This window comes from Vipera berus (assembly GCF_964194415.1).
Source record: "Vipera berus genome assembly, chromosome: W".
Classification (NCBI taxonomy): Eukaryota; Metazoa; Chordata; class Lepidosauria; order Squamata; family Viperidae; genus Vipera; species Vipera berus.
In genome coordinates this window covers 64,272,040-64,344,128 of record NC_138210.1, presented here as the reverse complement: position 1 = coordinate 64,344,128, position 72,089 = coordinate 64,272,040, and the positions used below count along the sequence as shown (strand labels likewise).

General features: G+C 39.1%; 1 protein-coding gene across 1 annotated transcript; it reads right to left on the bottom strand.

The window, feature by feature from the left end:
- Positions 1–19,233: 19,233 nt before the first annotated feature.
- LOC308676349 (vomeronasal type-2 receptor 26-like) lies at positions 19,234–30,495 on the bottom strand (the record flags this gene model as incomplete). Its single annotated transcript, XM_081342158.1, has 4 exons — positions 19,234–20,132; positions 20,220–20,346; positions 20,851–21,058; positions 30,290–30,495. The coding sequence occupies 4 exons, from the start codon at positions 30,493–30,495 to the stop codon at positions 19,234–19,236; spliced, it is 1,440 nt and encodes a 479-aa protein (XP_081198284.1).
- Positions 30,496–72,089: the final 41,594 nt, after the last annotated feature.

Genomic DNA, 72,089 nt, shown 5'->3' with positions numbered 1-72,089 from the left:
TCTTTCATGCCCTCCTAATGTGCCTAGATGGACACAGGAAAAGAAAGACATGCTCCATTAAATTCAAATTAACTAAATCTTACCCATTTTCAAAAACCTCCCTGTTTAACCAAAGGCTCATTTGTATTTAATCTCAATTTCTTTTTACACATTCTATTCTGCATGTAAGATGACCAATAAAGACAATTTAATAATTCACATGAAATCTACATATTTAGTGGTAGACCTTTATTCGTAACAAAATTGTAACAAATCAAATAAGGAGGAACAATTCCCATTGTTCTGTAAAGTGAAGTAAGAATTCTTGCAATCCTTAGCCCCACTATATACTGATATACGTCAATAAGTAAAGTTCTGCTATTGTTGGTTTATTTATACAATTTGTTGTGAGATATCAAAATCTCAGGGGAGAGACAACACGGAATACCAATCTATCTGCACGTTGCTTTAGGGGTTAAATTTCCATGTTCTTCAACATGTAGATATAAAAAATATGAGGGAAACAGATTTCTTAAAACTTTCTTTTCATGAGCTGATGTTTATTGTTCAGTTCAGGTCTCATCACAATGATAAAGCACTTGGGGGAAAAAATGCATACCAATAATCCAGCACTGGAGGAGATCATGGAGAAGATCTCCACGGCCAGCATATATTTTCCCCTTGTGCTTAGATAGGTTGGAATAAAGCACAGCCAAACACTGCAGAAGACCAACATGCTGAAGGTGATGAATTTAGCTTCATTGAAACTGTCAGGCAACTTCCTAGCTAGAAAAGCAGCAGAGAAGCTAAGCAGAGCAAGAAAACCCATAAAACCCAAAACACAGTAGAGCATAACCGATTCCTCATTGCACTCCATGATGACTTCTTCAGACATTGTCTGCATATCAGTATCTGGGTATGGTGGAGAGGTTATCAGCCATGCAGCACAAAAACAAATTTGAACAAGGAAGCAGGGTAGAAGAATGAAACTGACCATTCTTCCCCCCACCCATTTCCTCAATTTGGAACCAGGTTTGGTGGCCATGAATGCTAGAACCACAACAAAGGTTTTGGCCAATACACAAGAAACTGCCAGAGAAAAGATGAGGCCAAAAGCTGGTTGTCGAAGCAAACACACAATCTTTTCAGGTCTCCCAATAAATAGAAAGACACAAAGGAAGGAATGGAGAAGGGAAACTAAGAGAGTGTATGTCAGATTCCGGTTGTTGGCTTTGACGATAGGAGTGTCTTTATGTTTCATGAAGATTATTATTACCAAAATTGTCATTAAAGCAAAGCAAAGAGAAAGAGCAGTCAGACTGATTCCCAAGGGTTCTTCATAAGACAAAAAGGTGATCCGCTTTGGAAGGCACATATTTTTCTCAGAATTGGGATATTGATCTTTGGGACATGGAGAACAATCATCCTTGTCTGAAAAAGAACACAGTGGAATAGGTACAATTGATTATAGATAGTGTTGTACACTCATATACCTTGGGTATAATGGGGCTTAGTCCCATTAAATTTGGAAATTTCCTACCCTTCTCTTTTGAAATTTTCCCCTCTGGACACAGATGGCAATCGTAGCAGCAAAAGGACTCCCCTTCTTTCTTGGCCTTGCTGTATCCTGTCTCACAAGGATCATTACACAAAGACAGAGGCAGTGCCTATCAATGAATGAAGAAGTTAGGGTTAGACAGCATCACCACCAGATGGATTCATAGCTGGCTGACTGCCCGTACTCAACATATGGTCCTCAATGGAACTGCAACTACATGGAGGGAAGTGTGTAGTGGGGTGCCCAGTGCTCTTCAACATCTCCATCGATGATTTGGATGAGGGGATAGATGAGGAACTCATCAAATTTGCAGATGACACCAAGCTGACAGGAGTAGCCATCTCTCCAGAAGACAGGCTTAAGATACAGAAGGATCTTGATAGACTTCAGCATTGCAGTCTATCTAAGAAAATGAAAGTCAATGGTGAAAATATTAAGGTTCTACATTTAGGCAAGAAAAACCAAATACACAGATACAGCATAGGTGGCACCTTGCTCAGTAGTAGGAACTATGAGAGGCATCTCAGAGTCCTAATGGAAAATCACTTAAACATGAGCCATCAGTGTGCTGCAGCTGACAAAAAAGCCAGCAGAGTGCTAGGCTGCATTATCAAAGAGATAGAATCAAGATCACGTGAAGTGTTAATACCACTTTACAAAGCCTTGTAAGGCCACACTTGGAATACTGTTTCCAGTTTTGGTCACCATGATTTAAAAAATATGTTGAGACTCTAGAAAGTGTACAGAGAAGAGCAACAAAAATGATTAGGGGACTGGAGGCTAAAAAACATGGGTAACAGTTGCTGGAATTGGGTATGTCTAGTTTAATGAAGAGAAGGACTGGGGTGATATGATAACAATGTTCCAATATCTCAGGGGTTGCCACAAAGGACAGGGAGGAGTCAAGCTCTTCTCCAAAGCACCCAAAGGCAGGACAAGAAGCAACGGATGGAAACTAGTCAAGGAGAAAAGCAACCTAGAACTAAGAAGAAATTTCCTGACAGTTAGAAAAATTAATCAGTGGAAAAACTTGCCTCCAGAAGTTGTGAATGTTCCAACACTGGAAGTTTTTAAGAAGAGACTGGACAGCCATTTGTCTGAAATGGTATAGGGTTTCCTGCCTGAGCAGTGGGTTGGACTAGATGACCTCCAAGATCCCTTTCAAATTATTATTATTGTTGTTACTATTATTATTGTTGTTGTTGTTATTAAGATAGATAACCTTTATTTTCATTTTTTTTACTGTGGGCACAATGGCACACATTAAAAATGAAATTTAGTTGCTTGTTCTCAAAATGTACATATACATAACACACCTTTAAACATACTATATATAACATATGTGTAGACCTACACCCTAATATATAAGTAACATATAAATATTAATCTCTGTCCATCTTGAATGCATAATGGAATGAGGAAGCTTGAGAGTTCATAAGGTTAATAATGCTGTATGGAATGAAACTATGGCTGAATCTGGATGTTCTGCTATGGATACCACGAAGCCTCCTCCCAGAAGGTTACAAGAAAAACAGGTCATGAAGAGGATGAGTAATGTCCCAGACAATGTTACGGACCCTGCTCAGGCAACGCTTATATGCCATGTCCTGGATGGAAGGGAGGGAACTGCCAATGATCTTTTCAGCCATCCTCACCACTTTCTGCATCGCCTTGCTGTCTGGAGCAGTGATGCTACTAAACCAGACTGTGATGCTGTATGACAGGATGCTCTTGATCGTCCCTCCGTAGAAAGTGTGAAGGACAGGGGAAGGAAGTTGTGCTTTTCTCATGCAATGCAGAAAATGTAGGTGCTACGGTGCTCACTTCACCAGTGTCTTGCTGTTGAGTGACCAAGACAGCCTACTTGTTCACTGCACACCCAGGAATTTCATGCTGGTAACCATCTCCACAGGTGAGTCATTAATGCACAGAGGAGTGTGGCTGTTCCTGCCTTTCCTGAAATTGACAATGATCTCTGGTTTTCCCAGTATTTAAAACTAGGCTGTTTTCTTTACACCAGTTCATCAAACCCTCAACCTCATTGTGGTAAGCACCCTCATTGTCATCATGAATAAGACCCACTACTGTTGTATCATCTGCGAACGTCACGATATGGTTGGTGGCAAAGCTAGCACAACAGTCATGGGTCAGCAGGGTGAGCAGCAATGGACTTTGGACGCAGCTCTGAGGAGAACCTGTGCTCAAGAAAATGGTGTTAGAAATATTTGTTCCAGTTCGCACACATTGTAGTACGAAAATCAAGAATCCAGTTGAACAAAGGAGTGTTTAAGCCTAAAAGCCCCAGTTTGTATAATAATAATAATAATAATAATAATAATAATAATAATAATAATAATAATAATAATAATAATAATAATAATAATAATAATAATAATAATAATAATAATAATAATAATAGGAAGAAGAAGAAGAAGAAGAAGAAGAAGAAGAAGAAGAAGAAGAAGAAGAAGAAGAAGAAGAAGAAGAAGAAGAAGAAGAAGAAGAAGAAGAAGAAGAAGAAGAAGAAGAAGAAGAAGAAGTTGGAAGGAACTTTGGAGGTCATCTAGTCCAACCCCCTGCTCAGGCAGGAAACCCTATACCATTTCAGGCAAGTGGCTGTCCAGTCTCTTCTTAAAAACCTCCAGTGTTGGAGCATTCACCACCTCTGGAGGCAGGTTGTTCCACTGGTTAATTGTTCTAACTGTCAGGACATTTCTCCTTAGGTTGCTTCTCTCCTTGATTAGTTTCCATCCATTGCTTCTTGTCCTGCTTTCAGGTGCTTTGGAGAATAGCTTGACTCCCTCTTCTTTGTGACAGCCCCTGAGATATTGGAACACTGCTATCATGTCACCCCTCACCCTTCTCTTCATTAAACTACACATACCCAATTCCAGCAACCGTTCCCTATATGTCTTAGCCTCCAGTCCCCCAATCATCTTTGTTGCCCTTCTCTGTACCCATTCTAGAGTCTCGACATCTTTTGTACATCGTGGTGACCAGTATTCCAGGTGTGGCCTTACCAAAGCATTGTAATGGATGCCGTATTCCAGGTGTGGCCTTACCAAAGCATTGTAAAGTGGTATTAGTACTTCACGTGATCTTGATTCTATCCCTCTGTTAATGCAGCCTAGCACTGTGTTGGCTTTTTTCGCAGCTGCAGCACACTGCTGGCTCATATTGAATTGATTGTCTACTAGGACTCTGAGATCCCTCTCGCAGTTACTACTATTGAGCAAGGTACCACCTATACTATACCTGTGCATTTGATTTTTCCTGCCTAAATGTAGAACCTTACTTTTTTCACCATTGAATTTCATTTTGTTAGATAGTGCCCAGTGTTTGAGTCTGTCCAGATCCTTCTGCATCTTAAGCCTATCTTCTGGAGTATTGGCTATTCCTGCCAGCTTGGTGTCGTCTGCAAATTTGATGAGTTCCCCATCTATCCCCTCATCCAAATCGTTAATGAAGATATTGAAGAGCACTGGGCCCAGGACAGAGCCCTGGGGCACCCCACTACACACTTCCTTCCATGTAGATGCGGTTCCATTGAGGACCACACGCTGAGTACGGCCTGTCAGCCATCTACGAATCCATCTGGTGGTAATGCTATCTAACCCACATTTTTCTATCTTATCAAGTAGTATGTTGTGATCTACTTTATCAAATGCCTTATTGAAGTCCAAGTAAATTATATCTACAGCATTCCTCTGGTCCACTAATTTTGTCATTTGGTCAAAGAATGTAATAAGATTTGTCTGGCATGATCTGTTTTTGACAAACCCATGTTGACTTTTAGTGATGACTTTGTTTGCATCAAGATGTTCGCTGATTTGTTGTTTGATTATCTTTTCCAGAATCTTCCCAGGTATTGAGGTCAGGCTGATAGGTCTGTAGTTTCCTGGATCTATTTCTTTCCCTTTTTTGAATATGGGAACTACATCAGCTCTCTTCCAGTCCTCTGGTAGTTCCCCAGTGCTCCAGTATCTACGAAAAATATAGTTCAGTGGTTCTGAGATCACGTCTGCCAGTTCCTTGAGAACTTTGAGATGTAATCCATCTGGTCCTGGTGATTTGAACTCGTCTAGGCTGGACAGATGTTCACTTACCATTTTTTTGCCTATCTTAACTTGCGTTTCTATTCTGTTTTTTATGGCACTGGTTTTGGTAGGTTGGACTGTTTTTTCCCTTTGTGTAAAGACAGATGCAAAAAACAAGTTAAATAGTTCTGCTTTCTCCCTATTGCTTGTCACCTTCTTGCCACTTTCCCCCACTAATGGACCAATCATTTCCTTAACTTTTTTCTTGTTTCTTATATGTTGAAAGAAGCATTTTTTGTTATTTTTGACTTTGGTCGCAAGCCTTAGTTCATTTTGAGCCTTAGCTTTCCTCACTTCATCTTTGCAGGCACGGGCTATTTGCTGATATTCTGACTTAGTTATGTGCCCCTTTACTAGATGCTGGGGAATGATTGTGTTAAATGCTGAACTAAGTCGACAAACAACAAATGCACATGAGTGTTTCTTTCATCTAAGTGCTTCCAGCTCAGATGGAGAACAGAAGAAATAGCATCCTCTGTAGAGTGATTTGGTCGGTAAGCAAACTGAAGTGGGTCAAATGATGGCTAGATACAATAATGTCCTTTATCAGCTTCTCAAAGCATTTCATAATGATGGATGTCAATGTAACCAGATGGTAATTGCTGAGGCCTGTAATGGTGGACATTTTTGGCCCTGGCAAAATGATGGCCATCTTAAAACACAATGGGACCACTGTTAAAACACTGATTTTTGAGAGTTGAAGCAGTTGCAACCAAGCAAGGTACTGCCATCTTAAGATGATGATGATGATGATGATGATGATGATGATGATGATGATGATTAATAATAATAATAATAATAATAATAATAATAATAATAATAATAATAATAATAATAATAATAATTTTAAGATACAGAGAGGAAAGGAAGTGCTTGGAGAGAAATTACTGTGGAATCATCAGAAAAAAAAATAGACTAATATGCAGAAGTGATATGATGACACCATTTTGAGATGGAATGGGTCCGAAATAATAATTCATTAAATATTTATCTGTATTGGCATCTCTGGCCTTTCATAACCATCATCCCCATTCTCTGAAGACAATTTCTCTGCTGGTTAGTTAAAGATGATTTTCTCCGCTTCTGAATTTGAAGTAAACAAACCAATGAAAGCTGGCAGCTTTTACTTCTAAACCATGAAAACCTTTGTTCGTTATTAAGAGGGGGCCAAAATAAAGGGTATAATATTCTATACCAACTATTAGGAAAGTAAACATTCTTACAGATAATATTTTCTTTCTCCAGGACATTTCTACTTAGTACAAACTTTATTCAGAGATGATGCTCTGAGACTTTCATTAATAATAGCATTTTTATAGTATATAAATGAAGACAGATCAATCTAGATTCAAACAGCTAACCTGATTAAAGCCTACTGGCCACGTGATGGAATCTACAGAAATCTTGAAGAACTTGTCTGCTGGAGCTGTGGGATCTACCATTCCTACTTTGACCCTAAGAAAAGACTGGTTTGGGAATGTGATCCAGTTGATAATATCATATCCACCAATGAATTGTCCATTTTTATCAAAGGAGATCTTTTCACCAACACTGTTATTGAATCTGACACTTTTCAGAAAGGAATGGACCTGAAATACATCAAAAGGGAGAGAGGGACAAAGAGAGAACAAGACAGAGGGAGGCAAAAATAATTTATATGATCAATATATATATGTGTGTGTGTGTGTGTATGTGTGTGTGTATAAAAGCCTCTTTAAAGAAAGAATATACAAAGTCATTTTTTAGTTGTAGACCAATACCAAACAAATAACATGACAGTCATTACAAAACAGAAGTAAAGGTAAACTATCAGATCACTGAAATAAATTTAGCATAGAATTGCAATATAAAAAGGCAAATAAATTATGTTTTGTAGTCTCTAACATGGATGTGCTGATTGTCAACCAGCATCCCAACCTCATGAACCACCACACTGCTATGTACCCTGTTAAAATGCCAGGTTCTAAAGATATAAAAATATCAGAGAAAGATAAATCACTTCAGAATATTTTCCATCTTTAATATAATATATAAACTGTACAATTTAGTTTATTGTTTTTCACTTGAACTGAAACTAAAAACTTTTTGGGGGGAGAAATAAAAAAAATAATGTGGTTGTATAAATGTGTACACTATCAAACTATTATTTTGTTGAGCATGGCGTATCTTATTTTGGCAATCTATGCCCACTCTTTCATGCCAAAGCAGTCCAAATCTCTCATTTTGCAAGGGTATTTCTTGTGCATTGCCCTCTACAGGTCAGCCCACAGATTTTTAATTAGATTCTGATCTGGGGGCTGTCTTGCCTATTTCAAAACTTTATTCTTCTTCTGGTAAATCCATTCTTTTGCTGATTTTGAGGTATGTTTTGGGTCATTCTCATATTGAAAGGTGAAAATTCTCTTCATCTTCAGCATTTTAGCAGAAGCCTGAAATTTTTGTGCCACAATTGACTGATATTTGGAATTGTTCATAATTCCCTCCACCTTGACAAAAGCCCCAGTTCCAGCTGGAGAAAAGCAGTCCCAAAGCATAATGCTTCCACCAACATGCTTTGCTATGGGTTTTCTGTAGCTTTGGTGGTGCACATTGTTATTTTTGTGCTTGTGTTCAAAATTCTGTTTGGAATTTTATGGTCAAAATTTCAACTTTATTCTTATCAGACCATAATACATTTTCCCACATGCTTTTGTCAGACCTAATGTAGGTTTTTGCTAAATTGGGCCAGGCTTGGATGTTTTTTTTTCTCTGTAAGAAAAATATTCCATCTTCCCACCCTAACCCACAGCCCAGACATATGAAGAACATAGGACATTGTTGTCATATATAATACATAATTAGTACTTGCACTTGTACCCTTCTTTTGACTGATACCTTCCTACAATGAGATCCCTTTGATGTTTTTATGCTCTTTGCAGATCATAGCTTTTGCTTAAAAGGCAACTAAGTAAATGTCACAAAAATCCTACTAGAACAGCTGTACTTTATACAAACTAGATTAGAGATATTTAAATTGATGCAGGTGTGTACTGCCTACCTAGTTTCCATCAGTTTGAATGTGATTGGCTAATTATCAATGCAGCCATATCCCTAGTTACAGGATAGTGGGCAGACTTATGCAACCAATTTATTGTATATGTTTATTGTTATTTTTCCCCATAAAAGATTTCAGTTACATTTTCAAATGAATTGCACACCTTTTAGACTTAATATCAATATCCCTAGAAAATATTTGCTACAGTTTGCCAACAGATATTGCAATTACAGATATGGTGGTTTCTGACTATTCTAATTACAGACTTACCTCCCACCACATTTCATTGTGAAACTGTTTCCTTCCTTCCCCCCCCCTGGATTTGGATAAATACAGAGATTGCAGCGCATGTGCCACAACATGTACTGCATTGTAAATATTGTAACTCTGTCCACTCATGCTTGTTTCAAACACAGACATGGGAAGAGTCTCAAGCCTCTCCTGTCCAGTACATTTCTTCCCAGAGTTCTCCATTTTTGAGTTTGCAAAGAAACAATCAAATGCCTGTTCCCAAAAATCTTTCAAAAAATGATCCTGTTGGTTGTTGTTTGGACTTAAGTTCTGAAGAAATTCCTGGAAGTCTTGGACCTCCTTTGAGTGAACTGCAAAGGATAAAGCACCATGTAGGAAATGGATATCCCAAGATTTATGAACAGACATGGAAGTATAATCAGTCTGAGCATTTATAAGCCATATCTTTTTCTTCTTTGGTATATCCTCCACTTCTGAAAACTGGAGGAAAGTCCTGAGAACTGATATGGACTGAGTTTCACCATATAAAATTACCACATTAGCAGTGCTGTTCATGAGAACCTGGTAGATATGTAGCCCTTCATCTATGGTATCAGTAAAATCACTGTAAAAAGCTACATTTGGGAGCTCTTCTATGAACTCAGTGCAGATGCCATGCTCAGAAAATATGGGGAGAACCTCCTGGAGAAATTTCTCTCCTTTCTCATCTTTTACTACAAGAATTCCAATCCAGATCCATCTAAAATACAGCAGTAAATACAGAAGGCCCTTATGTTGCTGGGATTCATCTGGAAACATTTGTTGGAAGAAAATTGACTGAGTCTTTCCATCCAAGACTGGAGCAGAGCCATAGGTCAACTGCAGAAAGATAAACATGCAATTCCAAAGGTCTATGTGAGCCTCTGAAAACATGAATATTCATTTGTCCCTGAGTTATATAATGAAATATGAGTTGTATTTATTTGGAAATATCAACCAAGATATCACTATTAAGTCATCAGTAAATACCTTTTCCTGGAAGTAGTCTCATTGTGAATATTTCAGATTTAAACTATAGTTCAGTGTCTAGAATTGGAGAATGTTTTGCTGTGTCAAATATCTCCACCGTCTGTTCAGTGTGACAATTATTCATGCTGCTATGATGAGTCAAGCAGAAAATAATACCTAGGAATCTGAAAGGCCTCCCCTTTTTACAGAAAAAAGCATACAAATGTCTGTGGAAGTATGGCAAAATGATAATGTATATCTTCAGCACATCTTACCTGAGGAACTTTGTAGATGTCCAATACAGTTGCCATGTGAAGAGAGATGTCAGGTGTCCCAATGACTGCAGCCAAGGTATTTGGGACCCCACACTTGTAGTTAGGGATGAATTTTCCCTGAGTGAAAGGCAGTAACATTGAGGCAAAGTAAGTCCAGCCTGGACTAAAATGGCTGTTAAAAATGTGGAAGCCCAGTGTGAAATTGGGTAGAAGTTGGGAGTTTTCATTAATCTTTTTTACAGTAAACACTAAGGCTAGGATATGCTGATAATTCTGAAAAAATATTCTGCAGAAAAAACAAAGTTAAAAAAGCAATAATAAAGGTCTGCTTCTTATTACAGCATTTGTAATCTTTCAGTGCAACACATTTTGTGGAATGTGCTTTAATATAGTATGGGTAGAAGTTGGGAGTTTTCATTAATCTGTTGTACAGTAAATACTAATGGCAGGATATGCTGGTAATTCTGAAAAAATATCCTGTAAAACCAAAAAAATCACAATTAAATATGCATTAAGAGTTGTTTCCTCCTTGTTATTTTTCAGTACAACAGATTTGTGGAATGTTTCAGTACATTATTTTTATTATTCATCTAAGTTCCTTAAAAGTGCAAAGCAAAATACTATATAGATCAGGGGTCTTCAAACTTGGCCCTTTTATGACTTGTGGACTTCGTTTTCCAGAATTCCTTAGCCAGGCATGCTGGCTGAGGAATTCTGGGAGTTGAAGTCCACAAGTCATAAAAAGGCCACGTTTGAAGACCCCTGATATAGATCATATAAACCCTCACAGGAATTGGAGTTTATTTTTTAATACAAATCAAATACTGGCTTGAAATTGGAAGCATGATTTCTTTAGAGAAAGGCCTAGTATCCAACCTCAGTTTTTAAATATGGATGAAATTGCTAAGTATCAAATGAGAAAAGATATCAAAGGAAATATATGCCCCCTCCCCTCAAACAATTCTTAGTGTTAGTTTTATCTGAACCTTGCTGGCACAGTGATTGAAATGCAGTTTTGTAAGCTAACTCTGCCAACTGCCAAGAAATTTATCCTGACCAGCTCAAGGTTAACTCATCCTTCCATCCTTCCAAGGTCAATAAAATGAGGACCTATTTTTTTGGGGGGGGAAATATGCTGATGTTATAAACTGCTCAGAGAGTGCTGTAAAGCACTGTAGAGCAGTATATAAGTTTAAGTGCTATTGCATTCTTCCATAAATTAAGACATACGTTCCTCTGTATTTATATATATTTAGATGGATTTTTTTATATAAATGGAGGTTTTACCCTTTTTCAACTTTGCATGGAAACCGAAGCAGAATATATTTTCACATAAAATAAATCTAGCATCCTGTTTAAGGTGCTTCTTTCCAAATCTTTTGTCATTAAAGAAAAACACTTCAAGCCTCATGCCATTTAACACCAATGTCCAGAACCTGACAATGAAATGATTTTGCGCTTACATAAGTCCATCATGAAATCCTTGAGAAGGATTTTGACTGAAATCAATGGGTTTAGAAAATGTAAAAAATACAGAAATTATGCCCGCAGTGTTAACATCTCCATGCTGATGATATCTGTGGTGAATAGGAAGAGGCTCATGAAAGCCACACTGAAGGCTAGGATCCTTGCACACCACTTGAGGCATTACTATTGACAGTAACTCCATGAATACTAACATCTACCATGAGTTTCTTCTTTTTGTGAGCCAATGCCTCTGTCTGCAACAAGATCTTTGAAGTAGATCAGTTTGACCTGTATTCTTGAGATGTTTTTCAAAGAGAAATAGAGAGTGTAACATACTATCAAATCAGCTCAGAAAGCTTTGGGTCTTCCATCCATGGGAAGGAATATCATGGGAACAATAAATAACATCCTTCAGGGTCATTTCCTCCTTTTTCCATGGAGACCCATGGGATTTGGAAGGGGAAAAAAAGCTAATTTCCCTATAGTAGTGACACTGTCATGTATGTAAACAACTTCAAAACATCTGACAGCATCCTGAGGCTAAAAGGAATGAGCCACAATACAAAAAATAAAATCTTGGGATCTGTAAACCAAAACAGAGATGTAAATATAGGCACAGATTTAGTCATTGATTATAGCTACTGTGGATCTATTCTATTCTAAGATCACGCAAAGTATTAATACCGCTTTATAAAACCCTAGTAAGACCACACATGGAATACTGCAGCCAATTTTGGTCACCATATTACAAAAACGATGTTGAGAGTTTGGAAAAAAATCAGAGAAGAGCAACCAAGATGATCAAAGGCCTGGAGTTTAAACATACAAAAAATGGCTGCAGGACTACGGTCTGGCTAGACTAAAGAAAAGAAGGAATAGGGGAGACATGATATTAGTATTCCAGTATTTGAATGGCTGCCACAAAGAAGAAGGGGTCACATTATTTTACAAAGCTCCAGAGGGCAGGAGCTTTGATCAGTTTCCAACAATGGTTGGAAACTGATCAAAGAGAGAAGCCACCTGGATTTAAGGAGAAACTTCCTGACAGTGAGGACAGTTAACCAGTGGAACAACTTGCCTGCAGAAATTGTGGGCACTCCATCACTCGAGGATTTTAAAAAGAGTCTGGACTGTCACTTGTTTGTGATGGTATAGACAGTGCTATGTACCCACAGTATATCAAAACCTTTCCTCAACAGATCTCTGTTTAATATTTTCCTGAAATAATGAAGTAGAAGCTATTATTATTATTATTATTATTATTATTATTATTATTATTATTATTATTATTATTATTATTATTATTATTATTATTATTATTATTATTATTATGTCCAATTGTTCCTGATGACCCAAATATGCACCCTTTTACCAGTGTATGCTGATATCTACAACATGGATAAAGATAGCCTTGCATTACAATGAAAATGGCCCTGAAACTTCAAATTGGGTCAAATTAGAAAGGTAGCCATCTAACTCATAGTTGGTCAAGGCAAGCATGTTAAATCAGTGGTCTGCCATTAGAACTGGCTGCCAATCCATTTCTAGGAACAGCTCAAATCCCTGGTATTCAGGGCTACTTTACCATTAATGTATGTATTAAGTCTCAACAAACTTCACCTGGAGACCAACTCCAAGCATTCAGACATACAAAGCATGGGATCCCTTGATAAAGGTCCAGTTTGGCTGTAGCCTCCAAATTCATCCTGGGCATCTATATTAAGTAAAATCGCCCGGCCGCCCTGTTTAGGGTGACTCGCTCTCTCCTTAATCAGGAGGTGAGGGAGGAACCCTTGCAGGGTCGAGCCGAGGAGTTTAGTCGATTTCTGTCGGACAAAATTGATCGGATCCGGACCGGTTTGGACTCCGACTGGGCAGAATCTGTCGAAGAGGATACGGGCGGTCTTGTCGATTTAATCTGGGAAGAGTTCGATCCTGTGACCCCTGAAGAAGTGGACAAGATCATGGGGAAGCTGAGCTCCACCACGTGTTTGTTGGACCCGTGCCCCTCCTGGCTGACTTATGCAGCCCGGGATGGGACACGAGGCTGGCTCCAGGCAGTGATTACTGCTTCTTTGAGTCAGGGTAGTTTTCCCGCCGCCTTGAAGGAGGCGGTGGTGAGACCCCTCCTCAAGAAGCCGGCCTTGGACCCAGCAATTTTAAACAACTATCGTCCGGTCTCCAACCTTCGGTTTTTGGCGAAGGTTGTTGAGAGCGTGGTGGCGCATCAGCTCCCTTTGTTCTTGGAGGAAGCTGACTACCTAGACCCGTACCAATCGGGTTTCAGGCCCGGGTACAGCACGGAGACGGCATTGGTCGCGCTGGTGAATGATCTCTGGCGGGCTCGGGACAGGGGTTGTTCCTCTGTCCTAGTCCTTTTAGACCTCTCAGCAGCTTTTGATACCATCGACCATGGTATCCTGCTGCGACGTCTCAGGGGGTTAGGAGTGGGAGGCACGGTTCTCCAGTGGTTCTCCTCTTACCTCCTGGGACGTTCGCAGTCGGTGTTGGCAGGGGGGCAGAGATCGACCCTGAGACCTCTCATTTGTGGAGTTCCTCAGGGATCGGTTCTCTCGCCTCTCCTGTTCAACATCTATATGAAGCCGCTGGGTGAGATCATTCGTGGTTTTGGAGTTGGGTATCACCAATATGCTGATGATACCCAACTTTTTATTTCCACCCCAAACCACCCCAGCGATGCCCTCGACGTGATGTCCCGTTGCCTGGAGGCGGTCCGGGTCTGGATGGGGAGGAACAGGCTTCGACTCAACCCTGACAAGACTGAGTGGCTGTTCGTGCCGGCATCCCGGGAAATTCCGATTATTCCATCATTGGCCATGGGGGGTGAGCTATTACCCCCCATAGATAGGGCTCGCAACTTGGGGGTCCTTCTAGATTCACAGCTCTCTTTGGAAGAGCATATTGGAGCTGTGACTAGGGGGGACTTTGCCCAGGTTCACCTGGTGCGCCAGTTGCGGCCCTATCTAGACCGGGATGCCTTGCGCACAGTCACTCATGCGCTCGTGACCTCTCGTCTAGACTACTGTAATGCTCTCTACATGGGGCTGCCCTTGAAGTCCACCCGGAGACTCCAGCTGGTGCAGAATGCAGCCGCGCGAGTTGTCTTGGGAGTTTCCCGATACTCCCATGTTACACCTGTGCTCCGCGAGCTGCATTGGCTACCGGTTGCTCTCCGGGTGAGGTTCAAGGTGTTAGTTATGACGTACAATGCCCTTCATGGCATGGGTCCGGATTACCTACGGCAACACCTGCGACCGGCGTCAACGTCCCTCCGTCCAGTGCGTTCTCACAGAGAGGGCCTCCTCAGGGTGCCGCCGATCAAAGAATGCCGATTGGCGACCCCCAGGGGGAGAGCGTTCTCTGTGGGCGCGCCAGACCTTTGGAACAGCTTACCGGTTGAGCTCCGGACGGCCCCCGACCTTCGCTCCTTCCGGCGCGATCTTAAAACATTCTTTTTCGAACAAGCTGGCCTGGTCTGACGGGGTGGGGTTGGGTTTTTTAAAATTAGTTTTTAACTTAATATGTATTGATTTTATGGGCATGATGTTTAATTGGTTTTTAATGGTTTTTTAATTTTTGTATCTGATTTTTATTGTGTATTGCCCTGTTCACCGCCCTGAGTCCTTCGGGAGAAGGGCGGTATAGAAATCAAATTATTAAATTAAAAATTAAATAAATTAAAAAATCTTAATTAATTTATAAATTCTTTTAGTGAGCGACTTCCTCATTTCTCCAAGTATTTTGGTGCGGTACAATTCCAGTGTTCTGCTAATTCTATTGAACTTATTAGCTGTATTTTTTAACGCTCCTTATTTTCCCAATATTATATGCTGCTCTATTGCTGGGCTTTTAGTACTGCATTTCTGTTGCTTTTATATTCCAGGAATGTGAGGTGATGATGTTTTAACTTCCATCAAGTATGTTAAAACTTACAAATCTAAACAAAACAATGCAGAGTTTTGAGGGCTAACACACACACACATTTACACATCAGCAAATTAACTCATTCACATCCATTCCAACTGCCGGCATAAACAATTTCACATACAAAAATTTCATTTCATACTTTCTCCAGGCAAACCAATCACTATTATTATAATTTCAGGAGCTGTTCACAAGCCAATGAGTTCCTTGTTCCAAATCTCTTTTTGTTTGTTTGTTTTTAAATAAGGCCTTTTTGTTTATTGTTAATAGAGGGGGTTTTAACCCTCTTCCAAGTCTTGGAATAACACAGAAGTACATAGACAGACATATATACGCAAATAGTAGTAAAACAACATTCATTTAGACCACAGGTCTGCAACCCGCGGCTCCGGAGCCACACGCAGCTCTTTCAGCCATCTCCTGTGGCTCCCAGTCCTCTGCCATGTGCAGTCCAAAAAAAAAGGGACTAAAAAAGTTCAACCAATCAATTCAAATATGCAGGGTAGGTGCATATCTCGCCTTGGCTCCACTCTTCAGTCAAACCCTGTTCTGCGCACGTGCGCGCATGCGCACACATTTTTTGTGGCTTCCAGTTTTTCCTTTTGTGAGAGAACCGGTTCCAAGTGGCTCTTTCACTGTTTCAGGTTGCTGACCCCTGATTTAGACATATGGCTTGTCCTGCAAGATGCAAGAAAAATCAGGAGGTGATTCCAACCAAACATGGTTTTATAGGGCCCTTTAACCATCTCCCATTTTTCTCACCATTCCAAGTCCAAGCTTAATGTTCCAAATGTCCAAATATATATATAACAAAACAAAACACACATCAATTTGGAGTTTGAGGCCAAAACAGGCCTCCCCTTTTAATTAAAAGGAGGGGAACATTTATGGTTACTTACAATTTATCCCACCAAGTTTAAAAGACAGTGGAAAAAGATTAAAAGGAATATTGAACCTGGGGTCTTTTGCAGGTGTGAAGTGGGAGGTGTCCTCACCTCTGACAAAAGGAATCGAATAGTCCAAAGAGCCAGATTAAAAGAAAACGACAGAAAAAAAAACTTGCTTTTGGTTTCAACCTGTGATAGAAAGGGCTGTGGGATGCTGCAGACATACCCCCCATCCTGGATTTTGACATTCCCTTTTATAATGACCGGGTTTACCACAGTTATAACACTTTCCTTGAGGCTTGCTGCCTTGCAATAAAGCGGCTGCCAATAAATTGGTTTGATAAGAGGCTGTTCCTATATCCTGTAATCTGTTAACAAAATCAGGATACGGCTCAGTAGCCTTCTTCCTGATGTTAGAGAAGGGTTGATGAGGCTTGCCAGAAACAGGCACTTTTCCAAATGCTCGGTAAGCGCATTCAGAAGAAACCTGTAAAGTGGCAGCTGGTAAAACAATCTGAGCATCAACTGGAGCAAAGGGACCAGACCCATCATCAATTTCTTCTACATTCCATCCCCTTTTGCTAATTGTTCCTTTAAAATTTGCCTCATGGGAGTATACAATGGCCATGAAGAAGCAGAAGAATTAACCTCTTCATGAGGAGCTGAAGGTTCAATTGAAGATGATTTTGGGGGGGGGGAATTTTATTTGATCGTAATCAGGTGGAGGTTTTGTGGCCAATTGTTGTCCTGCCAAAGCATCAGAGACTATTTTTTCCACTGTGTGACGGAATTGAAATCATAGATGTAATTTCTGAACTGGGGTTCAAGATGTAAAGTATGCCCTATCTTTACCCAGTCCTATAAACGGAGTGTCCCACACTCTGGATACCAGGAACAATGTTTCCCTATCTCTCCAACCACCTCCTTATTTCTGCCTCAGGCACTGTAATCCCTGACTTTTGTAGCAGGAATCGAAGTTCCTGCACATGCTGTTGCTGATGGTGAGATAGATTGCAACCCATACTTACCTTTGAGGGGTCCCGTAGGATGAAGGTGCACCTTGGGATCTATTCCAGACCAAGGTAAGTATGTTGGGAGTTGCTACCCCAGAGGGAGCTCCCTGTTCAGGTGCCAGGTGTGGGATTCAGAAACCAGTCATCGAAGGGTGTCCAAAACATCTGTCTGCCTACGCAGAGTTTATTACTTTTATACAGTTTTAACAAGCAGCAAAGAGCACACAGCAACAGCATTGTTATTGGTGTATTCCCTTGTCCATCTTTAAGAACATCCCAGCCAGGGTAGAGTCTCACATATCTTGATGGTTCCTGGCAGTCCTTGGTGGTGCTAATTGGGGTGAGCTCATAGACATGAGGTAAAGAAGACATTGAGGCATGGCAGCTTGCTGCACACAGCCCCTTCATAACCTTGACCTCCATCTCTACAAATCATCAGAGTTTGGGAGACAGAAAGTATATATTTTACTTATTCTATCTTCTTTATTCCCAACAAAACTTACAAAAATACAGAAACTGCAGGGTAAGCAAAATACAGTATATCAACTTGGAAAGCTACTCGGCAAAAGAAGAAGACTAGAGAAAGATTCAAGAGATTCGACTCATCCTACCAGATAGAGTATTACATGAGTAAACACTTGTTTGAATATGGTTAAAAGAATAGAAAACTTTGAACATAAAGGGGCTCTACAACAAGAGGGATAAGAGATTTAAGAAGTAGAGTATGTTTTACAATATATGAAATGTAAAAATATTGGGAAGATATAATTTTTATAAATATAAGTGAAATATAAGCTCATCAGAAAGGATGTTATATGCAGATGCTATAAGATAGATAAGGAACATAGTACTTTTATAATGAATGAAATACGAAAATATTGGGATCATGTACTTAAATGGAAAAAATGCATATTTAGATGACTAACATTGAGAAAATCATGATAAGAATGGATTGAATATAAAGGGGAAATTAAGCTTAAACATGAACTATGAAAAAAGGATGTCTGGTGAACTAATGTCTGGTGAACTAATATAAGAATAATATAAGCTGATGATAAGTAATTATCTGAAAAAATGTTTATATTTAATCATTTATATATTGAAAATATTAAGAATTATATCTGTTTAAGGTTGAAGAAGGAGAATACAAATGGGTGAAGGGAAGATCGAAGAAATATATCATTAATTAATATACTAATTATGGAATTATAAAAATCAATTATTATTGACTGCTTTTTAATTATCATTTTCTTTTTTTCAAATAGATAAACCAAGACAATACACTGTACACCAGGCACTGGAGATTGTTATTGTAAAAAAACAATAAAATATTTTTTAAAAAACCCAATTCATAGATCTTCCCTGTTTAAATGAAAGGCTCATTTAGTTTAATGCCCACTTCTTGTTACACATTCTAGTCTGGATATGAATTAAGATGACCAATAAAATTAAATATATAATTCACATTTAATCTATATATTTAGTCAGAACGGTCTATCACATAACTGAAATATCTCAACAAATCAATTTGTCCTATTATTTATTTATTTATACTTTTTATGGCCCCCAATTATAATTGACTTCCAGAAGAAAAAAGAGTTTCAAACTATCCCATGTCCTAGGGGACAGGGCGTCGTAGAAGGCCAATCTAACTGCACATTGCTTTGTGGCTCCAGTGTACAAGTGAATAACTTCCCCAACATACATCATATATGATGTCAGGGAAACAGAGAGATTTGTTAAAACTTTCTATTCATGAGCTGATGTTTATTGTTCAATTCAGGTCTCATCACAATGATAAAACACTTGGGAAGAAAGATACACAGTAATAAGCCAGCACTGGAGGAGATCATGGAGAAGATCTCCACAGCCAATGTATATTTTCCCCTTGTGCTTAGATATGTTGGAATAAAGCACAGCCAAACACTGCAGAAGACCAACATGCTGAAGGTGATGAATTTGGCTTCATTGAAACTGTCAGGCAACTTCCTAGCTAGAAAAGCAGCAGAGAAACTAACCAGAGCAAGAAAACCCATAAAACCCAAAACACAGTAGAACATGACTGAGTCTTCATTACACTCCAGGATCAGTTCTTCAGGTACTGAATGCACATCAAAATCTGGATATGGTGGTGAGGCTATCATCCACACAGCACAAACACATATTTGAAAAAGGGAGCAGGAGAGTAGAATGAAACTAACCATTCTTCCCCCCACCCATTTCCTCAATTTGGAACCAGGTTTGGTGGCCATGAATGCTAGAACCACAACAAAGGTTTTGGCCAATACACAAGAAACCGCCACAGAAAAGATCAGAGCAAAAGCTGGTTGTCGAAGGAGACAAACAATCGTATTGGGTCTCCCAACAAATAGAAAGACACAAAGGAAAGAAAGGAGAAGAGAAACTAGGAGTGTATAAGTGAGATTCCGATTGTTGGCTTTGACAATGGGAGTGTCTTTGTGTTTCACAAAGATTGAGATTACCAAAGTTGTCATCAATGAAAAGCAAAGAGAAAGAACAGTCAGACTGATCCCCAAGGGTTCTTCATAGGACAAAAAGGTGATCCGCTTTGGAAGGCACATATTTTTGTCAGGATTGGGATATTGGTCCTCTGGACATGGAGAGCAGTCATCTACATCTGGAAAAGAATGCATGTGAATTGATATAGGGAATTATAGTGTTTTGCCATCTTGGCTTAGTCCCATTATATTTGAAAATTTCCTACCCTTCTTCTTTGATATTTTCCCTTCTGGACATAGGTGGCAATCATAACAGCAAAACCACTCCTCTTCTTTCTTGGCCTTGCTGTATCCTGTCTCACAGGGATCATTACACAAAGATAGAGGTAATGTCTATCAATGAATGAAGAAGAATATTTTAAGATACAGAGAGGAAAGGAAGTGCTTGGAGTGATACTGTTAGTGTGCAATCAATAGTGTGATAACATAATTTTTGATGTAATTGGTCTGAAAGAATAATGAATTAAATATCTACAATTATTGGTTTTTGTGGCCTTCTATCCCCACTGTCCAATGACAATTTATGTGCTGAATAGTTAAAGTTTGTTTTCTCAACTTCTGAATTTTGAAGCCAGCTAACTGATGAAATCTAGTATACTAGCTTGCAGTTTTTACGCCAAAACCATGAAAACCATTGTCCATAATTAACATGGAGGCAAAATAAAGGGTACAATGTTCAATAGCAATTGCTAGAAAAGTAAAAAAATTTCTTACTGATATTTTTCTTTCTGCATGACATTTGTACCTACTGTAGTTTAGTCAGAAATGATGCTTTGAGACTTTCATCAATAAGGATATTAAAATGAAGACAGATGAATCTAGATTCAAAAAGCTAACCTGATTAAAGCCTACTGGCCATATGATGGAATGCACAGAAATATTCAACAACTTGTCTGCTGGAGCTGTGGGATCTATTATTCCTACTTTGACCCTCACAAAGGATTGGTTTGGGAATGTGATCCAGTTGATAATATCAAATCCACCAATGAACTCTCCATTTTTGTCAAAGGAGATCTTTTCACCAACACTGTTGTTGAATCTGACACTTCTCAAAAAAGAATGAACCTGAAATATACTGATACTCAGAAAGGAAAAGAGAGACAACAGGACTGAGGGAGGAAGACATAATTCATATATTCAAAACATTCATATGAATGTTTCTTTAAACAAAGAAAATATAAACATTTTTTAAAATTTAGTTGTAGGCCAGTATAAAACAAATGATATAACAATCATTCTAACACAAAGGCAGAAATAACATATAAGCTTACTGAAACAAAATTAGCATAGAATTGCAAAACAAAACAAATCAAAACCTTTGTAGTTTAATTGTTAAAACTACTCAAGCCAGAGGATTTGTAATAAATATATAATAAATATTAAGAAGTTTAAACTACCATATAATTGTGCTCATTTCACACAATAAAGTAAATCATGAAAAACTCCAGGCTGGAAAAATCACAAGCTGGAATTAAGATATCCAGGAAAAATATTAACAACCTCAGATAAACAGACAATATTATTTTAATGGCAGAAAGTGAAGAGGAAATAAAGAACCTCTTGATGAAGGTAAACTGGGAGAGTGCAAACGTTAGCTTGAAACTCAACATGAAAAAACTAAGATCATGGCATCTGGTCCCATCACTCCTGGCAAACAGAAGGAGAAGAAATGGAAGTAATGACAGATTTATTTTCTTGGGCTACAAAATCACTGCAGATAGTGGCTTCAGCCATGAAATTAAGAGAGGCTTACTCCATGGGAGGAAAGCTATGGCAAACCTACACAGCATATTAAAAAGCAAAGACATCATCTTGCTGTCAAAAGTCTGTATAGTCAAAGCTATGGTTTTCCCAGTAAATGTACAACTGTGAGAGTTGGACCATAAGGAAGGCTGAGCACCAAAGAATTGATGCTTAAGATTTGTGGTGCTGGCGAAGACTTTTGAGAGCCCCTTGGAGTACAAGGAGAGTGAATTGGTCAATCCTAAATGAAATAATCTCTGACTGCTTTGGAGGACAGATATTGAAGCTGAAGCTCAAATACTTTGGCCACCTAATGAGAAGACAGGACTCGTTGGAAAAGATCCTGATGTTGGAAAAGAAGGAAAGCAAAAGGAGAAGTCAAAATGACAGCAGAGGATGAGATGGTTAGATAGTGTCTTCAGCACAATGAACATTAATTTGGGCAAATTCTGTGAGACAGTGGAGGATAGGGGGGCCTTGGGTGTTGTGGTCCAGGAGGCCGCAAAGACTCAGACATGACTTAATGATTAAACAACAACAATACGTAGAATATATAGGGCTATAATAATTGATAATAATGTAATATAATATATAATATAAGATCCTCTTGTTGTGGGTGAAGAAGGAGAGTGCAAAACCTGGGTTGAAACTTAACATTAAGAAAACCAAGATCATGGCATCCGGCTCTCTCAATTTCTGGCAAATAGTTGGGGAAGAAATGGAGGTAGTGACAGATTTTATTTTCCTGGGCTCCAAGATCACTGCAGATGGGGACTGTAGCCAAGAAATTAAAAGACGTTTGCTCCTCGGGAGGAAAGCCATGGCAAATCTAGACAGCATACTAAAAAGCAGACAACACCCTGTCAACAAAAGTGCATATACTCAAGGCTATGGTCTTCCCAGTTGCAATGTATGGCAGTGAAAGTTGGACCATAAAAAAGGCTGAGCGCCAAAGAATAATACTCAAATACTTTGACCACCTAATGAGAAGGAAGGACTCACTGGAGAAGAGCCTAATGCTGGGAAAGATTGAGGGCAATAGAAGAAGGGGACGACAGAGAATGAGGTGGCTGGATGGAGTCACTGAAGCAGTAGGCGTGAGCTTAAATGGACTCTAGAAGATGGTAGAGGACAGGAAGGCCTGGAGGAACATTGTCCATAGGGTTGCAATGGGTTGAACATGACTTCTCAGCTAACAACAACAACAATAATTGAATACTCTTCTTACGAGCCTTATATTTGTAGCTGTGCTAAAATTTGATTTCAATTACAGTATAGTTAAAATCAAACAGACTGGAGGCAAGAAACTAACAAGTTAAAACAAAATCTAACTGCAAAGGTCTATATGTCTGTATGTACATACAGACAGATATAAAACCCTTTCCAGTTACAATATGTTTTATCTAGATATTGTGTTATGCATTTGCTATATTACCTTATGTTCAAAACGGAGAGACAAATGGCCATAACACATACTAAGTTGATTTCTGGTTTGTTGTGCAGCCGTCATAGATGGCTGGGAGATTTGCTCTGTCTCCCCCTCCAGTTTTGCATTGCTGGGGGGCCCTGAAAAGGGCCGAAAGTCACCCCAAAGAGGCGAACAGCAAGGAGGGATATTCATTGGATCACAGGAGAGCCACAACTCTCCTGTTAGACCTGGCAATCCCTCCAAACCAGTGGATGAAAGGACTGGCCATTATGACTAGTCCCTAGACTGCGAACAGCTGAAGTCACATTTTCTACCAGGCAACTTTTAAAGCAGTGCGGAAGAGTCTGGCTGAGATATACCTCTTTTACACCCTAATTATTTTCTGTACCTTCTTAAGCTGCTAAACATTTTCCCCCCTGTGGTGAGAGAAGGGGGATTTTAGCCCTCCCTCCTGAAAGAGCGGCGACGAACCACCCAGGAGTATTTAAAACATTGAAAAAGTAACTGAATCCCAATTGAAATTTTATTTCTCAAAGCTTGTGGACTGAAAGACTTTTTATTTTTTTATTTTTCATTATCTACTTTTGTTGAAAATCTGGGTTTTTCCTTATAAAAAAGAAGAAAAATGGAAAAGATTAAAATAACTCTGGTGCTCAAAGGGAAACTTTAAAAGGTAGAGGCAACACCGTGTGCTCAAATTTGATATTTTAATCTGTTATTTTCTAGGGGCCTGGCTGACTGCCCAGGGAAATAGATAAGATACATAACCTTGAATATTATGAAACAACAGCTGTGAAAGGCTCTGTGTTCCTTACCCAGGAAAAAAAACTTTTTCTTTCTTTTGGATTTTCTAAGTGTAAAGCTTTTAGTCTAAGATGGAAGAAGACCAGGAACAAAATTTCCTTATGGATGAAGATCAACCACATTCTCTCTATGTTGAAAACAATAATTCAAACTCTTATCACAGCCAATGAAAAACTAAGAGGCTATGGGAAGGAACAAGAAGACAGCCCAGATATGAAAGCACAAACTTTGACCACAACTCAAGAATCGTCTATACAAAATACAATAGAAAAAAATGAAACATTTAAATATCACAACAGAAGAATCAATTATTCAACAAATATTGACATTTGAAAATCCAGAAAAGATACCGACAACTTGGAAAAAGGAAAAGGTTTCCTATACAAATCAGAATGAATTGGAGGATCTAGAAAAAGAACAGTTGGATGAGAAGATAAACAATTCAGAACAACCACATCAATATGGAAGAATAAAGAGATGACCCACTAGATCTACAAGTCCTCTCAAAAAAATGGTGACCGCATGGTTTTGCCAACATCAATTAATATATATGACATTACAAGAAGATTGGTTTGATGACCCAAAAACAAGGACATGGAAGACGATTTGGCAAAGGAAAAAAGCTAGATAAGACTGAAGAAGAATGGAGTTTTGATCATCTTATTGAAATCTAAAACAGAATGTACTTAAATAGATAAGATGTACATGTTGATTGTTATGAACTGAGATAAAAAAATGTTTTTGGTCATTAAAACTTAGCAGTATAAATACTAATAGATAAATTTGATTTGTGCATAAAGGTCATGTAAAGGTGAATAGGATGTAGATAAGCTAATAACGTATTGATGAAAGTAATAAAGAGGTCTATATGGAATGTCAAAAATGAAAATTATTAGTTTAAGCAAGAGATAGCAGGTACAAAGAGGAAGAGAGAGGAATTATTAAATACTGAAATAAAAAGAAATTTTGATTACTACTTAACAAAAAATTGAAAACTAGCAGAAAAGAATATCATTGTATTCTTAATTTGTTGACATAGAGGGTGAGAAGTTAAATAATCAAGATGTGTATTTTGAATATTAGATTTTGTGAGGAATGGTGATTGATGAATTGGGAGTATATTAAAAATCTTGGGAATGATAAATATCAAACGTTAAATCTAAATGTTAGTGGAAATTAAAACTGAAAAATCTACTAGGTCATTGATTGTCTAAAAGATTATATGTTAAAACAACTAGAGTATATGTAAACTAAAAACTATTGATATATGTAAGAAAGTTATTTTCCATGCGATTGATAGGATAAAACTTGTTTTTAAATTTACAAATAGAACAGTATATATGAAGGGAAAAAGAAAGGACATGTTTATGGTAACAATTTGAAATCTGTACTAATGATATCTGCATGTAATTGAATTACTACTACTCAGCCACCACGTTGCTTTTCAAATATGTGAAAGTAATATTAGAAAATCAATAAAATTTGAAAAAAAAGCATACAAAATTATGGTAACCTAGATGGGATTCAGGATCACTTCACTTGGAGGAATGATATGTATTCAATCTTAGCTCACATACAGAACTGGGCTAGGGTGCCTGATATTTATTTATTTATTTATTTATTTATTTATTTATTTATTTATTTATTTATTTATTTATTTATTTATTTATTTATTTATTTATTTATTTATTATTTAAATTTATATACCACCCTATTCCTGTAGGACTCAGGGCGGTTTACAGGGAAAATTAAAATATATAGCATACAATTGAAATCAGTTAAAACTATGATTAAATTACAGTCACTGAAGTTAAACTAAAACCCAATTAAATTAAATTAATTAAAACCCCTCAGTCTGGGCCAAACAGCTCGAAGAACCAGGTTTTCAAGTCCTGGGAAATGAGCGAAGGTCAGGGGCAGTCCTGAGTTCCATGGGAAGTTGGTTCCATAGGGCCGGCGCGCCCACAGAGAACGCCCTTCCCCTGGGAATAACCCGCCAGCATTCCTTAACCGGCAGTACCCTGAGAAGGCCCTCATTGTGGGAGCGCACAGGACGATGGGAAGTTGATACCGGCAGCAGGTGTTCCCTTAGATAATCCAGACCCAAGCCATTTAGGGCTTTATAGGTCATCACCAGCACCTTGAATCTCACCCGAAGGGCAACCGGAAGCCAATGCAGCTCACGGAGAAGAGGTGTTACACGGGAGTATCGGGAAACTCCCATAACATAATATCCCCATTCCTGGACAGCTAGCAAGAGGCAGAGGTAGTCAGGGTCCTTCTCCCACAACTAATATGTTGTGAATGGGGAAATATCTACATTTCTAATGATCATATGAATGGTCTTGAAGGACAGAAGGGAGAGCCACTATCAAGGTAACATTCAGATAAGAAGTACTTGAACCTTGATTAAGAAATATGATTTGAGAAAACATTTCAGAGAAACCTTAGTGTATCAAACAAAAAGAATATGGTAGAGAGCTAAGCACATTGAGGCTTTCAAGATTCAGTTACTACAGCTCTTGCAATAAAATTAGTCCTGACCTACATGGTGATGGTTTCTACCTTTTGGGGCTGAAAATGTCTTGGGGGGGGTCTCTAAATGTGAGACAACACAGAAATATCTAAGTACAGGTGGTCCTCAACCAATGTCTGCTTGTTCAGCAATCATTTGAAATTGCTTGGTGCAAAATATATGGTACTGATGACTTCCTTGAAATTCCAGCTGTCACAACACCCCTGTGGTCATGTGTTCACAATATTGGAACTTGGTAACTGGATTTCCGACTGTTGCAGCATCCCAAAATTACATGATTGGGATTTGTAACCTTCCTTGCTGGCTTTCCACAAGCAAAGTCAATGGGGAAGCTGGAAGGAAGTTGGAAGTTGTAATCACATGAGATGCTTCAAAATCTGTGCAGTCCTCACTTAACAATTAACAAACTATTCCAAAGAAAGCATCTAGAACAGGGGTGTAAAACTCCTGGCCTGTGGACTGGTTGTGTCACGTGGAAGCCGCATCAACCTCAGCTCCAGCAATTGGAAAAAAGTTGTGATACATCGTGACATGTCATGTGACGTGGTGAGTTTGACACCCCGGATCTAGAAGAAAAAGCAACTACTGCACATCATGTGAATGGAATAGATCACCTCATTCTATTTATTAATAGACTGAATTTATGAGAGAGAGATGGAAATGTAGTAAGGAGGTGAATTCTCAGGAGGGAGGGGATATATTTCAGACAAGTAAAAGACAACTCAGTTTGAATATTATGTGTGAGAGAAAAAGGATGAAAACACTCCTTCCTGAATAGTTCACAGATTATACTGTGGATACATATATTAAAGTGCTCAATCTGGCAAGATTTTGTCTATAGGTATGAAACAAAAAAGAAACCAGCTTGGAAGAATCACCATATCCCATTCTAAATTTTGCAGGCAGTTGATTTCATGGATGTGGTTACAATTTTGTAGGATGCAATTTACAATTTTAACATCAGCATATAAATATTTCAGTTGGTTAATCCATTACTGTATCTCACATTTAAACTTAATGTCAATCCCTCAAGAAATTATTGTTCACTAGTCTATGGACAAGGGACGCGGTGGCTCAGTGGGTTAGGACGCTGAGCCTGTCGATCGGAAGGTTGGCAGTTTGGCGGGTCGAATCCCGAGTGCCACGTAACAGAGTGAGCGCCTGTTACTCGTCCCAGCTTCTGCCAACCTAGCAGTTCGAAAGCACCTAAAAATGCAAGTAGAAAAATAGGGACCACTACGGTGGGAAGGTAACAGCGTTCCATGTGCCTTTGGCGTCTAGTCATGCGGGCCACATGACCACGGAGACATCCTCGGAGAAGCGCTGGCTCTTTGGCTTTGAAACGGAGATGAGCACCGGCCCCTAGAGTCGGAAACGACTAGCACGCATGAGTGGGGGAACCTTTACCTTTACCTTTAGTCTATGGACAGATCTTGCAATTGCAGATATGGTGGTTTCCATAGTATTCTGCTTACACACTTACCTGCCACAACACTTGATTATGAAACTGTTTCCTCCCTTCTTTAACAAATGTTCTTTCCCTGGATTTGGATGGATACAGAGATTGCAAAGCATGTGCCACAGCATAGACTGCATTGTAAATATTGTAACTCTGGCCACTCATTACTGTTTCAAACACAGATGTGGGAAGGGTCTCAAGCCTCTCCTGTCCAGTACATTTCTTCCCAGAGGTCTCCATTTTTAAGTTTGCAAAGAAACAATCAAATGCCTGTTCCCAAAAATCTTTCCGAAAATGATCGTGTTGGTTGTTGATGTTTGAATTCAAGTTTTGAAGAAATTCCCGGAAGTTTTGGACCTCCTTAGTATGAACTGCAAAGGATAAAGCACCATGTAGAAAATGGATATCCCAAAATTTATGAAAGGCAACTGAAGTGTAATCTGTCTGAGCTGTTATAAGCCAAATCTTATTCTTCTTTGGTATATCCTCCACTTCTGAAAACTGGAGGAAGCTTCTCAGAGTTGCTAAGGACTGAGTTTCACCATATAAAAGTATCACATTGGCTGTTTTTTTCATGAGAACATGATATATATGTAGTCCTTCATTTATGGTATCAGTAAAATCACTGTAAAAAGATTCTTTTGGGAACTCTCCTATGAATTCAGTACAGATGCCATGCTCAGAAAATGTAGGGAGCACCTCCTGAAGGAATTTCTCTCCTTTCTCACCCTTTACTACAAGAATTCCAATCCAGATCCATCTAAAATATAGCAATAGCTGCAGGAGGCCCCTACGTTGGTGGGATTCATTCGGAAACATTTGTTGGAAGAAAACTGTTTGAGTCTCTTTATTCATGACTGGAGCAGAGCCATAGGTCAACTACAGAAAGATAAACATATGCAGTTGAAAAGGTCTATGTGAGCCTAAAAAATCATTTGTATTTTTGGGTACCTTTGATGTTATATTGTGAAACATTATGCAACTGGTTGCATTTACTAGGAAATATCAACCAAGATGTCACCTTTGAGGTATCAGTAAATACATTTTTGTCGAAGTAGTTTTATTGTGAATATTTGAAACTTTGTTCAGTGTCTGGAATTTGGATATATTTTGCTGTGTCAAATAGCCCCACCATCTGTTCAGAGTTATGATTACCCATGCTGTTATGCTAATCCTATCAAGCAAAAATAATAGCTAGGAATCTGAAAGGATTCTTAGGAATATCACCAAGATGTCACTCTTCAGGTATCAGTAAATATCTTTTCCTAGAAATAGTCTCATTGTGGATATATCAAATACGAACCTTAGATCAATTTCTAGAATTGAGAAATGTTTTCCTATGTCACATATCCCCACTGTCTATTCAAACCGACTGATTACTCAGGCAGCTCTACTGATCCTATCAAACAAAAAAATAATATGTAGGAATCAGAAAAGTTTCTCCTTTTCACAGAGAGAACCATAAAGATACCTGTGGGCATCTGGCAGAATGATAGTGTGTCTTCAGCAAATCTTACCTGAGGAATTTTGTAGATGCAGAGCACAGTTGCCATGTGAAGAGAGATGTCAGGTGCCCCAATGACTGCAGCCAAGGCATTTGGGACCCCACACTTGTAGTTAGGGATGAATTTTCCCTGAGTGAAAGGCAGTAACATTGAGGCAAAGTAAGTCCAGCCTGGACTAAAGTTGCTGTTAAAAATGTGGAAGCCCAGCGTGATGTTGGGTAGGATCTGGGAATTTTCATTGATCTCTTTTATAGCAAAGGCTATAGCCAGAATATGCTGGTAATTCTGAAAAATTATTCTGTAAAACAATTAAAAAATCATTAAGAAAGGTCTGCTTCACATTACGGCACTTGTAATCATTCAGTACCACACATTTTGTGGAATTTGTGAAATAATTCTTATTTCTTTGTTCTTATATGTGAGAATGGCCCACTATCAAACAACAGCTTTTGTTGCAGAAGGAAATTGCTACATTTTAGCACCATAAATATCAAATGAGAAAACTGATCATGGGTAGTATGTGCTTCCCGTTTCTTAAGGATAGTAACAGCTTCATAAATTAAGCCACATTCCTGTATGTTAATAGATATTTAGATGCGATGTGTTATAAATGGAGATTTGATCTCCATTTCAACATTACCTGGAGACTAAAGTAAAATATAACTTCACATAAAATAAACCTAGGCATCCTATTTCAGATGTTTGTTTCTGGATTTTTTGACATTAGAGGAAACATTCCAAGCATCAGGTAATATACCAGCAAGGCTCAGAGCTTGACAATAAATTAATGGTGTACTTACATAAGTCCATCATGAAATCCCTGAGAAGGATCTTGAATAAATTTAATGGGATTAGAAGATCCAAAGAAGGCAGAAATAATTCCTGCAATATTAATGTCACCAAACTGATGATAGGTGTGCCGAATAGGAAGAGGCTGATGAAAGTCACATTGAAGGCCAGGATCCTTGCATGCCACTTCTGGCAATACTATCAACAGTAACTCCATGAATACTAACATCTTCCTTGAGTGTCTTCTTTCTGGGTGCAAATGCATCCCTCTGCCACAAGTTATTTGAAATGGATCAGACTGACCTGCCTTCTTGAGATGTTCTTCAGACACAAATAGTGAGTGCAACATAATATCAAATCAACTCAAAGACCTTTGGGGCTCCCAGCCATAGATTGGAATATCATGGGGACAATAAATACCATAATTCAGTGCCCCTTCCTCCTGTTTTCATGGAGTCCCATAGGATTTGGAAGAGACAAACTGATTAATTTCTTAATGATAATAAGACAGCCACATATGTGAACATCTTCAAAACATGTGAGGACCTCCAGAGGCAGGGATGCATGAAGAATAGAGAAAAATAAAATCATTAGATCCATAAATCAAAATAGAGATGTAAATATATGTATGTGTAAAGGCATTATTCTATTCTATTCTATTCTATTCTATTCTATTCTATTCTATTCTATTCTATTCTATTCTATTCTATTCTATTCTATTCTATTCTATTCTATTCTATTCTATTCTATTCTTGTTTTATTCCATTCTATGTTCCATTCTATTCAATTCCATTCTTCCATTGCACTAAATAACATTCTATACTCTACGATCCATTACATTACCATTTTTTAAATTTTTATTTATATACCGCCCTTCTCCCGAAGGACTCAGGGCAGTGAACAGGGCAAACATATAAAAATACAAAAATACAAAAGTTAAAAAAGAATTAAATACAATGCCCAAGCTAAAACAGTAAAAACAACAGTAAAAACCCAACCCATCCCCCATCAGGCCAAGCCGGCTTGTTCGAATAAATGCGTCTTCAGATTGCGTCGGAAGGAGCGAAGGTCGGGCGCCATCCGGAGCTCGACCGGCGACCGATTCCATAAATCCGGGGCACCCACAGAGAAGGATCTCCCACAGATATATTTATTATATATATTTTCATATGTTCTTCCAGAAATTGGGATGTTTATTGCAATACTTGGTTGTCCTTTGGTTGAATTCTACTATTTAAGATTGACATATGATGCTGTAGGATTTCTGAGAATCGTTCAGGCCACTTGGAGGTTTATCTGTGCCCTCTGGTCAACTGAATAGTGCGAATACATGAGGAACCTTTTTTTTTTGTTATTGCTGAAAGGACTATGTTACAAACAGGAGATAGGTAGTGTCATATCCCTCTTCCTCTGCTGAGAGAGAGCTGTTCAGTTTTAATGTAGATGGGCTCTTTGACCCCTTTTGCAAACCAGCAATTCTCTCTGTCCATAATATGGACTTTGCTGTCTTCAAAAGAGTGGCCTTGTCATTCAACATCAGCTACCTCCTGTTTACAACATAGTCCTTTCAGCAGTTCCAAAAAGGTTCCACACCATTTGCACTATTCAGATGACCCTGAGGGCACAGATAAACCTTCAAGTGGCCTCAACAACTCTCAGAAAGAGTGCTAACAACCAGATGACGGCAAGGAATAAAAATCCTCCCATTTTGCTCCACTCAAACTGAAGAAACGTCTTGGAAGAGAAACAAAACATCTTCAAGGAAAAACAAAGAAAGTCCTGTTGCCTCTTGAAAAAGCACCTTTGGAACAACCATGACCTAGAAGACTAAGACTAGGAGCTAGCCAGGACAGTTGTTAGCTGGTTTGGAGCTGGGTTGGTTTTGTTCTCCTTTTTGGGCATTATAACATAATTTGTCCATTGCTTGGAGAATATAATATTAGTGAATAAGAAGAGAAAACGCTAGCCAACCAATTTTATTTCAGCATTTGTGGGAGGATTAATTCCCCTCTGGGAACATCTGCACACTACCTATTTTGTCCTTTTTTACTTTTCTTCTTTTTTTTTGCAACTTGTGGTTCCAGTAGTAGCACCCTTTGCAACTGTGCTTCATGAAGTGTTTGATGCCAATATGTCATACCAATAGAGGGTGACATATTCCCCATGTCACATGATGTGTCGCGAAATATCACACCTTTTTTTGCATTGCCGGAGCTGGGATGGGCGCAGCCTCCTCATGATGCAACCGGCCCATGGGCTGGCAGTTTAGCACCCCTGAACTACAGGGTCATTATTGCCCTCTGAGCTTGGTTGTTATTAAGTTACAAGACAAACACTCAAATAGCAGTCCAATCAGAACACCAGTAAGAATGCTCCCACCAATACTGACAAGGCAAGCCACCAATATATATATATAATGACAGCGAACCCTACTCCCTGCTAGTACTGAAGACATTGCGTAGTTTTATAATGAAAAGTCTGCAAGAAAGCAACCAAGCTCAGAGAGCACCAGGGTCCCCAAAGATCAATCCTGAGCTAGAAATATTATCTCCTATCAGCATGCTCAGCTAGAATCACATTATCTAATTCTTGCATGCTTTCTAAACAGATTAATGATATAAATCCACCTTGGAACCACAAGTCAGTAATGGACTTCTCTATATAATCAATATGATTCCCTTCACTTAGCAAAAGCCTGACTACACTGAAAGTTTCTGGTTCATCAAATGGCTCTGGAACTCTGGACTCTTCACAGCTTTCCCTAGCATCACACTTACAAAAGGAAGCACTGGAAAAAAAATATAGACATTGTAGCCTCTATATATTTGCATCTCATTTCTATCAATAAAACACTTGATATATTCCATAGACTATATCTTATCTCTGCTACTGTAGCCCCAACAAAGAATTAATTATTTAACTTCTATGCTGTTCATCTCACAACATAGAAATCTAGGTAGTTTACACATTCAATCAAATATACAAAACATTAAAACATTAAATGCAGACCATAAATTTGGCGGCCACCATTAGGGTTAAAGTAGCAGTTTCCCATCCCCAAATCTAATTATCAGCCTGGAGAGGAGCAAGTCTGGCTTTCAGCAACCATTACAAAACACACAGAAAGTAGGTCAGACATTAAGCAAGCAGTTAGACATTAAGCAAGTGAATTTAATTTAATTTAATTTAAGGCCAATACATTACAGTAACCATCTCCAAGATACCACCCTCCCATTGGGGCAGCCTTATATCCAACCCATTTCAGAAGACCAAAATGGTGGGTGGCTTATTCAATTAACTCATCAGTCGGCATTTAGAATTACCATATACCTGTCATACAAGTGCTGCAACACTCTATCAACTAAAACAGACTCATAACAATAGAATGTACTGTTTACACAGTTACCATACTCAGTTGAATTTCATAGAAAGAGATCATTATGCAAATTGGATACAAGCATGTACTGGATTTCTGATGGAATTTATTTGAATTTACTAGAATTATTTTTGTGCCAGAGATTTCATTGGTTTTGATACTGAGGAGAAAACACATGGCCAGCTTACCACAACCAATTTACCAACTCACTGCTTCCAACTCGCCATGATCAATTCATTGCACCCACCTCGCCATTGCCAACTCGCTGAAGGACAATTCAATAATTTAATTTAATTATTTAAAATAATTTATTTTAAAATATTTTGTCACATTTCATTTTGTCCCTCTTTCTTTAATACTTATGTTCCACCATTTCTTTGATATTATATCATTTTTGTCCCACAGCGAGTTGGCTATCTGACTGCTTTAGAAACAAATAATTGGCATTCCTTGTTTAAATGAAAGTCTCATTTGTACTTAACCACCACTTCTTTTACATGCTCAAGTGTGTATATAAATTTGGATGACCAGTAAAGAAAAAATTATAATTCAAATTTAATCTATATATTGAGTCAGAGATGTCTATCACATACTGAAATATCACAAAAATAATATTGTGTTATCATTTATTTGTTTCTTTTACATGGTTTTATGCTTCCCATGTTTAATTGTCTTCCAGAAGTAAAAAAAAAAAGTTTTGAATTACCCAAATCTCAGGGACAAGGTAGGCTTTACAACACATGAGCCCAATCTAACTGTACATTGCTCTCTGGCTTCAAAGGGCAAGTGAGGAAGATCTCCAACATGGACATACAAAGACTATCTTTCCTAAAACTTTCTTTTCATGAGCTGTTGTTTATTGTTCAGTTCGGGTCTGATCACTATGATAAAACACTTGGGGAAAAAGATACACATCAATAAGCCAGCACTAGAGGAGATCATGGAGAAGATCTCCACTGCCAGCACATATTTCCCCTTTGTGCTTAGATAGGTTGGAATAAAGCACAGCCAAACACTGCAGAAGACCAACATGCTGAAGGTGATGAACTTGGCTTCATTGAAACTGTCAGGTAACTTCCTAGCTAGAAAAGCAGCAGAGAAACTAACCAGAGCAAGAAAACCCATAAAACCCAAAACACAGCAGAACATGACTGAGTCTTCATTGCACTCCATGATGACTTCTTCAGACACGGAATGTGCATCAAAATCTGGATATGGTGGGGACATTATCAGCCACACAGCACAAAAACACACTTGTACAAGGGTGCAGGATAGAAGAATGAAACTGACCATTCTTCCTCCCACCCATTTCCTCAATTTGGAACCAGGTTTGGTGGCCATGAATGCTAGAACCACAACAAAGGTTTTGGCCAATATACAAGAAACTGCCACAGAAAAGATGAGCCCAAAAGCTGGTTGTCGAAGCAGACACACAATCTTTTCAGGTTTCCCAATGAATAGAAAGACACAAAGGAAGGAGAGGAGGAGGGAAACTAAGAGACTGTAGGTGAGATTCTGATTGTTGGCTTTGACAATGGGAGTGTCTTTGTGTTTCACAAAAATTGTTATTACCAAAGTTGTCATTAAAGAAAAGCAAAGAGAAAGAGCAGTCAGACTGATCCCCAAGGGTTCTTCATAGGACAAAAAGGTGATCCGCTTTGGAAGGCACATATTTTTTTCAGAATTTGGATATTGAACTTCTGGACATGGAGAGCATTCATGTATATCTGAAAAAGAATGCAGGGGAATTGATATAGGGAATTAGAATGTTGTGCCATCATGACCTAGACCCATTATATTTGAAAATGTCCTACCCTTCTCCTTTGATATTTTCCCTTCTGGACACAGGCGGCAATCATAGCAGCAAAAGGGCTCCCCTTCTTTCTTGGCCTTGCTGTATCCTGTCTCACAAGGATCATTACACAAAGATAAAGGTAATGCCTATCAATGAATGAAGAGGAATGTTTTAAGATACAGATGGGGAAAGAAGTGCTTGGAGAGATACTGGTAATGTAGAATCAACAGAATAAAAATAGATTGATAAGCAGAAGCAGTATGATGACATAATTTTGAGATGCATTTTGTCTGAAATAATAATTAAATATCTACAATTATTTGACATCTATGACCTTGTGTAACCATCATCACCACTCTCCAAAGGTAATTTTGGTGCTGGCTAGTTAAAGAGCTTCCTCAACCACTCAAGTCACTAAACTGATGAAATCTAGTACACTGGATTGCAAGCTTTACTTGAAAACCATGAAAACTGTTACCCAGAATTAACAGCGGGCCAAAATAAAAAGTACAATAGTCTGTACAAACTAGTAGAAAAGTAAACATTCTTACAGATATTGTTTTCTTTCCCCAGGATGTTTGTTCCTAGGGTAGTCAGAAATTGCAGTCTAATCTAGATTCTAAAAGCTAACCTGATTAAAGCCTACTGGCCACGTGATGGAATCAACAGAGATATTGAAGAACTTGTCTGCTGAAGTTGTAGGATCTAAGTCTAAGTCTAAGTCTAAGTCTAAGAAAGGACTGATTTGGAAATATGATCCAGTTGATAATATCATATCCACCAATGAATTCTCCATTTTTATCAAAGGAGATCTTTTCACCAACACTATTATTGAATCTGACACTTCTCAGGAAAAAATGAACCTGAAACAAAGAGACATTCAGAGATGAAAAAAGAGAGAACAGGACAGAGGGAGAGAGAAATAATTTATATATTCAAAGCATACATATGAATGTTTCTTTATGAATGTGCTCATATGATCACAATCCTGGAAGTCAGCAACTAGCCTGTATTTCTGACTGTCATGACATCCCACAGTTACTTGATTGCAATTTGCAATCTACAGTATCTTGCTGGCTTTCCACAAGCAAAGTCAATGGGGAAGCTAGAAGGAAATTGGAAGTTGTGATCACATGAAGTCCATGCTTAAAAAAACTATGCAGTCCTCAATTAACGATGTTAACTGGGGTCTGCCAGAACTGTTGTTGCTAAACCACATGGTCAAATGCACTTTATAACTGCATCACTTAACAACGGAAATTCAGATCTCAATTACCATCATTAAGTAAGGGTTGTCTGTAAAATTTACAATATAATGGAAGATAGGCTTACTTTTATAAAGTAAAATCTAAAAATAATTTAGGAAATAATTTTAGGAAACTATATTCTACCTAAGAAATAAAATCTCAGTACAGAAGTTAAGCAGTGGCAATTGAGGATGAAAGGGCAATGGCATTTCTTTTATTGGACGCATTAGAGTAGAAGCAGATTCAACATCGGCAGGAGTTGCTGGAATTTAAAATCCTACATTAATGATGAATTTGTTGGCTTAACTATCATCATTTAAAATCTATGATTGTTTTATCCTATGGGGGAACATATGTCTCACAAAAATTAGGCTCAAAATAACATCCCACCTTGGCCCTCTTTTATTAACCACCTGAAATATTAAAAACACCTTCACTCCTCTGGTTTCTCTTAGAATTGTATTCTGAAAACCATATAAGGCTGCTTTCATTCTTCTGCATCCATTTGCTCTAAAACTATGCATGTTTTGTTGTGAACAACTGGATTCAGACATACTGGTGGGTCTTAAATAGTCTGTGAAGAGGTCAGAACACTATGCCTCATAGAAAGGGAACATTTCAGCATGCTGAATCATGTTTGAGTAAGAGTTGCAATATCCTTAGAATGCAATATCCTTCCTCTTCCACACATGAATTGTATGGGAAGATAAGGACATGATTGTACTTTCAATAATCCATGAACTTTGACTAAATGCAAACATTTCAAATAAAGCATATATAACAAAAAAGCTTCAGCATATCATGTAAAGGGAGTAAAATACCTCCTTCCATTTTTTTAATAGACAATTTATGAAACAGTGATGGAATGTAATAAGAAAGTGGAGTCCCAGCAGGGAGGGATTGCATTTCAGAAAAGTAAAAGACAATTCAGGTTGGATATTATGTCGGAGAGAAAGAGGAGGAAGATAACCCTTCCTAATAATTCACAGAGTAAATTGTAGATACAGATAGCAGACTGCTCAGATTGGCAAGATTTTATCTATAGATGTAAAACAAGAAGAAATGAGCTTAGAAGAATTACCATATGCCGTTCTTGGTTTTGGGCTTGAGAGACAGTTAATTCCATGGAGAGAAGCGTATTCTAAGAAATATTGCAGAATGCTATTTACAATTTTAATATCAGCATATGAATATTTTATAATTAGTTAATCCATTCTTACATCTAATGTCTGGGTTTTCAGAGGTCAATATCCCTGGATAATATTGTTTGCTAGAATTTATGGACACATGTTGCAGCTACAAATATGGTGGTTTCTGCACTACTCTGCTTACAAACTTACCTTCCACCACACTTGATTGTGAAAATGTTTCCTTCTTTCTTTCACCATTGTTGTTTCTCTAGATTTGGATAGAGAGAGAGATTGCAAAGCATGTGCCACAGCATAGACTGCATTGTAAATATTGTAACTCTGGCCACTCATGCATGTTTCAAACACAGATGTGGGGAGAGTTTCAAGCTTCTCCTGACCGGTACATTTTTTCTCAGACTCCTCCATTTTTGAGTTTGAGAAGAAACAACTGAATGCCTGTTCCCAAAAATCTTTCCGAAAATGATCATTCTGATCGTTGCTTGGATTTAGATTTTGAAGAAATTCCTGGAAGTTTTGGACATCTTTTGTGTGAACTGCAAAGGATAAAGCACCATGTAGAAAATGGATATCCCAAGATTTATGAACGGCAACTGAAGTGAAATCTGTCTGAGCTGTTATAAGCCAGATCTTATTCTTCTTTGGTGTATCCTCCACTTCTGAAAACTGGAGGAAAGTTCTCAGAACTGATAAGGACTGAATTTCACCATATAAGATTATCACATTGGTTGTGCTGTTCATGAGAACATGGTATATATGTAATCCTTCATCAATGGTATCAGTAAAATCACTGTAAATAGCTACATTTGGGAACTCTTCTATGAATTCAATACAGATGCCATGCTCGGAAAATGTTAAGAGCACCTCCTGAAGAAATTTCTCTCCTTTCTCATCCTTTACTACAAGAATTCCAATCCAGATCCATCTAAAATACAGCAATAACTGCAGGAGACCCTTGCGCTGGTGGTATTCATTCGGAAACATTTGTTGGAAGAAAACTACTTGAGTCTCTTTGTCCATGACAGGGGCAGAGCCATAGGTCAACTAAAGAATGATAAACATATGCAATTCCAAAAGTCTATGTGAGCCTCTGAAAACATTTACATTCATTTGAGTCTTTGGGTATTCTTATTCTTAGAAGAAATAAGAAACATTATGCAACTAGTTGTGTTTATTAGGAAATATCAGCCAAGTTGTCACTCTTCAGATATCAGCAAATATATATTTTTGGAAGTAGTCTTATAGTGAATATTTGAAATTGGAACCTTGGTTCAATGTCTGGAATTGTGGGATGTTTTGCTGGAACAAGTATCCTCGCCAAATATTTGGTTACAATTACTCATGGTGCTATTCTGCTCTTATCAAGCAAAAAATAATATCTAGTTATGTGAAAAGTCTCTCCTTTTTACAGAGAGAAAAACACAGACATCTAGGGAGGTACAGCAGAATAATAATGTATATTTGCAGCCCATCTTACCATAGGAACTTTGTAGATGCACAGCACAGTTGCCATGTGAAGACAGATGTCAGATGCCCCAAGGACAGCAGTCAAGGTTTTTTGGGCCCCACACTTGTAGTTAGGGATGAATTTTCCCTGAGTGAAAGGCAGTAACATTGAGGCAAAGTAAGTCCAGCCTGGACTAAAGTTGCTGTTAAAAATGTGGAAGCCCAGCGTGATGTTGGGTAGGATCTGGGAATTTTCATTGATCTCTTTTATAGTAAAGGCTAAAGCCAGAATATGCTGGTAATTCTGAAAAACAATTCTGTAAAACAATTAAAAAATCATTAAGAAAGGTCTGCTTCATATTATGGCACTTGTAATCATTCAGTACAACACACATATGTAGAATGACCCACTATCAAATAACAGCTTTTAAGAATAACTTATATGCAGAAGGAAATTGCTAAATTGTAGCACCATAAATATCAAATGAGAAAACTGATCATGGGAAATATGTGCTTCCCCTTTCTTAATGATAGTAACAGCTTCATAAATTAAGCCACATTCCTGTATATTAATAGATATTTAGATGTGATGTGTTATAAATGGAGATTTGATTGCCATTTCAACATTACCTATTTTAGATGTTTATTTCTGGAATTTTTGCTTTAGAGGAAACATTTCAAGCTTCAGGTAATATACCAGCAAGGTTCAGAGTTTGACAATAAATTAATGATGTACTTACATAAGTCCATCATGAAATCCCTGAGAAGGATCTTGAATAAATTTAATGGGATTAGAAGATGCAAAGAAGGCAGAAATAATGCCAGCAATATTAATGTCTCCAAACTGATGATAGGTATGCTGAATAGGAAGAGGCTGATGAAAGTCACATTGAAGGCCAGGATCCTTACACATCACTTCAGGCAATACTATCAACAGTAACTCCACGAATACTAACATCTTCCTTGAGTGTCTTCTTTCTGGGTGCAAATGCCTCTCTCTGCCACAAGTTATTTGAAGTGGATCAGGCTGACCTGCCTTCTTGAGATGTTCTTCAGACATAAATAGTGTGTGCAACATACTATCATGGGTTGGAATATCATTGGGAGAATAAATACCATCTTTCAGTGTCAGTTCTTCCTATTTTCATGAAGTCCCATAGGATTTGGAAGAGACAAACTGGCTAATTTCTTAATGATAATAAGACAGTCACATATGTAAACATCTTCAGAACATTTGAGGCCCCGCAGAGGCAGGAATGCATGAGCTGCAAGACTAAAATAAAATCATTAGATCCATAAATCAAAACAGAGATGTAAATATATGTATGGCTAAAAGCATAGATCTATTCTATTCTATTCTATTCTATTCTATTCTATTCTATTCTATTCTATTCTATTCTATTCTATTCTATTCTATTCTATTCTATTCTATTCTATTCTATTCTATTCTATTCTATTCTATTCTATTCTATTCTATTCTATTCTATTCTTCCACTACACTAAACTACGCTATTCTCCATTCTATAGTCTCCGTTCCATTGTAATTATGTTCATGTATTCTTACAGAAATTTGGATGCTTATTGCAATACTTAGTTGTTATGTTGTTGAATTCTACTCTTCAAGTTTGCATATGATGCAGTAGGATGCTAATTTTTGAAGACTTCATTGGAAAACAGAGGAATGACAATGTGGTAAGCATACAGTAGAGTGAAGATTGGTTTAGTAGATACAGAACAGAGGGGAAAAATCAGCTTTGGAAAGGGCTCAAACCCTTGCTCTCTTCATATAATATTATAAGTACAACGCAACTTACAACTGTTTTACTCCTTGCTACTCACCTTACAATTTTAATTGAGTGCAGAATCAAGATGATTAGTCCAGCAAAGAAGGTCATAAATGATGTTTTCATGACTTTGAGATGTAGCAAGCACTCATAAATGTGGGCTCATTGCTGAGCATTCAAAATGTGATCCTGTCACCACAGGAGTTAAGTAATCCTGGAGATGTCCATTGTAACTTTGAACTGTCACTAAGAAATTGTAACTTGCTTTTAGTTGCAGGTGTCAGTGGTCAATGAAGGAAGTGGGTAGTTTTTTTGCCACAATCTTTCAATCCAATACCCTTCATGTTTATGAAAACAGCACTGAGCGACTTCAGGAGGTATAACGTACTTGGCAGAAAGTTGGAGCAGTTGCACCTCTGGTGGAATTTATTTGAATTTACTAGATTTATTTTTGTGTCAGAGATTTCATTGGAGAAAACACATTGCCAGCTGGGAGATCTTTTAAATTTACCCCATGTTTTAATAGAAAAACAAAACAACAGAGGTGACCTTGGAAGTTTTCTATTCAAATCCCCTGCTCAAAAAGGAAATCCTATAATATTTTTAGGTGACTACTAAACATGTTATGCTTAGGAGAATTCCCTCTATCTGATTGCTTCAGAAACAATTCATAGGCTTTCTGTAATGTATTGGGCCTTGTTTAAATAAGTGTACCACGTGGGTTTTGAATGCTGGAAGATTGCTTAAGCAAGAAGCTGGCTAACGGCCCAGCTGCTCAGACAGCCTGTCTCCAGGGCTGCCATTGGTTGCCTCTAGGGTGGCAATAGGTTGATTTAAACCTATTGGCTGCCACCTAGAGGCCAGGGTATAAATAGCTGCATTTGTAGCCCTGTTTCATAGTTCAGTTCCTGACCTTCAATAAAAGCATGTTCCTGCCTGAACTCACTCACCTCGTCTCTTTCTTCAAGAAAAGAACCCAGTACATAACACTGGCGACAAAGGTGGGATCCTGCTCTTTCCGAAGAGCTGAGAGTCACTAGGGGGTGAGGCCAGCAAGCGCCTGGCAGGGAAAGTGATTCCCCCCCCCTTGGTTGGCCTAGCACAGCCACGCTAGTGACCACGAGCCCTGCAGACCAGTCCCTGGGCCTACAGAGGAGCAGGACAAAAAGATGACGAGCCCCAGCCATGAAGACTTCCTGAGATGGCAAAGGTCGGAAAGCTGGAAGAATTCAATGTAACTCACCCAGACAGATGGTCTTCATGCATTTCCAGGGTCAAGAACTATCTCTGCGCTAACCAAGTTGCCGAAGACGAAGGCTGCAACACTCCTGTGCATTTGCAGCCCCGCAACATTCGACATTGCAGAGAATTTGGTCACACTGACACAGCTGGAGTCCGTAACGTTCATGAACTTGAAGAAACAGCTGGGTGACCATTTCTAGCCCAAGCTTTCAGTCATACTAGGAGGCATGCATTCAACAAAAGGTTCAACAGCTGGGTGAAACAGCTTCTGAGTTCATTGCAGCTTTGAGGCAAGCTTCACGCCTGTGCCAGTTCACTGATTTAGAGGAGAGGCTTTGAGACTGACTCGTCTGTGGCCTTAGTAACAGAGAGCTACAACAGAAGCTCTTTGCCAAAGAGACTTTATCACTCCCAGACGCGTTGAAGGAGATCATGGCAGACAAAGCTGCTGGCGGGGCCATGAAAGCCATGCGGCCCACCAAAAGCATGCAGCATGAGGAGGCCGTTCATCACGAGGACGCCGAATACGCAGAAGACTCTGACAGCAGCCATGAAGTGGACAAGCTTCAATGGCACAATGATCAACAATGGCACAGCGACCAAAAACAAGGGACTACTTACAAGGCAAGTCCCTTCTCTCGATGTCCGGGTTCTGGTGGCCACCACCAACAAATGGACTGCCGGTTCCAGCAGCCACAGGGCCTGTGGGAAGACCAGCCACATCGCTTCAGTCTGCAGAGGTCACCAGAGGGACTGCCAAGTGGACCGCCAATCAGACATTCCAATCAGGAGAGGTAGCAGGGCCCCATGACAATTTAGCATAGGGTTTTGCTCCACCCACAGGAGCGTTTGCCGCATGGGAGCTCACCACCCCATTAAGCTGAAATTTCAAATTCAGGTCGAGCTGCAAATGTTCATCATTTCATTTGATACATTCCGGTTCGTCTGCAACCACAGCAAGAGGTGGGCCAAGCTTAAGCCATCTGACATCATCCTGACCAATTTTCAAAATTCTCAAGTCGCCGTCAAGGGCAAAGCCACACTGGCTGTTAAATTTAAGGGGTTTTTAGGGCCTCTGGATGTTATTATAGTGGAGGGTCAGTGAACCAGCCTAACAGGACTTGCTAGGCATCTAGGTCACTGGCATCAACTGGACACAAACCATGGACTTAGTGTCAGTATGCAAGGAGTTTGCAGATGTTTTTGACACAAGCCTGGGAATGTACAAGGGCCCTCCGATAGCCTTTAAACTTGATCCTGCTGTAATGCCTATCAGTATTAAGCGCTGCAGAGTGCCATTTGCTCTTAAACACAAGATAGATGCTGAGTTGGACAAGCTAGTTGAACAGGGGGTACTACAGCCCATAGGGACGTAGTGGCTCAGTGGGTTAGCACACTGAGCCTGTCGATCAGAAGGTCAGCAGTTTGGCAGGTCGAATCCAGAGTGCCGCGTAATAGAGTGAGAGCCTGTTACTCGTCCCAGCTCCTGCCAACCTAGCAGTTCAAAAGCACATAAAAATGCAAGTAGAAAAATAGGGACCACTACGGTGGGAAGGTAACAGCGTTCTGTGCACCTTTGGCGTCTAGTCATGCCGGCCACATGACCACGGAGACATCCTCGGACAAACACTGGCTCTTCGGCTTTGAAACGGAGATGAGCACCGGCCCCTAGAGTCGGAAACGACTAGCACGCATGTGCGGGGGAACCTTTACCTTTTATAGTATAGAAAAGGGACGCGGTGGCTCAGTGGGTTAGGATGCTGAGCTTGTCGATCAGAAGGTCGGCAGTTTGGCGGGTCGAATCCTGAGTGCCGCGTAACAGAGTGAGCGCCTGTTACTCGTCCCAGCTTCTGACAACCTAGCAGTTCGAAAGCACGTAAAAATGCAAGTAGAAAAATAGGGACCACTACGGTGGGAAGGTAACAGCGTTCCGTGCGCCTTTGGCGTCTAGTCATGCCGGCCACATGACCACAGAGACATCCTCGGACAAACACTGGCTCTTCAGCTTTGAAACGGAGATGAGCACCGGCCCCTAGAGTCGGAAACGACTAGCACACATGTGCAGGGGAACTTTTACTTTTACCTTATACAGCCCATAGATGGGGGTGAATGGGAAACCCCAATTGTCACACCACTAAAAACCAACAGGGAGGCCAGGATTTGCCCTGATTACAAGTGCACAATTAATCGGGCACTCAAGCAGCACACGTACCCAGTGCCAGTCATGAGCCACATCCTGGCATCACTGCAAGGAGGTACCATTTTCGCAAAATTAGATTTGGCACAGACCTATCAACAGCTACCTGTGGACGAAGCCACAGCCGCTGCACAGACTATTGTAACACACAGGGGGGCTTTTAAAGTAAAGCGCCTCCAATTCGGGGTTAGTGTAGCATCTGGCATTTTTCAAAGTGTTATGGAGCATACGCTCAAGGGCATTCCGGGGGTCTGCCCCTACTTCGACGATGTGCTCATCATCAGTGAGCCCACTGAGGTGCTTGGAAGGAGGCTCAAGGCCATCCTTCAACAGTTCCGTGAAGCAGGCCTCAAACTTAAAAGGAATAAGTGTAGCATAGGGGTCCCCTCAACTGAGTTCCTGGGTTTCCGTATCGATGCCGATGGCATCCACCCTGCCGAGTCCAAGCTGAAAACCATTCAGCTGGCACCTACTCCCAGGACAAACGGAGAGCTTCAGGCATTCCTGGGCCTCCTAAATTTTTACCATGTGCTCCTTCCTAACAAGGCCACAGTGGCAGAGCCATTACACTGGATCTTGGATAAAGACACCCCATGGAAATGGACCAAGGTCCATGAAAGCAGTTTAAGGCAGTAAAGTCACTTGTTGTTAGCTGCAAAGTCATGCCCAACCCATCGCAACCCCATGGACAATGTTCCTCCAGGCCTTCCTGTCCTCTACTATCTTCTGGAGTCCATTTAAGCTCACGTCTACTGCTTCAGTGACTCCATCCAGCCACCTCATTCTCTATCGTCCCTCAAAGTATTTAAGTTTCAACTTCATGATCTGGCCTTCTAAAGAGCAGTCAGGGTTGATCTCCTCTAGGACTAACCAGTTTGATTGCCTTGCAGTCCAAGGGACTCGCAGGAGTCTTCTCCAGCACCAGTAAAGTCACTACTGTCTTCCAATTCAGTGCTCACTTACTTTAAAGAGTCATTGCCTGTATGCCTTGCGTGTGATGCATCCCCTTATGGGGTAGGAGCTGTTTTAAGTCACTTGGAAAGTGTTGGGACTAAAGTCCCAATTGCCTATTACTCTAGGACATTGTCCTCTGCTGAGCGCAATTATGTACAAATTGACAAGGAGGCCTTCTTGAAGACTAACCTCATTAGGCATGCTACATTGGCTCCTTTTCACCCTTCGAGTAATGTGCAGGCCAAATGGATGGTGCGCCCTACAAAGGAGTTGCTCAAGTGCATATTATCTGGGGATTGGCACCACAGGCTGGCTGATTTTTTGCTTTGCCAGCATACTACACCTTGCACAGCAACAGGCAAGAGCCCAGCAGAGCTTCACTGGGGAAGAAGGCTCATCACTAAACTGGACAGGCTGCAACCAGAATGGGTGGCAGCAGATGCCTCTCGCCCAAGGCCTCCGAGGGGGTTGCAAGTGGGTGATGGGGTGTGGGCCTGGAACTATGGCCATGGGAACTTGTGGGTGCCAGGCCAAATCATTAAAATCTCGGGCACTCTCTCATACGAAGTGACTCTGGATGGCGGGCGAGTTGTTCGCCACCCTATTGATCAGCTGCAGAAGCGGTTCCCAGAATGGCCACAAAGTGAGGACCTCACCACAGGTCCACTCCTAGAGCCAGAAACCAGCAGCCAAGTGGGACAATTCACATGCTCTGAGGATCCTAGCAGTCAGAGCAATGGGGAGGTGGTCCTACATGGGCAAAGCCCAGGAGTGCAACATGGGTCCCACGATGGGGAAATTCAACCTGACCAATACAGCTGCTGTGCTAACTCTAATCCAACAATGGACTTTGGCTTGTGCCGACCTGGAATGGCCAGCCAGAGCAATTCGAGTCAGCCTGACTCTCATGAACTCACTCGCCTCGTCTCTTCCTTCAAGAAAAGAACCCAGTACACAACACATTCCATATTTAAACAAAAGCCTTATTTATATTTAACCCTATTATAGGGTCCATATGAATTAAGCTGACCAGTACAGACAAATTTATTATTCATATTTATCCTATATATTTAGTCAGAGCTCAACATCACATACTGAAATATGTCAATAAATCAATTTGAACATTTATTTATTTATACATATATTTTTATGATCCCAATTTAAAATTAACTTCCAGAAGAAAAAAGCTATCCAAATATCAGGTACAGGAAAAGTACTGAAACATAGCAAATCAAATCTAACTGCACATTGTTCTCTATCTTTTTTTTTATTGAAAAGTTTTATCATACATTTTATCTTTGACAGTCCCCCCTACCCCTCCCCTGTCCCTCCCTCCTTACCCCTCCCCCCCTCCCCACCCCCCCCCCCCGACTTCCCAGAGCTAAGTACAAGGTATAAAAAAACAAAGAAAGAATCATAAACAACCATATGCTAACAACCATAGACTCTAAAATCTATCACTCTCTAGCTCGCATAGGATAACTACAAACACTATTAATCTAGAATATATAAAAAAACAGAAAAAAAAGAAAGGAAGACTTATTCAAATACTACATAAAACTTCTTAGTCCCATATTTGTTCTGGATATACTCAATCCATTCCTCTTAACAGTTTAATAGCCTCCTTAGACTTCACAACCTCTAAATTCAAAATCAAAGCCTTTTCTTTTTCCTTTATTTCATTCTCCAATTCTTCCCTCCTAGCTTCCACAGCACATCTATGTTTATTGTTCATATATATCAACACCCCTCTCAAATAGGCCTTACTAGCATCCCAAACCATATCCATAGAGGTGCCCTTATTCATATAAATTTCAAAAAAAACACCCTTCATCCGCTGTTTACATTCTTCCACATTTCTCTGGTTTCTAAACAAATTCTCATTTACGCGCCACGAGCGCCTATCTCTATTCTCCTTATAAATCTCTAGCCAAACTGGGCTATGATCAGAAATAGTTCTTGCACATATCTTCACCTTCTTAATCCTTAAAAAAAAGTCATTAATCAACAAAATAAAATCGATCCTGAAAAAAGATTGATATCTGTCAGAAAAAAAAAGTATAATCCTTTTCATGCGAATGTCTTTCACGCCAAATATCTCGCAGTTCCAAGTCATCCTTCATTTCAAAATAGGATTTAGACAGTCTAGCATGACTTGGGCCGCGCTTAAAAGCTCCAGCCTTGTCCATCTGTACATCCAAAACACCATTCCAATCCCCCATAAAAATAAAAATTTTATAATCCAACTAGGTAAACTTTGTATGAAATAAACTAGAAAAGTCAACTTGTTGTTGATTAGGAGCATATAATCCAACTAAAAGCATCTTTTGCTTAAATAGGACTATCTGTTTTAGGCCGTGCTCCTCCCACTACTTGGCTGTAAATACATTTTAGAAATTCCATAGACCTCTGCTGATCTTATTCTTTTATTTTTTTTTTGATCGTTTTAAAGCAGCACGCGTCTCCCTCTGCTCTCTAGAATCATCCAAAGAAGTTGTAGCTTGATCTCCTCCAGCACCATTCTCCTCTGTCTGTCCATCTTCAGCCTCTTGGTGTTCTCCTTCTCCAGATCCCTTTGCAGCTTCCAAAAGTGATAGTGGGGTTGCTTTTAAAACGTTATTGTAAAAATCACGCGCCTGCATCACAGTAGCCAAACGGTACCTTTTACCTTCATGCATCACCATCAACCCAACTGGAATCTCCCATCTGAACCTTATATCTCGTTGCTTGAGCTCTTGCACTACAAATGTAAAATCCTTCCTTCTCCTTAAAATCTTTGGAGGAATTTCTTTTAGAACCAAAACTTCTTGATCAGCAATCACGACTTTAGTACCATAAGCAGCTTGAATAACTTCGTCTCTAATTTCCCTCTTTGCAAAATAAACCACCACATCTCTAGGTAGCTTTCTCTGTCTGGCAATCCATGAATTCACACGAAACACTTTATCCATGCCTCCCTTTATTTCAGATGCTGGCTGCCTCAATACTACTTCCAAAGCCTCAGAAATCAGCTGCTTTAGATCTTCCTTAATATTCTCTTTTAAACCTCTGATTCTAACAGCGTACTGCATCTGGTAATATTGAGCAAGACTCAATTCTTTGTCCATTTTGTCTCTTAAATCTTCATTTTCCAGTACTTTTGCTTCTAATATGGCATTTTTTTGAGTCAAGTCTTCCACTTTTTCATCCAAATCTTCCACACATTCAGCCACTCTATACACTGAAGACAAAATGTCTACCTTCATCACTCTGAACTTCTCTTCCATCCTCTCTTCTATTCTCTCCTCCAATTTCTCCAACTTCTCCTCCATCTTTGCAAATTTATCACCCATTGCTTCCAGAATTACCTGGGCAAATTTTCCAAGAGCATCTTGTAAATCCTTCGGTGTCAATACATCAGGAAGAAGCAACGCTTGCAATGATGACTGCTGCACCGGAGAAGTTCCAGCACTCCAAAGAGCTTTTGGGAGAGATTTAGTCGCCATCTTTACTTTCCCTTACTACGCACTTTCACTTTTAAATTTATAAAATCCATTAAGCTAGAAAGCAGCAATAAAAATCCTCTTCACCTTTTCCTCCTGTACCGCTCTGCCTGCTCCTTTTATTCCATGGTCTTTCCTTCTGGCAGGGGTGGTCGCAAACGCCTGGCTCCGCTCCAGAAATCACGGAGCAGAGACGCTGACCAGCTGGGAGCAGCCCAGGCTACGGGGGACTTCGATCCTTCAGCCGCCCAAGCTTTAAGCTCAGGCGGCCCCGGAGAACTCAACCCCTACCTGGGGGCTCACCCCCTCCTCTTCTCCCGAGGAGGGGGCTTCAAATCCACCCGAACAGCTGATCGGCGCTGTTTCGGGTGGAAATAACACAGCTGAGCCGCGGGCAGCCCGAAAGGGCTGTCTCCGGCGCCGCGCCGCCACCGGAAGCCCCTGTTCTCTATCTTAAATGTACAAGTGGAACAGATCTACAAAATCTACATATAAAGGATATAAGGCAAATGGAAAGAGTGGTTAAAACTTTTTCTTCATAACCTGATATTTATTGTTCAGTTCAGGTCTCATCACAATGATAAAACACTTGGGAAGGAAGATGCACACCAATAATCCAGCACTGGAGGAGATCATGGAGAAGATCTCCACTGCCACCACATATTTCCCCCTTGTGCTTAAATAGGTTGGAATAAAACACAGCCAAACACTGCAGAAGACCAACATGCTGAAGGTGATGAATTTGGCTTCATTGAAACTGTCAGGCAACTTCCTAGCTAGAAAAGCAGCAGAAAAGCTGACCAGAGCAAGAAAACCCATAAAACCTAAAACACAGTAGAACATGACTGAGTCTTCATTACACTCCAGGATCAGTTCTTCAGATATTGACTGCATATCAAAATAGGGGTACGGTGGGGATGTTGTCAGCCACACGGTGTAAAAACATATTTGAACAAGGGAACAGGATAGTAAAATGAAACTGACCATTCTTCCCCCAACCCATTTCCTCAATTTGGAACCAGGTTTGGTGGCCAAGAATGCTAGAATCACAACAAAGGTTTTGGCCAATATGCAAGAAACTGCCACAGAAAAGATTAGGCCAAAATATGGTTGTCGAAGGAGACATACAATCTTATCAGGTCTCCCAATAAATAGAAAGACACAAAGGAAAGACAGGAAGAGGCAAACTAGGAGTGTATAAGTGAGATTTCGGTTGTTGGCTTTGACGATTGGGGTGTCTTTATGTTTTACAAAGATTGTGATTACCAAAGTTGTCTTTAATGAAAAACAAAGAGAAAGAATAGTCAGACTGATCCCCAAAGGTTCTTCATAGGACAAAAATGAGATCAGCTTTGGAATGCACATATTTCGCTGGAGGTTTGGATAATGATCATCTGGACATGGAGAGCAGTCATCCATGTCTGAAAAAGAACACATGGAATTGATATAGTGCATTATAGACAGTGTTCTATCCTTATGGCTTACTCCCATTATATTTGGAAATTTCCTACCCTTCTCCTTTGAAATTTTCCCCTCTGGACATAGACGGCAATCATAGCAGCAAAAGGACTCCCCTTCTTTCTTGGCCTTGCTGTGTCCTGTCTCACAAGGATCATTACACAAAGATAAAGGTAATGCCTATCAATGAATGAAGAATAATATTTTAAGATATAGAATGGAAAGAAAGTGCTTGGAGTAATACTGTGAGTGTAGAAACAACAGGGGAAAAAAGATTGATAAGCAGAAGTGAGGTGATGACATCACTTTAGAGCATTTGGTCCAAAATAATAATTCTTTAAATATCTACATTTATTGGTATTGATGGCTTTCTATATCCATCATCAAAGACAATTTCTGTACTGATTACTTAAAGATGGTTTTCTCAACCTATGAATTTTGAAATCTCCAGACTGATCAATCTAGTACACTGCCTTGAAAAACATTGTCCATAATTAACAGAGGGCCAAAGTAAATGGTACTTTTGGTACCAAAGTAAATACCAACTACAGATAATGTTTCCTTCCTCAGGACATTTGTACTTAAGACTAGTCGGAGATGATGCTCTGAGACTTTCATCAATAAAGGCATTTTTATGCTATATAAATAAAGGCAGATCAATTTAGATTCAAACAGCTAACCTGATTTAAGCCTACTGGCCACGTGATAGAATCTACAGAAATATTGAAGAACTTGTTTGCTGGAGCTGTGGGATCTATCACTCCAACTTTGACCCTAAGAAAGGACTGGTTTGGGAATGTGATCCAATTGATAATGTCAAATCCACCAATAAATTTTCCATTTTTATCAAAGGAGATCTTTTCACCAACACTGTTGTTGAATCTGACACTTCTCAGAAAAGAGTGAACCTGAAATACAGAGACAGTCAGAGGAGAAAAGGACAGAGTTCAAAACATATCTCTGATGTTTCTTTAAACAAAAGCAAATATAAACATTTTTTTAAATTTTAATTTTAGGCCAGTATTAAACAAATAACATAACAATCATTCCAGAAAAGGGGTAAATGTACAATATCAGATTACTGAAATGAAATTAACATAGAATTTCAATAAATAAATAAACCCAGTGGGGAAAAAATAAAACTAGGTAGTTTCATGTCTAAAGCTACTTAATCCAGATTACTTTTGAAAAATATATAAGAAATACTAAGATGTATAAGGCTATAAAAGTTTAATACTATTCTTACTTATAAAGAGTCTTATACTTGCTATAACCATGCTAAAGTATGACTGAAATATTGCAGCTACAATGCAACAAACTAGAAGCAAGAAAATAACAATATAAAAGAAATTGTAATTGGAAAAAGTATACACAATATGTATATATGTACTGTATGTATACCCACCCACCTGCAAATACACACACTCAAGTATACTTTTTAGTTACATTATATTTTTATCTTCTTATTGATTCACATATTTGTATACATTATCCTATACTTAAAGGAAAAGATAAGAGTCTCTGAGGATTTTACTTTGCTAGTTGTTACTGGGGGTGATGCCCATCTCCATTTCAAGGGTCATTGGGCCAGCACTATCCAAAGACAATGTCTATGGTCATATGGCCAGCATGACATCATGGAGTGCTGAAGTATATATCTACTTAAAATTGCATGCCTTCAAACTGTTAGGGAGGTTTGGCGAGGACAGGAGTTCACCCCATTGCTTGATGCTCAGGTCTTTATTCAATCATGGCTCACATAAAGAACTGGGCTACAAAGTGTGATAAGCTAATTCCTGGCCATCTAGCAAAAAACGAAGGAAATCTCTAAATGTCTTTGGAGATTCTCAATCATCCAGGTCATGGTTGTCGGAAAAGTGTTTTTTCAAGATGCAACTGGACTTTCTTGTTTTTCTTTGAAGATGTTTTACTTCTCATCCAAGAAGCTTTACAGCTCTAAGAGATGTGGCTGTAATTTTATAGAATTCCATTAAAAAAATTTCAGTACAAGCGTATAAATATTTCAGTTGGTTAATCCTTTCCTACACCTCATTTTTCACCAAATGTCTATAGCCCAAGAGAATATTATTGATTAGAGCTTATGTAGAGATGTTGCATCTACAGATATGGTGGTTTACACATTATTCTACTTACAGGCTTACCTGCCACCACACTTGATTGTGAAACTGTTTCCTTCCTTCTTTTGCTATTGTTTTTCCCCTGGATTTGACTATATAAAGAGATTGTAAAGCATGTGCCACAGCATAGACTGCATTGTAAATATTGTAACTCTGGCCACTCATGTGTGTTTCAAATACCGATGTGGGAAGGGTCTTAAGCCTTTCCAGTCCAGTACATTTTTTCTCAGACTTCTCCATTTTTGAGTTTGCAAAGAAACAATCAAATGCCTGTTCCCAAAAATCTTTCCGAAAATGATCATGTTGGTTGTTGTTTGGATTTAAGTTTTGAAGAAATTCCTGGAAGTCCTGGACATCCTTTGTGTGAGCTGCAAAGGATAAAGCACCATGCAGGAAATGGATATCCAAAGATTTATGAACGACAATAGAGGTGTAATCTGTCTGAACAGTTATAAGCCAGATCTTATTCTTCCTTGGTATATCCTCCACTTCTGAAAACTGGAGGAAACATCTCAGAGTTGCTAAGGACTGGATTTCACTATATAAAATTATCACATTGGCTGTGCTGTTCATGAGAACGTGGTATATATGTAGTCCTTCGTCTATGAAATCAGTAAAATCACTGTAAAAAGCTACATTTGGGAACTCTGCTATGAATTCAATGCAGATACCATGCTCAAAAAATGTTGGGAGCATCTCCTCGAGAAATTTCTCTCCTTTCTCATCCTTTACTACAAGAATTCCAATCCAGATCCATCTAAAATACAACAATAACTGCAGGAGGCCCTTATGTTGGTGGGATTCATCTGGAAACATTTGTTGGAAGAAAGCTGCTTGAGTCTCTTTATCCATGACAGGAGCAGGGCCATAGGTCAACTAGAGGAAGACAAACATATGGAATTCCAAAGGTCTGTGTGAGTCTCTGAAAACATGTATATTCATTTGAGTCTTTGGGTGCCCTTGTTCTTATAGAGTAAAACATTTATTTAGGAATATCAACCAAGATATTCTTCTTAGGGTATCCATAAATGCCTTTTTCTGGAAATAGTCTCATTATGAATCATTGAAATTTGAAACTTAATTCAGAGTCTGAAATTGGGGTGTGTTTTTCTGTGGCAAACATCACCACTATCTGTTCAGAGTTACAATTATTGATGTTGCTATACTGATCCTAGCAAGCAAATATATATATATATATATAGCAAGAAATATGAATGTTCTCTCCTTTTTAGAAAGAGAAAATACAGACAAAATGATAAGTTATATCTTCAACTCATCTTTACCTGAGGAAATTTGTAGATGCACAATATAGTTGCCATGTGAAGGGAGATGTCAGGTGCCCCAATGACTGCAGCCAGCATTTTTGGGACTCCACACTTGTAGTTAGGGATGAATTTACCCTGAGTGAAAGGCAGAAGCATTGAGGCAAAGTATGTCAAGCTTGGACTAAAATTGCTATTAAAGATTTGGAAGCCCAGTGTGACATTGGGTAGAATCTGGAGATTTTCATTGATCTCTTTTAGAGTAAAAACTAAGGCCAGGATATGTTGGTAATTCTGAAAAATTACTCTGTAAAAAAATAAAGACAAAAATGCATGTAGAAATGTCTGCTTCATCTTATGGTACTTCCAACCCTTCAGTACAATACACTTTACGGAATGAGTTTTAGTGTTATATCTTTACTGTTTAATTCAGATCCAGGAAGATGCAAAGCATAATACTAGTACATATACACCTCTACAGGTATATATGTAGATTATTTTTTGAAGCAAACCTATGCTGAAATTGGAAGCACTATTTCTGAAAACATGAAAAATGTCCAATATCCAACCCCAATGTTTAATAGTTTATAAATTGCTGAATTGCAGAAATATCAAATTAAAAAAATTATCATGGGAAATATCCCCCCTTTCTTATTGGTAGTTGCATCTTCATAAATTATGGTATACATTATAGATAGATTGATTGATAGATAGATAGATAGATAGATAGATAGATAGATAGATAGATAGATATAGATATAGATATAGATATAGATATAGATATAGATATATAGATATAGATATAGATATAGATATAGATATAGATATAGATATATAGATATAGATATAGATATAGATATAGATATAGATATAGATATAGATATAGATAGAGATAGAGATAGAGAGATAGAGATAGAGATAGAGATAGAGATAGAGATAGAGATAGAGATAGAGATAGAGATAGAGATAGAGATAGATATAGATATAGATAGAGATAGAGATAGAGATAGAGATAGAGATAGAGATAGATATAGATATAGATATAGATATAGATAGATATAGATATAGATATAGATATACTGTAGATATAGATATAGATATAGGTCTTGGTGTATTCGGGTCTTTTCCCGTGTAAGATTGAGGGTGTCTTGGCGACATTTTGACGAGGTCCCACTCGTCATCTTCAGGCTGGTGTTTTCAGCTTCGTGCTTGTGCAAAGCACGAAGCTGAAGACACCAGCCTGAAGATGACGAGTGGGACCTCATAGAAACGTTGGCAAGACAACCTCAATCTTACACGGGAAAAGACCCGAATATGCCATACCTGAACATACCTGTACCCGTGAAAATCTATGAATGTGTGTATGTGTCTGTGTGTCTTATAAAGGTGTTTCTTTCCTGGAGGTTTTGTCAGTAGAGGAGAACATTTCAAGCATCCTGTGCTTTAACTACAATGTCCAGAGCATGACAGTAAATTGATGATGTACTTACACAACTTCATTTAGAAATCCCTGAAAAGGATGTTGACTGAAATCGATAGGATTAGAAAATGTAAAGAATGCAGAAATAATACCAGCAACATTAATGTCTCCAAGCTGATGATATGTGTGCTGAATAGGAAGAGGCTCATCGAAGTCACAGTGAGGACTAAGATCCTTGCACACCACTTCAGACAATCCTATTAACAGTAACTCCATAAATACCAAGATCTTGCATGAATGTCTTCTTTCTGTGAACCAATGCCTCTGTCTGCAAGAAGATCTTTGAAGTAAATCAAACTGACTTCTCTTCTTAAGATGTTTTTCAGGCAGAACTAGAGAAAGAATCATACTATCAAATTCACTCAGAGACCTTTGGAGCTCCCAGCCATGGGTTGGACTGGGGACAATAAATAGCATCTGGTAAGTCGTGAGCTCTTAGGTGCAGGAAGGAAGACACAAGGCTGAGTACAAGATAACTCATTCTTTATTCTTGCTAGAACTGTACTGAAGCTTGGGCTGCAACCATCCACAATATATAGTCTAGCCCTTAGGTGGCAGCCAATAGGTTTGAACCCACTCTTGCCGCCTGGGGCTAGCCAATTACAGGACCGGAGACGGCTAGTCTAGGTTACTGGGGAGCCGTTAGCCACTCCAGCAATGCATGTGGTGTAACACCACAAGCCCAGTACATAACAGCATCCTTCAAGGTCAGTCAGTTCCTCCTTTTTCCATGGAGTCTCATAGGATTTGCAAGAGACATACTGGTTAATTCGATAATGATCATGAGACAGTCACATATGTGAACACCTTCAAAACATTTAGGGCCTTCAGAAGAGGAACCCAGGAGCCACAAGACAGAAATAAAATAATTAAAACCTTATAGCAAAGTATAGGCATTAATATAGATTCGTTCTTTTCTGTTTTGTTCTCCCATTACACTAAACTAAACTATTCCACTCTCTATTATACTCCATTCCATTATAATTGCAGGTAGTTATCAAGATACAACTGAAATGGGCCTCATCCATTATAGTCGCATGTCATGGCTGTTATTAGGTGACACATGTCACTTAACACCCTCCCCCATCTCTGCTCACTCCAGTGAAACATAAAATGAATGTGTGGATCATTAAGTGAAGTGTAGGTTGCCTCCTGGGTGGTGGAGGCTGTTAGAAACCTACTACAGGTTCAGGCCCACCTGCCCTGGCCCTCTGAAGGCCTCTCCACCCCTGAAATAACCCATGCTCTACTTCCCACCCCTTGGGTCCATTCAGGCCTTTTCCCGCTCCCATCAGTTTCTCTGAGGCCTTAGGCCTAATTCCTACCAAACACTTTTTCTCCTCACCTTTTGAAGAACTCTGAGAACTTTCAGAGGACTGCACTTCCTTTTTTGTGGCTGCATGGCATGATAGCAGATTTTGTCGCATTCAGGCCATTGCTACATAAACTTATTCATTTTGCTGCCTGAACAAACTGCACTCTGCAGCATTCAGAAATTTCTGCAGCACTCTAAGGCAAATGAATGAAGCACCTTGTCTGGTGGCCACCATTTTGTCCCCTGCCTATTTATAGGTGGGTACAAAATGGCGGCCATATTCAGACTGCTGCACAGTCCAGAGATAAACTACTTTGTTCACCTGCCTTAACAAGGTCTCCACAGTCTGGTGGCTGCCATTTTGTCCCACTCACAAATGGACAGGACAAAATTTGGATCATTGCCATATGGCCTGGAGGCAAAAAAAAAACCTGGCTTCCTTCCACAACATGAGGTCCAGAGAGCTTCTGAAAGTAAATGGGAGAGAGCATGATGGGCAATTGGGGAACAGGCCCAACTGGGGTTACAGCTGTAATAATTTTTGTTTCATGAAGGTTATTATTACCAAAAAAATTGTCATTAAAGCAAAACAAAGAGAAAGAACAGTTAGATTGATCCCCAAGGATTCTTCATATGACAAAAAGGTCAGGATTTGGATAGTGATCTTCTGCACATGGAGAGCAGTTATCCATGTCTGAAAAAGAACACAGTGGAATTGATATAGTTGATTACAGATAATGTTATATTCTAATGGCTTAGTCCCATTATATTTGGAAATTCCCTACCCTTCTCCTTTGAAATTTTCCCCTCTGGACACAGATGGTAATCATAGTAGCAAAATGACTCTCCTTCTTTCTTTGCCTTGCTGTATCCTCTCTCACAAGGATCATTACATAGAGATACAGGTAATGCCTATTAATTAATGAAGAAGAATATTTTAGGATACAGAGGGGAAAGGAAGTGCTTGGAGTGATATTGTTACTGTGGAATCAATAGCATGAAATTAGATTAATAAGTAGAAATAGTGTGATGGCATCTTTTTGAGATGCAATTATCCATGGCCTTTCATAAACATAATCCCTATTCTCCAAAGACAATTTCTATGCTGGTTAGTTAAAGATGGTTTTTGTAGCTTCTGAATTCAAAACCATGAGAACCATTGTCCATAATTAATAGAGGGCCAAAGTGAAGGGTACAATATTCTATACCAATTATTAGAAAAGTAAACATTCTTACAGATAATGATTTCTTTCCCCAGGACATTTCTACTTAGTACAGACTTTATTCAGAGATGATGCTCTGAGACTTTCATTAATAATCATATTTTTATAGTATATAAATGAAGACAGATCATTCTCGATTCGAAAAGCTAACCTGATTAAAGCCTACTGCCCACATGATGGAATCTACAGAAATAAAAATTAAAATTAAAAATTAAAAAAAAATATTGAAGAACTTGTCTGCTGGAGCTTTGGGATCTACCACTTCAACTTTTACCCTAAGAAAGGACTGGTTTGGGACTGTGTTACAATTGATAATATCATATCCACCAATGAATTCTCTTTTCACCCACACTGTTGTTGAATCTGACATTTCTCAGAAATGAATGAACCTGAGATACAGCAATACACAGAGAGGGATGACGAGAGAAAAGGATAGAGAGTAGGAGAAATAATTTATATAGTCAAAAACATAAATGTAGGACTTTTTAAAGAAATTATAAACACTTTTTTCAGTTGTAGGCCAATACTAAACAAATAACAGTTATTCCAAAATAGGAGTAGATTATTTCAGATTAATGAAATAAAATTAGCATAGAATTGCAAAATAAAAAGCAAAAAAATTACACTTAGTAGTTTAATTGAGAAAGCTACTTTAAACTAGATGACTTCTGATAAATATACAAGAAATACAAGGATGCATAAGGCTACAAAAGTTTAATACTATTCTTACTTCTAAATGGCCTTATACTTACTATTGCCTTGCTAAAGTTTGATTTGAACTATTGCAGTTACAATCCAACAAACTAGAAGCAAGATAATAACAAAATAAAAGAAAATGTAAATGAAAAGGAATAGGTATAGGTATATGTATATATGTACAGTATGTATGCACACCACATACACAGTAAGACATATTTTTTCTGCTACATTATTTTTTATCCTGCTCTTGTCTTATATATTTGAATATATAATCTTATATTCGAAAGATAGAGAAAAATGATCATAAGAGATATCAAGTTATGTCAACCTAGATCTGCTCAGGATCATTTCCCTTGGAGGAGTCATTTCATACAAGCCCACATCAAAGAAAGAGAATACGAGAGAGAGTTAAACATATTTAGTCTTGTAGGATTCTGTTACTATGAAGGTACAGGTAAAGGTTTCCTCTGTCCAATTGAGACTGACCCTAGGGGCAGTGCTCATCTCTTCTTCTTAACCAAGGGAGTCAGCATTGTCTGAAGACACTTCCATGGTGATCTAGCTGGCATGACATATAGAACACTTATCTTCTCACTGAAGTGGTATCTATTTATCTACTCATATTTGCATGCTTTTGAATTGTTACATGGGCAGTTCTTATTTACCATCAGTTTAAATGTGAGTGGTTAATTCTGAATACAGCCGCATAATAGGATGTGCACATTTAGGCAACCAAATTATTGTACATGTTTATTGTTATTTTCCCCCCACAAAAGATTTCAGTTTCTTTTTCAATTGAATTGTACAACTTAGGGTGTACACCTAAGATTTAATTTCAATTCAATTTAATTTGAAGTGTACACTTTGGGATACACTCCTTAGGTGAGGTGCACACCTTAGGTGTTAGATTAAAGATGGATTAAGATTAGATTAAAAGTGGATTAAGATTAAAGATAGATTAAAAATTCTGAAGTGATTTATCTTGATCTGACATTTTTGCATCTCAAAACCTGGCATTTTAACAGGGGTTGTTGTTGTTAGTTGCGAAGTCATGTCCGACCCATCGCGACCCCATGGACAACATTCCTCCAGGGCTTCCTGTCCTCTACCATCTTCTGGAGTCCATTTAAGCTCACGCCTACTGCTTCAGTGACTCCATCAAGCCACCTCATTCTCTGTCGTCCCCTCCTTCTCTTGCCCTCAATCTTTCCCAGCATGAGGCTCTTCTCCAGTGAGTCCTTCCTTCTCATTAGGTGGCCAAAGGATTTGAGTTTCTTAACAGAGGTATGTAAACCTTTTATTTACTGTAAGAAATAAAGTCTGAGTAAAAGAGGTTAGGAAGTGGGAACTGATGATCAATTGGATGGGTTCAAAAAGAGGCTGAATCAAGATATGCTGGAGCTTCACTTGAAATAGTGAAGTAAATGCAGGTTGGATTTGATGGCTTAAATATCCATTTCAAATCTGTAATTCTTTCATCCCTTAATAAAAGAGAACCAAGGCAGTATGTTATTTTGAACTCTCATTTTGTGACATATTGTTTCATCCCTTGGCTGCCTTGGTCCTATTCTGTTAAATGCCTGAGATGTTAAAAACACATTGACTCCTAGAGCCTTGTCCTGGAAGCATATAAGACTGTTCTGGTTCTTCTCCATGCATTTGCTCGAAAACTATGCATGTGTTGTTGTGAATATCTCTGTGTAGAAATGCAGGTGACTCTCAAATGCTCTATTAAGACATGGGAACTATATGCCAGATGAAAAGGGAGTACAGTAGTCTGAATCTTTTTTTGAATAATCATGTCACATTATAACTGTTGTGGTGCAGGAAGGGAGGCAACTGAGTACAGGAAAACTCATGGTTTATTTCGTGCAGAGTCAGAACTGGGGAAATGGCTGCAACTAGCCTCAATATATAGTCTAACCCCTAGGTGGCAGCCAATAGGTTTGAAGCAACCATTGCCGCCTAGGGATAGCCAATAGTAGCACTGGAGACTTGTAGTCTGGGTTGCTGGAGAGCCGTTAGTTGCTCCAGCAACCCACGTGGTATTACTCATGAGCCCAGAACATAACAATAACTATTAGTCCTTCTTCCACACATGGATTGTATGGGAAGATCCTCATCAAATGCCAAAAATATGATCATAATTGTACTTTCATCAATCAAAGAACTTTGTCTGACTAAATGCAATTATTCCAAATAAAGCATCTAAGGGGAAAAAATTGCTTCAGCATATCTTGTGGAGGGAGTAGATCACCTCCTTCCATTTATCTATAGACTGGATTTATGGCAGAGTGATGGAATGTAATAAGGAAGTGGATTCCCAGGATGAAAAGGATGCATTTCAGATAAGTAAAAGGCAATTTAGTATGGATATTATGTCTGAGAGAAAGAAAATGAAGATAGCCCCTCCCTAATAATTCACAGAGTATATTGTACATACTGATAGCCTTGTGCTTAGATTGGCAAGAGTTTATAATTGTAAAACAATAAGAAATCAGCATGGAAGAATCACCATGTGTCACTCTTGGTTCTGGGATTGACAGGCAGTTAATTTCCCAGACAGAAGATATGTGGTTAAACTTTTGAACAATGCCATTTACAATTTTAATATCTGCATACTGTTGGAAATCAGCATCCACCGACCCTCCTAGAGAAGGAAATACTTTGGGGAATATTAAAAAGCAGAATATTATATTTCCCAAAGGAGTACAATAATAGAGAAAGAAAATCTTAAAAGACAGAAACCAGCCCCAGCCCCTCTCCCCCAGGCAGAGGCCAGCTCTGTAGAAATGCAGATTTAATAATCCTATTCAGAAAGGTTGGAGCCAGGAAGCTAGAAGCTGATGAGATTAGAAAGACAAAGAACCCTAAAATCTACATTCCCAGTGGTGGGATTCAAATAGGTGAACAACTGGTTGTCTGTGTAGATGTCTCTTCCAGAAATCCATTCTGGGCCTGTGAAACAAAAAATTAGCTACTGGTTCTGCTGAAGTGGTGCAAACTAGCTGAATCCCACCACTGTACATACCCGACAACATGGACTGCATTGTTCTGTACCAGCCTGCTACCGGCCCTGCAGAAAAGGCAGGGACAACCCCTTTACAACCGGCAAGAGGCTGGAATTACGCCTGCCAAATTTATAGCTACAAAAACAAACAAGACACGAACCAAGAAACAGGAGCTTTAAGAAACATGAACCATCCGAGCGGTTGCCTTCAGCAAACCAGCCCTCCCAGACATTCCCCTTATATAGAGTTCAGGGCGTGGCTTCTCTCTGCCTCCTTCCGAGAAGACCCATTGCCTTCCTCTGTTTACTCCTAATTGACTGCCTCCTGCGTCGGGCGTCCTTGAACAGGGCCAGCTGTGGGTCATCTTCATCCACACTGTCAGGCTCACACAGCTGGGTCTCCGTGGTGACCGAGTGGGAGGGGCCTGGCTGAGGGCTATCATCAGCAAGATCTTCAACCCCCTCAGCAACCTCTCCAACACCCCCCTCCTCCTCTGAGTCGTCCGACCCAACTGCCGAACCCACAGGCTGACCCTGAATCACAACATGCATTCTAAATATTGTAACTCTGGCCACACAGGTGTGTTTCAAACACAGATGTGGGAAGGGTCTCAAGCCTCTCCTGTCTGGTACATTTTTTCTCAGACTCCTCCATTTTTGACTTTGAGAAGAAACAACTGAATGCCTGTTCCTCTCCTCTCCTCTCTGCTCCGCTCCACTCCACTCCACTCCACTCTCTATTCTATTCTATTCTATTCTATTCTATTCTATTCTATTCTATTCTATTCTATTCTATTCTATTCTATTCTATTCTATTCTATTCTATTCTATTCTATTCTATTCTGTCCTGTCCTGTCCTGTCCTATCCTATCCTATCCTATCCTATCCTATCCTATCCTATTCTATTCTATTCTATTCTATTCTATTCTATTCTATTCTATTCTATTCTATTCTATTCTATTCTATTCTATTCATACACTATGCTACGCTACGCTACGCTACGCTACACTACACTACACTACACATTCCTCAGTCTCTACTCCATTCCATTCCAGTAAGATTATGCATTCTTCCAGAAATGAATAGGTTTATTGCACTTCTTGGTTGTCATGTGGTTGACTGTTTCAGATTGGCCTATTTTGTCGTATGATGCTAATTCATGAAAACTGCATTGTGAAACAGACAACTACATGACACAGCTGAGTGGAAATGGGTTTACTAGCCACAGAACAGAGGGATAGTTTGGTATAGACTCAAACCATATTTTTAATTTAAAAACTGAATAATATTGGCGTCAGACTAGAATAGACTGGACTAGACTAAAATAATAAAATAAAATAATAAGGTCACCAGACTGCTAGGTGCTGCAAACAGCTATAAGTGCAGGTCAATTGCCAAGCACACAAAATATGATCTGTTCAGTCATATGAATGGGAGGGGCTCTCTGACCATCAGAACTCTGAGTCCAGGTTGTGACCATGGCGATGCCCCTGTTATCTTTCACCTGTCACTTAGCAACGCATTGTAACTCAGGAACTACCTATAATTTCAGGAGCTAGTGGTAATAAAGGAAAAACCATTTGCCACAATCTTTTGATCCCAGTATTGAGGGGCTACCGCAAGGCAGAAGGGGGTCAGGTTGTTCATGAGAGCACCAGAAGGAAGGACAAGAAACACTGGTTGGAAACTGATCAAGGAGAATTAAAGAGAAACTTCCTGACAGTGAGGACAATCAACCAGTGGAACAGCTTACCCTAAGAAATCTGGGTGCTCCATCTCTGGAGATTTTTAAGAAAAGACTAGACAATCACCTGTTTGAGATGGCGTAGATTCTCCTGCTTGAGCAGTGGGTTGGACTACAAGACCCACAGGGTCCCTTCCAGTTCTATTCTATTCTATTCTATTCTATTCTATTCTATTCTATTCTATTCTATTCTATTCTATTCTATTCTATTCTATTCTATTCTATTCTATACGTCATTTTTGGATCTATGAAAACAGCACAGAGAGCACCTTCAAGAAGGTTTATATACTTTGCAGAGAGTGGTGCAGAGTGATTCACTGATCCACAATAGAAAAACCTGGCCTTAACCAGGATTGCTCCATTTGATAATTATGCATAGTCAGCTGCTAGGACTATTGTAGCTGAATTGGTCTTGTTGTCCATTTTGGCATTATAATAATATTTGTACTAATACCACTTTACAATGCCTTGGTAAGGCCACACCTGGAATACTGCATCCAGGTTTGGTCACCACGATGTAAAAAAAGATGTTGAGACTCTAGAAAGGGTACAGAGAAGAGCAACAAAGATGATTGGGGGACTGGACCACTACATATGATGTGTACCAGAGGATCTGTAAGTTTTGATTGCTTCAGAGACAATTCATAGGACCTCCCTTTTAACCAAAGGCTCATTTGTATTTAATCTCAATTTCTTTTTACACATTCTATTCTGCATGTAAGATGACCAATAAAGACAATTTAATAATTCACATGAAATCTATATATTTAGTGGTAGACTTTTATTCGTAACAAAATTGTAACAAATCAAATAAGGAGGAACAATTCCCATTGTTCTGTAAAGTGAAGTAAGAATTCTTGCAATCCTTAGCCCCACTATATACTGATATATGTCAATAAGTAAAGTTCTGCTATTGTTGGTTTATTTATACAATTTGTTGTGAGATATCAAAATCTCAGGGGAGAGACAACACGGAATACCAATCTATCTGCACATTGCTTTAGGGGTTAAATTTCCATGTTCTTCAACATGTAGATATAAAAAATATGATGGAAACAGATTTCTTAAAACTTTCTTTTCATGAGCTGATGTTTATTGTTCAGTTCAGGTCTCATCACAATGATAAAGCACTTGGGGGAAAAAATGCATACCAATAATCCAGCACTGGAGGAGATCATGGAGAAGATCTCCACGGCCAGCATATATTTCCCCCTTGTGCTTAGATAGGTTGGAATAAAGCACAGCCAAACACTGCAGAAGACCAACATGCTGAAGGTGATGAATTTAGCTTCATTGAAACTGTCAGGCAACTTCCTAGCTAGAAAAGCAGCAGAGAAGCTAACCAGAGCAAGAAAACCCATAAAACCCAAAACACAGTAGAGCATAACTGATTCCTCATTGCATTCCATGATGACTTCTTCAGACATTGTCTGCATATCAGTATCTGGGTATGGTGGAGAGGTTATCAGCCATGCAGCACAAAAACAAATTTGAACAAGGAAGCAGGATAGAAGAATGAAACTGACCATTCTTCCCCCCACCCATTTCCTCAATTTGGAACCAGGTTTGGTGGCCATGAATGCTAGAACCACAACAAAGGTTTTGGCCAATACACAAGAAACTGCCAGAGAAAAGATGAGGCCAAAAGCTGGTTGTCGAAGCAGACACACAATCTTTTCAGGTCTCCCAATGAATAGAAAGACACAAAGGAAGGAATGGAGAAGGGAAACTAAGAGAGTGTATGTCAGATTCCGGTTGTTGGCTTTGACAATAGGTGTGTCTTTATGTTTCATGAAGATTATTATTACCAAAATTGTCATTAAAGTAAAGCAAAGAGAAAGAGCAGTCAGACTGATCCCCAAGGGTTCTTCATAAGACAAAAAGGTGATCCGCTTTGGAAGGCACATATTTTTCTCAGAATTGGGATATTGTTCTTTGGGACATGGAGAACAATCATCCTTGTCTGAAAAAGAACACAGTGGAATAGGTACAATTGATTATAGATAGTGTTGTACACTCATATACCTTGGGTATAATGGGGCTTAGTCCCATTAAATTTGGAAATTTCCTACCCTTCTCTTTTGAAATTTTCCCCTCTGGACACAGATGGCAATCATAGCAGCAAAAGGACTCCCCTTCTTTCTTGGCCTTGCTGTATCCTGTCTCACAAGGATCATTACACAAAGACAGAGGCAGTGCCTATCAATGAATGAAGAAGTTAGGGTTAGACAGCATCACCACCAGATGGATTCATAGCTGGCTGACTGCCCGTACTCAACATATGGTCCTCAATGGAACTGCAACTCCCTTTCAAATTATTATTATTGTTGTTATTATTATTATTATTGTTGTTATTAAGGAGTGTGGCTGTTCCTGCCTTTTCTGAAATTGACAATGATCTCTGGTTTTTCCAGTATTTAAAACTAGGCTGTTTTCCTTACACCAGTTCATCAAACCCTCAACTTCATTGCGGTAAGTATCCTCATTATCATCATGAATACGACCACTACTGTTGTATCATCTGCGAACGTCACAATATAGTTCGTGGCAAAGCTAGCACAACAGTCATGGGTCAGCAAGGTGAACAGGAGCAGACTTAGGACGCAGCTCTGAGGAGAACCTGTGCTCAAGAAAATGGTGTTAGAAATATTTGTTCCAGTTCACACACATTGCAGCGTGTTAATAAGAAAATCAAGAATCCAGTTGCACAAAGGAGTGTTTAAGCCTAAAAGGGCCAGTTTGTCTACTAGATGCTGGGGAATGATTGTGTTAAATGCTGAACTAAGTCGACAAACAACAAATGCACGAGTGTTTCTTTCATCTAAATGCTTGAAGCTCAGATGGAGAACAGAAGAAATAGCATCCTCTGTAGAGTGAACTGAAGTGGGTCAAATGATGGCGGGAGGCTAGATACAATAATGTCCTTTATCAGCTTCTCAAAGCATTTCATAATGATGGGTGTCAGTGCAACTGTACAATAATCGCTGAGGCCTGTAATTGTGGACTTTTTTGGCCCTGGCAAAATGATGGCCATCTTAAAACACAATGGGACCACTATTAAAACACTGGCTTTTGAGAGCTGAAGCAGCTGCAGCCAAGCAACATGCTGCCACCTTAAGATGATGATGATGATGATTTTTTTATTATTATTTTTAATTCCATTTATATCCCGCCCTTCTCCGAAGACTCAGGGCGGCTTACAAGCTTAGCAGTAGCCTTCATTCTATGTATATGCCTGCTTATTAGGGCTTTCACACACCCCCAAGCGGCATTATTACAAAGTCAGCTTAATTGCCCCCAACAATCTGGGTCCTCATTTTACCTACCTCGGAAGGATGGAAGGCTGAGTCAACCTTGAGCCTGGTGGGATGCGAACCTACACTAATTGCAGGCAGCTGGTGTTACTTAAGGAGGCATTAGCCCACTGCTCCACCAAGGCTGATGATGATGATGATGATGATGATGATGATGATGATGATGATGGTGATGATGATGATGATGGTGATGGTGATGATGATTATATGATACAGAGAGGAAAGAAAGTGCTTGTAGAGATACACGGTGGAATCATCAGGAAAAAAATAGACTGATGCAGAAGTGATATAATGACACCATTTTGAGATGGAATGGGTCTGAAATAATAATTCATTAAATATTTATCTTTATTGGCATCTGTGGCCTTTCATAACCATCATCTCCATTCTCTGAAGACAATTCTCTGTGCTGGTTAGTTAAAGATGATTTTCTCCGCTTCTGAATTTGAAGTAAACAAACCAATGAAAGCTGGCAGCTTTTACTTCTAAACCATGAAAACCTTTGTTCGTTATTAAGAGGGGGCCAAAATAAAGGGTATAATATTCTATACCAACTATTAGAAAAGTAAACATTCCTACAGATAATATTTTCTTTCTCCAGGACATTTCCACTTAGTACAAACTTTATTCAGAGATGATGCTCTGAGGCTTTCATTAATAATAGCATTTTTATAGTATATAAATGAAGACAGATCAATCCAGATTCAAACAGCTAACCTGATTAAAGCCTACTGGCCACGTGATGGAATCTACAGAAATCTTGAAGAACTTGTCTGCTGGAGCTGTGGGATCTACCATTCCTACTTTGACCCTAAGAAAAGACTGGTTTGGGAATGTGATCCAATTGATAATATCATATCCACCAATGAATTGTCCATTTTTATCAAAGGAGATCTTTTCACCAACACTGTTATTGAATCTGACACTTTTCAGAAAGGAATGGACCTGAAATACATCAAAAGGGAGAGAGGGAAAAAGAGAGAACAAGACAGAGGGAGGCAAAAATAATTCATATGTTATATATATATATATATATATATATATATATATATATATATATATATATATATATATATATATATATATATATATATATATATATATATATATATATATATATATATATATATATATATATATATATATATATATATATATATATATATATATATATATATATATATATATATATATATATATATATATATATATATATATATATATATATATATATATATATATATATATATATATATATATATACACACACACACACACAGTATATATGTCATTTTTTTAGTTGTAGGCCAATACCAAACAAATAACATGACAGTCATTCCAAAACAGAACTAAAGGTAAACTATCAGATCACTGAAATAAAATTAGCATAGAATTGCAATATAAAAAGGCAAATAAATTATGTTTTGTAGTCTCTAACTATGCAGTGGCTCAATTGATCAGAAGGTCGGCAGTTTGGCGGGTCAAATCCCGAGTGCCGCGTAACAGAGTGAGCGCCTGTTACTCGTCCCAGCTTCTGCCAACCTAGCAGTTCGAAAGCACATAAAAATGCAAGTAGAAAAATAGGGACCACTACAGTGGGAAGGTAACAGCATTCTATGCACCTTTGGTGTCTAGTCATGCTGGCCACATGACCACAGAGACGTCCTCGGACAAGCGCTGGCTCTTTGGCTTTGAAACGGAGATGAGCACCGGCCCCTAGAGTCGGAAACGACTAGCACGCATGTGCGGGGGAGACTTTACCTAACTTTACCTTAGTCTCTAACATGGATGTGCTGATTGTCAACCATCATCCCAACCTCATGAACCACCACACTGCTATATACCTTGTTAAAATGCCAGGTTCTAAAGCAGACATGTCAAACACAAGGCCCGGGGGCCAGATCTGGCCCATGAAGTGGTTTCATGAAGCCCGCAAAGCCATCCTGGAAACAGTGAGGGAATGGCTCCCACTGCCTTGGCCCTGGCCCAGAGACCTTCCTCCTGCCAGAGACCCTCAGATCTGTCCCACTCCTGCCCAGGCCCCCATAGGCACCCTTGATGCGAACGATGTAGAGCTGGCCACGCCCACCCAGTAGGCCATACGCACTCTAGCCACGCCCACCCAGTAGGCCACGCCCACCCTGGCCATACCCACCCAGCCCGCTGAGAGCAACTGCAATGCTGATGCAGCCCTCAGTGAAATTGAGTTTGACACCCCTGTTCTAAAGATATAAAAATATCAGACCAAGATAAATCACTTCAGAATATTTTCCATCTTTAATATAATATATAAACTGTACAATTTAGTTTATTGTTTTTCACTTGAACTGAAACTAAAAACTTTGGGGGGAGAAATAAATAATAATAATGTGGTTGTATAAATGTGCACACTATTAAACTAATATTTTGTTGAGCGTGGCATATCTTATCTTTGCAATCTATGCCTATTTTTTCATGCCAAAGCAGTCCAAATCTCTCATTTTGCCAGGGCATTTCCTGTGCATTGCCCTCTTCAGGGCCCACAGATTTTTAATTAGATTCTGATCTGGGGGTGTCTGCCCATTTCAAAACTTTATTCTTCTTCTGGTAAATCCATTCTTTTGCTGATTTTGAGGTATGTTTTGGGTCGTTATCATATAGAAAGGTGAAAATTCTCTTTGTCTTCAGCATTTTAGCAGAAGCCTGAAATTTTTGTGCCAAAATTGACTGATATTTGGAATTGTTCATAATTTCCTCCACCTTGACAAAAGCCCCAGTTCCAGATGGAGAAAAGCAGTCCCAAAGCATAATGCTTCCACCAACATACTTTGCTATGGCTTTTCTGTAGCTTTGGTGGTGCACAGTGTTATTTTTGTGCTTGTGTTCAAAATTCTGTTTGGAATTTTATGCTCACTGCAGTTGTTAAGTTAGCAACATAGTTGTTAAATGAATTTGGCTTCCCCAAATTTCAACTTTGTACTTATCAGACCATAATACATTTTCCCACATGCTTTTGTCACACCTAATGTAGGTGTTTTGCTAAATTTGGCCCGGCTTGGATGTTTTTTTTCCTTGTAAGAAAAATCGTCCATCTTCCCACCCTAACCCACAGCCCAGACATATGAAGAACATAGGACATTGTTGTCATATATAATACATAATTAGTATTTGCACTTGCACCCTTCTTTTGACTGATACCTTCCTACAATGAGATCCCTTTGATGTTTTTATGCTCTTTGCAGATCATAGCTTTTGCTGTAACAGGCAACTAAGTAAATGTCACAAAAATCCTACTAGAACAGCCGTACTTTATACAAACTAGATTAAAGGTAAAGGTAAAGGTTCCCCCGCACATGCATGCTAGTCGTTTCTGACTCTAGGGGCAGGTGCTCATCTCCGTTTCAAAGCCGAAGAGCCAGCGCTTGTCCGAGGACGTCTCCATGGTTATGTGGCCAGCATGACTAGATGCCAAAGGCACACAGAACACTGTTACCTTCCCATTGTAGTGGTCCCTATTTTTCTACTTGCATTTTTATGTGCTTTTGAACTGCTAGGTTGGCAGAAGCTGGGACGAGTAACAGGCGCTCACTCTGTTATGCGGCACTCAGGATTTGACCCACCAAACTGCCAACCTTCTGATCGACAAGCTCAGCGTCTTAACCCACTGAGCCACCGTGTCCCTACAAACTAGATTACAGATATTTAAATTGATACAGGTGTGTACTGACTACCTAGTGTCCATCAGTTTGAATGTGATTGGCTAATTATGAATGCAGCCATATCCCTACTTACAGATAGTGGGCAGACTTATGCAACCAATTTATTGTATATGTTTATTGTTATTTTTCCCCATAAAAGATTTCAGTTACATTTTCAAATGAATTGTGTACCTTTTAGACTTAGTATCAATATCCCTAGAGAATATTTGCTAGAGTTTGCCAACAGATATTGCAATTACAGATATGGTGATTTCTGACTACTCTAATTACAGACTTACCTCCCACCACATTTCATTGTGAAACTGTTTCCTTCCTTCCCCCCCCCCCTGGATTTGGATAAATACAGAGATTGCAGCGCATGTGCCACAACATGTACTGCATTGTAAATATTGTAACTCTGTCCACTCATGCGTGTTTCAAACACAGACATGGGAAGAGTCTCAAGCCTCTCCTGTCCAGTACATTTCTTCCCAGAGGTCTCATTTTTTGAGTTTGCAAAGAAACAGTTAAATGCCTGTTCCCAAAAATCTTTCGAAAAATGATCCTGTTGGTTGTTGTTTGGACTTAAGTTCTGAAGAAATTCCTGGAAGTCTTGGATCTCCTTTGAGTGAACTGCAAAGGATAAAGCACCATGTAGGAAATGGATATCACAAAATTTATTAACAGCCATTGAAGTATAATCAGTCTGAGCATTTATAAGCCATATCTTTTTCTTCTTTGGTATATCCTCCACTTCTGAAAACTGGAGGAAAGTCCTGAGAACTGATATGGACTGAGTTTCACCATATAAAATTACCACATTAGCAGTGCTATTCATGAGAACATGGTAGATATGTAGCCCTTCAACCATGGTATCAATAAAATCACTGTAAAAAGCTACATTTGGGAGTTCTTCTATGAACTCAGTGCAGATGCCATGCTCAGAAAATGTGGGGAGAACCTCCTGGAGAAATTTCTCTCCTTTCTCATCTTTTACTACAAGAATTCCAATCCAGATCCATCTAAAATACAGCAATAACTTCAGGAGACCCTTGCGTTGGTGGGATTCATTCGGAAACATTTGTTGGAAGAAAATTGACTGAGTCTTTCCATCCAAGACTAGAGCAGAGCCATAGGTCAACTGCAGAAAGATAAGCATATGCTATTCCAAAGGTCTATGTGAGCCTCTGAAAACGTGACTATTCATTTGAGTCTTTGAGTGCCCTTGTGTTATATAATAACTATTAAGTCATCAGTAAATACCTTTTCCTGGAAGTAGTCTCATTGTGAATATTTCAAATTTGAACTATAGTTCAATGTCTAGAATTGGAGAATGTTTTGCTGTGTCAAGTATCTCCACCGTCTGTTTAGTGTGACAATTATTCATGCTGCTATGATGAGTCAAGCAGAAAATAATACCTAGGAATCTGAAAGGCCTCCTCTTTTTACAGAAAAAAGCATACAAATGTCTGTGGAAGTATGGCAAAATGATAATGTATATCTTCAGCACATCTTACCTGAGGAACTTTGTAGATGTCCAATACAGTTGCCATGTGAAGAGAGATGTCAGGTGTCCCAATGACTGCAGCCAAGGTATTTGGGACCCCACACTTGTAGTTAGGGATGAATTTTCCCTGAGTGAAAGGCAGTAACATTGAGGCAAAGTAAGTCCAGCCTGGACTAAAATGGCTGTTAAAAATGTGGAAGCCCAGTGTAACATTGGGTAGAAGTTGGGAGTTTTCATTAATCTTTTTTACAGCAAACACTAAGGCTAGGATATGCTGATAATTCTGAAAAAATATTCTGCAGAAAAAACAAAG